This window comes from Eutrema salsugineum, unplaced genomic scaffold, assembly GCF_000478725.1.
Source record: "Eutrema salsugineum unplaced genomic scaffold, Eutsalg1_0 scaffold_6, whole genome shotgun sequence".
Lineage (NCBI taxonomy): Eukaryota > Viridiplantae > Streptophyta > Magnoliopsida > Brassicales > Brassicaceae > Eutrema > Eutrema salsugineum.
Window position 1 is genome coordinate 12928376 of NW_006256547.1, and position 65330 is coordinate 12993705.

General features: G+C 42.3%; 4 non-coding genes across 4 annotated transcripts; 2 read left to right on the top strand and 2 right to left on the bottom strand.

Moving 5' to 3' along the window:
* The first annotated feature begins 6649 nt into the window (after positions 1 to 6649).
* LOC112083701 lies at positions 6650 to 6755 on the top strand. Its single transcript, XR_002897837.1, has one exon. It is a non-coding gene; the product is annotated as a small nucleolar RNA R71 (small nucleolar RNA).
* A 29554-nt stretch (positions 6756 to 36309) lies between these two features.
* Positions 36310 to 36416, top strand: LOC112083798. Its single transcript, XR_002897926.1, has one exon. It is a non-coding gene; the product is annotated as a small nucleolar RNA R71 (small nucleolar RNA).
* Positions 36417 to 40802: 4386 nt separating this feature from the next.
* Positions 40803 to 40909, bottom strand: LOC112083793. Its single transcript, XR_002897921.1, has one exon. It is a non-coding gene; the product is annotated as a small nucleolar RNA R71 (small nucleolar RNA).
* Positions 40910 to 47283: 6374 nt separating this feature from the next.
* TRNAG-GCC lies at positions 47284 to 47355 on the bottom strand. Its single transcript has one exon. It is a non-coding gene; the product is annotated as a tRNA-Gly (tRNA).
* Positions 47356 to 65330: the final 17975 nt, after the last annotated feature.

The following is a 65330-nucleotide window of genomic DNA, read 5'->3' on the forward strand; positions in this document are numbered from 1 at the left end:
CTTTTATCCTTAAGTATTGTGTGCGTTGTAGCACTGTCTACCAGACATATATATCTACGTCGAAAAAAAAAAAACCCAGACATATATATCCATCCTCGATTGATGTAGGGTGCAGTGGGCAACACAAGTTTTATCGTAGAAAAGCCGCAAGTTCACAACAAACATATTAGTACTTAGGGACCGAATCCATAGAGATTTGTGTGTGATAACACTTGATTTTGACCACTTTTATGGATCACTTTTAATATCTTATGCAGGTGTTTTCACTCAGTTTTAAAGTTTTTAAAGTTATTTCTATGTTTTAGAATCTCAAAAGAGTTTTCAGGATATTTTGGCAAAAGGAATGCACTTGGGAGCAAAAAGCATAACTTTGGATAAATTCAGACCGTTGGAAGTTTGGTAGCAAACGGAGGTCTTACCACCGTCTGATCAACCCTAAATGTTGAAACAAGATAGAGGAGACAACCATCTTTCCCATACAAGTGGAGTCAAAGCAATCCAACGGTTAGATCTCCAGATATGGTCGATACACTGAAGGCAAATCATCACAGTCAAAAGCTCACCCGCGGCCAAAATATGATCCGCCGGGGGTGCGAAATTTTAGACAGCGGAGAGCTCAATTCCGAGCCTCAGAAGCCCATATCAAAGCCCAAGTCACTCCCGTCATTATTCCTGTAAGTCCTGGGCGTTCCCGAGGACTTAAGACACTATATAAAGTCGTTTAGAACGGTGTGCCACATTTTTCACCAGGAACCCTAGAAGAGAAGCTCGCCCAGAAGAGGAGCCACCGAGAGGGGCACCATCGGCCCTCCTTCTTCAACCTGTTCTTCGTTTTTAAACTCTGTCTATTTCAATTCTCTGCAATTCTAAATACTCTTGTGATGTTGAATTCAACTATGTCTGAGTAGTTTCCCAGTTGGGTTTTTAAGGGATTTTTCAAAGGGAATTTCATGTCTTGATCTTATGCTTTATTCGATTTAGGGTTCAAAATCTTCTAGGAGTCCTTCATTCATTCTTGTTCCCTATGCTGTTTCTGTTGCTAACCGCTTAGAAATTGATCTCAGTAATTGGAGCCACGAGAGTGATGTATCGAATTACCAGACCTGGAAGTGATCGAGCGAATTCATTGTAGGAGACGAAAGCTACCTACAGAGAATCGCGAGCGTGGATGAATTCTGTTTTTAACGCATGATCTTATTTGCAGCATGAGAGCGAGAGTTAATTGCTGTGTTGAGTGATTAGATGATTAGGGTGACAAGAGTTGGCTAATCTTACATGTGTCTATTCTAGTTCGGGAACCTTACTAGTAGATTTCCTTTATCGATTTGTTTGTCTTTTGATCAGTTCATGAACCCCTGCGAAAACCTTTTAGACCCAGCGATTTGTTCTTATTGTTCTACAACTTGTTTATTTCGATTACTTTTAGATTTAGTGACCCCAAAAGCCCAAACCCCCCCCCCCCCATTTTGCTTGTTCTACTAGTCTTAAGTCTTGATTGATTCGTACTGAAAGCTCAAAATCTCTGTGGTTCGACCCCTAAGTACTACAGCGTACATCTGTGCACTTGTAGATATTTAGGGTTATAAATTTAAAAACGTGAAGCTAGAAGTAACCCTTGATTCTCTTAGCATCAGTGTGTTGACCTAATCAAATAAAAAGGCCCTTTAGTTTGTCACTAAATCTAATTAAGCAGGGAATTAAAAAGCTTGAAATAAAAATCGGTTGAAAACTATATGAAAAACGGCGCTGGGATTAGGTTCATCTTTAGGGTTCATGTTCTAAAACACAAGGAATTTAGGCAAGGATTTTCTATGACTCTGAAACTAGGATATACACTTGTAAGATTAGCGAACTCTCATCACCCTAATCATCTAATAACTCATTCATGGCAATTATCTCCCGCTCTCATGCCAGAATAAGATAATGTATTTCAGATCGGAATCCATCTCGGCTTACGTATCCTCCATAGGTAGCTTTCGTCTCCTACGACGGTGATGTCCATAAGATCCAGTTCTGGCAACCCATATACAACACTCTCATGGCTCGGATGTATCCTAGGATCTGACTCTGGGTGATCAATCCAGAGTTACCACTATGAGATCTGGATGAATGGGAGAATCCTGTAAAAATCAAAATCCTTTTTTTCTAAAAACGTAGATGTCAGTCAAACATAGGATCCCTTTGGATTGCCCTTTCACCCAACTCGGTGACTACTCAGACATGGCTGAGTTAGACATCATCATCGGTTTAAGAACTAGAAAGCAGAAAAGTAAAGAAACAAAAGTAATATTTATAAGTGATTTCTGTGTTTTAGAGTCTCAAAAGACTTTTCAGGATATTTTGACAAATGGAATGCACTTGGGAGCAAAAATCACAACTTTGAATAAATTCTGACCGTCGGAAGTTTGGATATAAATGGAGGCTTTCCCACCGTCCGATTATCCCCACAACTGGGCACAATATAAAGGAGACAACCAGATTTCCAATGCAAGTGGAATCAAAGCAATCCAACGGTTAGATCTCCAGATATGGTTGATGCACTAAAGGCATATAAACACAGTTAGAAGCTCACCCGCTGCCAAAACATTATCCGCCGGTGCTGCGACATTATAGACTGCAGGGAGCCTATTTCTGAGCTCAGAAGCCTATTTTAAAGTCCAAGTCATTCCCGTCATTATTCCTGCAAGCCCTACGTGTTCCCGAGGACTCAAGACACTATATAAACCTCTTTTAAATCATTTAGAAGGGCGTGCCACAATTTTGCCAAGGAAATCTAGAGAGAGACTCGGTGTGAAAAGGAGCCACCAAGAGGGGCACCATCGGCCCTCCTAATTTATTCTGTTCTTCGTTTCTAACCTTTGTCTATTTCAATTCTCTGCAATTCTAAATACTTTTGTGATGTTGAACTCAACTATGTCGGAGTAATTTCCCAATTGGGATTATAAGGGATTTTTCAAAGGGAATTTCATGTCTTGATCTTATGCTTTGTTAGACTTAGGGTTCATAATCTTCTAGGAGTGCTTCGTTCATTCTTTCCCTATGCTATTTCTGTTGCTAACCACTTAGAAATTGATCTCAGTAATTGGAGCTACGAGAGTGTTGTATCATATTATCAGACCTAGAGGTGATCGAGCAAAATCACTATCGGAGACGAAAGCTACCTATAGAGAATCACAAGCGTGGACGAATTCTGTTCTTAATGCATGATCTTATTCATGGCATGAGAGCGAGAGTTAATTACCGAGATGAGTGATTTGTTGATTAGGGTGGCGAGAGTTGGCTAATCATATATGCGCCTATTTGACTTGTTGATTATCTTTATCAATTTGTTTATCTTGAGATCAGTTCATGAACCCCTGCGAAAACCCTTTAAACCCAGCGTTTAATCCTTACTGTTTTACAACCTTTTTATTTCGTTTGCATTTAGATTTAGTGATACCAAAACCAAAAACCCCCCATTTTGCTTACTAGTCTTAAGTTTTGATTGACTCGTACTGAAAGCTCAAAATCTCTGTGGTTCGACCCCTAAGTAATACAGTGTACATTTGTGCACTTGCAGATATTTAGGGTTATAAATTTAAAACGTGAAGCTAGAAGTAAGCTTTGATTCTATTAGCATCAAGCTTCTCAAGCTGCTCCAAGTAGTTGATGTCTGGATCAATGGCTTTACCAACAAACTTCACCTTCGGCCTAGAGGAAGACTTAACTCTCCGAGATACAGATTTCCGAGTGGGGGCTCTCTCAATCTCTCCTGGAAAGATTCTTCTCTGTGCAGATATGAAGGTGGAGAAGGTTTCATCACTCAGCTGTGTCTGGTTTAATGCATTGTGTGTCTCCTGCGAGTGGGGCTTTTTCACATGAGGGCTCTTCTTGGTTTGAATGAGTCGTACCTGAGAGAGATCCATGGCCTGCAAAACAAAATTCTCGAGACAGAGAGTAAATGAAGCTGCTTTTGGATCGATTTTTATGAGCAAGATGTTCATACAGCTATCACAAAACATTCACATGACAAACAAACTGTAATTTCATCAAACATTGCAAAATCTGTGAGTTTCTGGTCAAATTCAATATATTGATGTTCAACACATGATATTTCTAAACCAAGATGATGTTAATGCTCATTCATATGCATTGTAATCATATTATCTATCAACAATGACCAATCAATCCAGATTTGCTAAGTTGAATCAAATAGTTCTTCAAATTTTTGATTTTCTCCAGTGTTCAAATCTCATATTTTCAAAAAGTTCAAATCTACATGGTCTAGGTGTTTAAGCATGCAATTAAACTACCCAGAAGTCTAGTCTTAAGTTCAAAGACAATATCCAATCATCCTAAGGTGAATTTCTACTCATTCTAAGAAAACCCTAAATTTGAGTTCTTAAGAACTAATGAGAAATTTGGATCCATACCTTGATGAAAGTGTGATGTGATGGAATCTCCTTTGAAAAAGAGTGAGAGGTTTGAAATCTGATATTTTTCTCAAAATCTTCAAGCTTGGTGGAAAAGATGATGAAAAATAGCCTTTTGATATTTGAAAATCCTCCTTTTCTTTTAAAAAGTTGTTTTTCCTAAGAAAAATTTATTTTAAAAGCTTTTAAGGACTTACCTTGGCGTGTTTAACATGAAAATAATGTTTCGGGAACTTCCCGGTTTAATCCTGGAATAAATCAGGATTTTGAAGTTCCGGTTCGCGAGAAATCAGGAAAACAAGTCGGGAAGCAGAATGGAGGTCGGCCCGGGTGAGGGACATGGGCCACGGTGAAACGAGCTCCGGCCGCGGCTGAGGTGACGCGGCCGCGGCAGATGGCTCCTACTTCACCTGCTTCTTTCTGGTTTCCGGTTTCTTCCTCCCATCTTTTTGTATTTTTCTGGTTTTTTGATTTTTTTTTATTTTTTCTGGGTTTTATGAAAGCCTGAAATGCATTAAAAGAAAATATCAAATGGAAAAGAAATAAAAAGAAAAGAAAATCATATCAAATGGGTTGCCTCCCATCAAGCTCTTTTGTTTAAAGTCTTTTAGCTAGACTCTTTGTAGGATTAGGATTGAGAAGAAGATACAGGATCTCTTGAAATAAGAGTCCTTGGGATCCTCCTTAGTCTGAACTTTGGGTCTCCTTCATCTTGAATCACAATCTCATTTCTTTTCTTAAAGATTTTTGCATCCTTGAAGACATGTTTTGTCTTCTCAACAATTTCTTCAAGGTTTTTCTCTGCTGATGTCTGGTGGCACCACTATCTTGATCTTTGCAAATTGATTGGATGCTAGTGCTTTTAGTTCCTTTTTGTTTTCCAACATCTTCTTTTTGCTCTTGTCCTTGCGGTTTGGAGCGTGATCCGGTGTGGTCATATAGAACTTTTTCCTGTCCACATTCATAATAGCAGCTACAGTCGCTAAGAATGGGCGACCAAATATCAGAGGTCTTTCTTTGTCTTGGTCCATCTCTAAAACTTGGAAATCTGCTGGGATGATTTTGTTTCCAATGACCAGGGGCGAGTCCTGGATCATTCCTTCTGTCCTTTTTTGAGATGAATCGCCAAAAATTATCCTTACTGGAGATGGGACAAATGTTTCTATACCAAGTCTCTCAGCAATAGATTTTGACATAACATTCACATTAGCACCAGAATCACATAAGCAATCTGAAAATTCAATTCCAGAAATAGAGCAAGTGAAAGAAAAACGCCCTGGATCCTTAGAGTTTTTGAATCTTTGGTAAGGTAAGCGTTTTGGTACCTTAACCGGAATGATTTGGCTTCTCTCATACTCAATTTTAGTGTCCTTCATGAGAGGTTCAGGTGTCGACTTTTCCTTAGAGTCTGCGACCGGTTCTTCTTCCAGAAATGCTGTCATTGCATTGAAGAACTTCTATGGATTCCTGGCAAGACTCCTGGTTGCCTTTTCATTGAATCTGCAGTATGACCTATCCGTAGTTCCAACTTCTTGACATGGGCTGCAAGAGATTCAAACTTCCTATTCAAATCATTGTACATACAATCGATCCTTATTCCCATTTCCCTATTCGACTTCTCATTGCCTTGAGATGCCTGCATCACACTTTGTTCAAGCGATTTTACCTGGTTGCTTAATTGGGAAAGGATTGCTTACAATGAGCTGGTCTGTGCTTGTTGACGGTTGAAAGGTGGTCTTTGTGGAAAATTTCCTCCTCCATAGATCCCATTTTGGAACTTGTTTGGAAAGTTCTTCTGCTGCTGCGGATTGGGTTGGTTCTGGGGGTTCTTGGCTCCCTGCTTCCTGTATGAGAGATTGTTGAAGTTGGCATTTCTGAAGTTTTGGTTGAAAGCTGGACTGAATCGGTTCTGGTATGCTTGAGCTCCCATCAAATTGATTTCTTCTTCTTGATATATGCCATCATCTTCATATCTTCCATCTTATTCATTTCCTGCAGCGGTATCACAAGCATGTATATTCTTATTTTGAGATTTAAGAAGTTTATTTACCATGCTTTTCAGCTCAGCTATCTCCCTTGACTTGTGACTAATGATAGTCTTCTTTGATCTGTCATACTCATGGTTATTGTTGTTGTTAGTTTTCGAACTGAAATCTCCATTGCTGGCAGTGTCCAGAGAATGTTGATACTTCTCCTGAAGTCCTCTATAGAAGGTGCTCAGCAAGTTTGCTCCAGAGAAACCATGATGAGGGCAGTCTCTCTCATACTCTTTAAATCGCTCTCAAGCTTCATAGAATGATTCTATTGGGCCTTGTTGGAAACTTTGTATCTTGTTTTTCAGCTGGTTCGATCTTGACTTGGTATAGAAGTGGTTCAGGAAAGCTGACTTGAATTCTTCCCATGAAGTAATAGAACAAGATGACATATATTTTAACCATCTAAAAGCTTTATCACTTAGAGAGAAAGGAAAAAGCTTACTTCACATAGTCCACAGTTTCTGGAGTGGTTCTCACCATTCCATATATTTCTTCAAAAAGATCATTGTGGTCCATTGGATTCTCAGTAGATATTCCATGGAATTGATTTTGTTTCACCAGAGAGACAATCTGAGGTTTTATCTCATGATCTCCTCTTGCTGGGGTAGGAACTTGAATAACTGATATATTTTGGAAGTGTTGGTGAGGTGCATCGAAATCGGCAATAAGTCTATTGTGGGGCTGTCTTCTTGCAGGATTGGCAAGCTGTATGGGTCGATTGGCCTCTCTACCATTAGGTGGAACAATGATTTCATCATTCCTTCTTTCTCCTGGATCATCCCGGTCTCGTCTCCTTTGATCATCAGCGGCTTGAGCAGCATTTCTAGGGATTTGGTTTCCCTCTTCATCGAGTTGTGGCTGACCATCTCCTTCATGGGCAGCATCTCGGTCATCATCGTGAATAGAATCACAGTTATCTTCTCCAATGTGATCATCTTGATCAAGGTTTAAAAGATCTTCCTCATGGGCATTCAGATTGGCCATCTTGAGCGTCCTTCGTCTGAGTTTTTGAAGTTCTCTTTCGTTTTTGTCGATCTCGTCTAGGGGCGGAACAATGTTGGCAGGATTTCTCCTAGTTTTCATGCACCTGAGAGCAAAGAAAGCAAAGATAAAAAGAGAAGTTAGAAAATCCCCAGCAGAACTCAAAAATCTTGTGGTCTAGAATTGAAATTAGATTTAGAAATCAAGTCAACAACGAAAAATCCCCGGAAACGGCGTCAAAAACTTGATGTGGGGTGCAGTGGGCAAAACAAGTTTTACCCTAGACAAGTTGCAACTGCACAGCAAACGGCGCCAAAAACTTGATGTTGAAAACTTTGTATATTGTTTCTCAGCTGGTTCGATCTTGACTTGGTGTAGAAGTGGTTCAAGAAAGCTGACTTGCATTCTTCCCATGAAGTAATAGAACCAGATGACATAGATTTTAACTATCTAAAAGCTTTATCACTTAGAGAGAAAGGAAAAAGCTTACACTTCACATAGTCCACAGTTTCTAGAGTTGTTCTCATCATTCCAGAGATTTCTTAAAAAAGATCAATGTGGTCCATTGGATGCTCAGTAGAGATTCCATGGAATTGATTCTGCTTCACCAAAGAGACAATCTGAGGTTTTATCTCATGATCTCCTCTTGCTGGAACAGGAAATTGAATCGCTGATCTATTTTGGAAGTGATGGTGAGGTGCATCAAAATCGGCAACAAGTCTATTCCGAGGCTGTCTTCTCGCAGGATTGGCAAGCTGTATGGGTCGATTTGCTTATCTACAATTAGGTGGAACAATTGTTTCATCATTCCTTCCTTCTTCAGGATCGACCTGGTCTTGTCTCCTTCGGTTATCAAAGGCTTGAGCAGCATTCACAGGGACTTGGTTTCCTTCTTCATTGAGTTGTGGATGGCCATCTTCTTCATGGGCAGCATCTAGGTCATCACCATGAATAGAATCACGGTCATCATCTCCAATGTGATCCTCCTGATCACGGTTTAAAAGATCTTCCCGATGGGCATTCGGATTGGCCATTTTGAGCGTTCTTCGTCTGAGTTTCCTAAGTGCTATTTCGTGTTTGTCAATCTCATCTAAGGGCGGTACAATGTTTTCAGGATTTCTCCTAGTTTTCATGCACCTGAGACAAAGAAAGAAAAGATAAAAAAGAGAAGTTAGAAATCTCCAGCAGAACTCGAAAATCTTGAGGTCTAGGATTGAAATTAGATTAAAAAATCAAGTCAACATCGACAAATCCCCGGCAACGGCGCCAAAAACTTGATGTGGGTGCGGTGGGCAACACAAGTTTTACCCTAGACAAGCTGCAAGTGCACAGCAAACATAGTAGTACTTAAGGATCGAATCCACATGGATTTGTGTGTTGAGGACTTCTAACTAATGCTAACAACAATCGTAGACCTTATCAAATAAAAAGTGGTGTTGGTTTGTCACTAAATCTAATTAAGCAGGGAACTAAAAAGCTTGAAATAAAGTTGAAAATTATATGAAAAGCGGCTCTAGGATTAGGTTTATCTTTAGGGTTCATGTTCTAAAACATAAGCAATTTAGGCAAAAATCTTCTATGACTTTGAAACTAGGATAGACACTTGTAAGATTAGCCAACTCTCGTCACCCTAATCATCTAATCACTCAGTCATGGCAATTAACTCTCGCTCTCATGCCAGAATAAGATCATGCATTTCAGATCGGAATCCATCTCGGCTTACATATCCTCCATTGGTAGCTTTCGCCTCCTACGACGGTGACATCCATAAGATCCAGTTCAGGCAACCCAGATTCAACACTCTCGTCCTCAGATTTAACCTCGGATCGGACTCTGGGTGATCAATCCAGAGTTACCACTTTGAGATTTGGATGAATGAGAGAATCATGTAAAACTCAAAATCTTTTTTTCTAAAAACCCAGGTGTCATTCGAACATGGGATCCCTTTGGATTTCCCTTTCACCCAACTCGGTGACTACTCAGACATGGTTGAGTTAGACATCATCATCGGTTTAAGAACTAGAAAGCAGAAAAGTAAAGAAACAAAAGTTGCAGAAAAAATTCTTTTATTGAAGACAGTGTGGCGATGAAAAGCTTCTACAGATGCATAAAATAAAACGTAAAAATACAAATGAGTTATCTCTCAAAGAGAAGAAAGAGGTTCCTTACAAAAGACCTAAAAATGAGTATTTATAGTGTTTCTTCAAGTCTGGGCGTCTAGGGCTTGTAAAATGAGTGCAGAAAGTGTCTTGGACTTTAGTTGGGCTTCTGAGGTTCGGAGATAGTTCCACCGGGGGTGAAACAACTTGAGCCACGGTTGAAGCAAGTTTGGCCGCGGGTGAAAGCTCCTGTCCTTGATTGGACTTGTGTTTATCAGCCTTCAGTGCATTGATGATATCTTGAGATCTAACCGTTGGATTGCTTTGATTCCAAGTGTGTTGGAAAGCTGGTTGTCTCCTCTATAGTTTATCCAAATCTGGGGATGATCGGAGGGTGAAAATATATTTTTGGCTGCCAAACTTCTGATGGCCTGAATTTATCTAGAAATATACTTTTGCTCCAAAATGCAGTCAAAAGCTCCAGGTTTCATGAAAGCCTTTTAAAACTCCAAAACATCGAAAACACTTATAAAACTTTTAAAACTGAGTGAAAAAACTTGCATAAGATATTGAAAGGGATCCATAAAAGTAGTCAAAATCAGGTGTTATCATTGATCTCAAATTGTGCCATTTTCTAAATCTAAAATATTAAGATGCATTAATAAACAAAACAAAAGATTTATATTATAAGAAAAATATTTTACAAATGAAAAATTACATGTATAAACAATAGATTTTAGTTGTTTGAGAAAATGAACCCGAGCTTTCATTCGATGGTATAAACAAACATAGCTATATATCATGTCATATTTTCTTTTTGAGAAAATCTTAGTTGTTTTTCTTTTCGTTGATGTCTTTGGGATCAACTATGTGTATTACTTATACCATCGAATGAAAGCTCGGGTTCACCATAGATGAAGTTAGCTTCACCTTCTTTTCCTTTAGCCTTTTGTGATTCTTGATATAGATCAGCCAAATGCTTTAGCGTACGACATGTACGTGACCAATGTCCTTTCATGTTGCATCTATAGCAAGTATTATCATGTTGTTTATACATTTCTTGGCTATTTTTTTTTTGAATTTTATTATTTCTTCCATTGGTGAAGTGATTAGAGCTATACCTTTTACCACGTCGACGTCCACTGCATCCATGTTTTTGCAGTGACTAAGATTCGAGAAAATCTTAGTTGTTTTGCTTTTCGTTGATGTCTTTGGGATTAACCATAAAATGCAATGTCGATATTTGTATTAATTATACCATCGAATGAAAGCTTGGGTTCACCATGGATGAATATAGCTTCACCTTCTTTTCCTTTGGCCTTTTATGATTCTTGATATAGATTAGCAAAATGTTTTAGCGTACGACAGGTACGGGACCAATGTCCTTTCATGCTGCATCTATAGCAAGTATTATCATGTTGGTTATTCCTTCCATTGGTGAAGTCATTAGAGCGGGACCTTTTACCACATACGGCGTCCATATCTTCGTCCACGACCATGATTGTTACCACGACCGCGTCCATGTTCTTGTTGCCAATGATTATCGTTGGATGATGCAACATTCACTGCTGGGAGTGGATCTGATCCAGTTCGATGAGATTAATGGTTTAACATCACAAGTTCTCTTTTTTGTTCTACTACCAAGAGAACTTGCATCAAATCAGAATACTTCCCAGAATTGTTGCTGCAAAATTACATTTCAGGATGAAATGTTATAAGAGTTTTTTTGATCATATCGAAATCACTTACGTCATTTCCTCATAAGATCATTTTGAAGTGATTCCAAAACAGAGCGAAATTATATTCACTAATACTCTTGTAATCTTGAAGCCGATGGTTTAACCACTCATACTTAGCCTTTGGTTAACTGACATACTTCTGGGGATCAAACCTATCTTGGAGTGATTGCCAAAGATTTGCAGGATCTTCTTTCATGACATATTCATCCTTTAAACCATCATGGATATGGTGGAATAAAAATATCATGGCCTTTGCCTTTTCCGAAGTTGTTTTCGACTTATCGATGATATTAATGAGCTGTTTTCCCTTCAAATGCGTCTTTGTAGCCACTGCCCATCTCATATAATTATTTCCCAATATATCAAGGGCAGCGATCTCGAATTTTGCCAAATTTGAAATGATAACTGTATCCATATAACAATTTCTAACTTTAGTGGTATTATGTTTTAAAATTTTGATTTAATGAAACATGATAAAAACTTTAAAATTTGTAAACATAATAATAACATAATTTAAAGTAGGAGGGCCTTCCATATAGATTATGATAATAAACATACATTTAAAAGAGTAATAATTTAAAACATATGAAATTCGCCTTCAAGTGAAATATATAATGCAAATTTTCCGGAATGCTTTTGTAAATGTCTTTGGGACAATTGTTTCATGAAGGCATGATCTAAGGAGACATCTATCATATGATCATAAACCAACCATAATTTTTTAGAAGATAGAGTCTGCCATATACTTTGGATTGAATATGAATGTAAGCATATTGCACATAAATAAAATTCACATCTTTGTATAGGAACGGTTCATGCTGTTAATTGATGGGCTTGCAATCCTAGAGTTTTGTTTTAACAAGCCCGTTGGTCCTCAAAAGGTTTTAAATTTATAAAACCCTAGTGTCTGCAAGTGCACAGATGTACGTTGTAGGACTTAGGGTGTCGATCCACAAGGAGGATGTCTAATATTTGAGAAACAACAAACTGGGAAAGTAAGCAAAGTCATAAACTCATGGGGTTTTTGGGTTTTTTTTTTTTTGGGTTAAGAATCCTAAATTAAACCTAATCTAATATTCACAAGAAATAAGATGCAATGCAAAATGAATTTTTAAAAGAATATCTCAAGCATATCGACTCAAACTATAGACTCTAAACTCATGGGTGGCGATTTAGACTTCTCCAGTTTACTCTAATCGATGTTTGGTGGCATTTTCTAATTAGCTTCCGGGCGATTTATCTTCATCTGTTTCTGGGATCTGCATGGAACTAGAATAGACATGTGTATGATTAACCAACTCTCGCCATCTTAATCAACTAATCACTTAGATCTGACAATTAACTCTCGCTTTCATGCCAGAAATAAGATCATGCATTAAACATTGAATTCGTCTGCTCACGTCGTCTCTATAGGTAGCTTTCGACTCCTATAGCAACTATGTTCTTCTGAAGCTAGGTATGGATGATCTGATACAACACTTTCGTGGCTCTGATCGATCCTAGGCTCAGAGAATACGTCATGAATATACTCTCATGCAATATGAACAACATAGAAGAGATGAGATCCAGAATATGGTCTAGAGACTTAGAAATCCTAATCGATATGTATGCCTATCGGAATCTTCAAACAACTTGACTCTCTGGGACTAATCTACATGATGCAATGAATGATAAAAGATATAGAAGAATGCAAAAGAATGAAACAGAAAAGTTAATAAGATAAAAAGGAGAAAGAACAATGGATCTGGGGAAGAATCCCCATCTACATCGCCTAACCCTAGAAAACAAAGTTTGGTGGCTCAAAATCTCATTACAGGAGCACACACCCGTTTAGGGCTGCTAAGAAATGTATTTATAGGTCCTTAGGTCTTCCAGGTCTCATTTAGAGCTTCTCTGAAGACAAATGGCAAAGTGGGCTTTGATGTTGGGCCTTGTGTCTCGTACTTAGGTCCACCAGGGGGTGAGAGTCTTCCATGGCAGGTAAAATTTAGTTTTCCCACGGGTGGGAGTCTTCCGGGACTGGTGAATTGGGTCAACTTGTTCTCTACGTATCTTTTGATTGCACCGTTGGATCTTCGTGATGTTAAGTGCTATGGAAAGCTGGTTGTCTCCTCTGGATTGTCTCTAAATTTAATCTGGATCAGACAGTGAGAAAGTCTTTATTTGAGGCAGAACTTCTGACGGTATGACTCTGAGCTAAAAATGTGGATTTCTTCCATTTTGCCATCATTTTCTCTAATTTTCCTAAAAAGAGCCTTAAAACTATAAATACATAGAAATCATAATAAAAGTTCATAAAACTGATTTAAACCTTTGAAAAAGCATTTGAAATCAATGGTTAAAATGGGTACAAATACGGTGTTATCAACTCCCCCAGAGACTTTGTTTGTCCTCAAACAAAACAAGATCCAATCTGGAAAAATATCATTCAACAGAAATGAGAGGGAACTCAAAAATATCAGCAACCATACTTATAGAACCTAACTATGGACAATGCATCAATCAGATCAAGTCTAGAAAATTCTCACCAAAATACAAACATAACTAGTCCGTTAATCTGTCATGCAAAAATCCACACACTTAGAACTTACTTCCAGTCAACTAGCTCTTAACATTCATTAAAGTTTTCAGTGATTCTCATCAAAAGGATATTAAACAAGGCATTCAAGGTTAGGTATTAAAAGGCTTTTTAATGGAAAGGCTTGATATGTTTTGGGTTACATTTTCTGGAGAGACAAGACATTATGCAAAACAGAAAGAGAGGATGGAACTGTCAATGCCCCCACAGTTTTCAGTCACATTCTCCTTGCTTCAAGATTTCTGATCTCTTTTCTTCAGGTTCTCCTTATAACTGCCCCAGACTTGGATTTTTATCCAGGTTGTGAATCCATAACTCCTTAAGTGAATACTTATTGCCTTGGCTCAAATGATTTTGGCTTCTAAGACTCTTTAGGCTCTTAGTTTCCTTTCCTTTCTTTCTTTTTCTTTTTTCTGTTTTTCTTTTTTGGGAAAGGGGAAACTGCCTTTTGACTTAGAGTCTTAGGGAGCACGAAAATTACCTTTAAGAATGAGTTTTTTGAGACATCATGAGGTTTGCTGTGGTTGCATGGTACACTTCCTTCCCGGTTTCATTCAGTCCTTCTCTTGAGTGACTGAAAACTATGTTGTTCCTCCCTCTCCGGCGTTTTTGTACATATCTGTCGATTTAAACTTAAGAGAGAATGCATGAGGTTTGAACATGAAGGTTTGGGCTAAGAGTGAGGTACCAGCTAAAGATGAACTGGCCATCTAGGACAGCAAAAAGTGGTAACAATAAGGTAAAGATGTCCTAGATGTATATCATGATGCCTTCTTAAAACCATTTATGAGAAAATTAGATGTCAAGATTAAGTCCAAGTGAAATGAGCTATTATATACTGTCAGAAAAGATCTCCATAAATAGAAGTTCTCTGGTGGGATTTCGTAGTGTAAGTACTCTAGCTACCGCCTAGTCTAGTACTAAACCTTGAAAGAGATTTTTATAAATGATTGGTGTAGAAGTAAACAGGTTGGTTATCATCATCGATATTGGTCATTATTCCCTCAAAATGTATTTGATCTTTGAAAACACTTTTTGAAACTCAAAAGACTTTTGAAAAGTTTTAAGAAAAACCAAAAAAATGAAAAATTTTAAAGAAAAATGCAGATACAAAGGCTCATGCAAGAAAAGGTGGTTAGAAAGGGATGAAATCCTCTCCCAGACTCAAATCACACTGCTCCCAGAGTGAAATAAATCAGGCAAGGATGAGAAATAGAGTATGTGAAAAAATTAAAAGATGAGAGAAAAGAAAACTTACCTGGTATTGGTGGTTGTGGAGGTGGTAGGATGTTGAATGGTGGATGATGGTTGATTTGGAGTGGTGCTTGATCAAATTTGGACTGGTTTGAATCAAGGTAGAGGTTGAAGTGGCCAAGGGTGTCCGGATTGGTGCTGGCCGCGGTTCAGGATATCTTGGCCGCGGTAGGACGCCTGCTGGCCGTGGGCCAAGTCTTTGTGGCCGCGACAAAACCTCTTCTGGCCGCGGCTGAAGGCTTCTCAGCCGCGGTCAACTCTTTTTTTTTTTTTTTTTAGATGCATACTAAGGCCTGTCTAAAATAAGAAAAACAAAATTTTAATAGAAAAAGATAATTAAACAAAAACAAATAAGTACCTAAATGGGTTGCCTCCCATCAAGCGCTTTGGTTTATAGTCTTTAGCTAGACTTTGCAAAGAAAAGACTTAGTTCAAATAAGCTCTTGTCCTAAGATAAGTCCTTTTTGAAGTCCTTTGTTCTGTCTTGCAGGTTCTTCATCACTCCAGAGTTCCTGTGGTTCAAATTCCTGGGTTTTATGCTCTCCTCCTTTGCTCTTAAGTGGTGTAGCTTCATAGAAGATGTCCTTGTCGATATTTGCAAAAGAATCTCTGGTTTGGCCAATCCATGATGGCTCCAGCAGTTGCTAAGAAAGGCCATCCAAGGATAACTGGATATGAGTCATCTTTGGTCTTCACTATGTATAGATCGACAGGTGCTATACAATCTCCAATCTTTAGAGGAATATCTCGGGCTATCCCTCTTGGTGTTGCACTTGAATCATCTGTGATGTGTCGTGTGGTGAGGGTGTTGATGTCGTGTCAACTGCGTGAGGGAACAAGTTTTACCCTTAACAAAACAAATGAAAGCCGCAAGTGCACAGCTAATCAGTTGTAGTATTTAGGGATCGAATCCACAGAGATTTGTGTGCCTGGTATTCTTCTACGGTTTTTAACTTTATGTCTAGACTAGATTGGATTTAAAGTTTGGTTGTTTGTCACGAATTAAACTAAAACAAAAGAAAGCAAACAAATCTATCCTAGAAAGCAAGTAGAAAAATCGAATGGAAGGCAAGTAAAGCAAGTAAAATATCGAACTAGAGCAATTGAAATGCAGATCTAAATAAGCAAATAAAAATCGATTGGTTTGTAAACTATGGCTAAAAACGCTGAGCTTTTGGGAACTCTAAGGGATCATAATCGGTTTTGACACTAGGGTAGATAGATTGGGATTGACGGATATCGATATATAGGGTTCTAGAGCTAGAGTACGGCGGTATGACTACGTCACTGTCGTGATCATAACCAACTGTTTCTCGCAACCCTGACCAGTAGGTTTCCACTCTGGCCCTGGAAGGGAGAGAACGCAAGAGCTGCACAAGACTCGTCAATACTCACGATCTCGCCGCAGGTAGGTTTCCACTCCTACGGAAAAATCGCGTGTTTCATTCTAGGGCTGATACTTAATGAAAACTTTCACAACACTAACTATCTAGATCAGATACTAGGTGATCAATCAAGCATACATGCAATAAGAACAAGAATAAACAGAGAACAAGTCGAAATCCCAGATCTATAAACCTAGATGTCTTAATCGATTATGAGAGCCCCTTTCGGGAACCCTAAGCCCAACTCGGGATCTACTCAGACATGGCTGAGGTCGACATCATCATTGGTTTTAATAAAAGTAATGAAAAACAGTAAAGAAAAGAGATGAAGAAAGCTTCTCTATTGAAGAACTCGGTCTTGAACAATCTTCTACAAAAATCGCATAAAAACGGCTAAAGGAAAAAGAGTTTCTGTAAAGTATGAAGGGTTCTCCCTAAAAACGACCTAAGTGACAAGTATTTATAGTCTTCAATACTCCATGGTCTCTAGGGTTCCAGAATTGAGGCTGAGAATGACTTTGGGCTTCAGAAATATGGGCTTTAGTTCGGAGCTTGATGGTCGCGGTCAGGAGTGACGTGACCGCGGGGATTTAGTGGTTGGCCGCGGTCGGGAGGCTTCTGACCGCGGGAAATAAGCTGTTGGCCGTGGTCGCGTGACTTGCTGGCCGTCTTCGAGTGGGTCCGGGGCTAATGGAATATCTTGAGATCCAACCATTGGAATGTCTCCAAACCAAGTGCATTTGAAAGCTGGTTGATTCTTCTATAAGTTGTCCAATTTTGAGGGTGATCAGACGGTGAGAAGGTCTTCGTCTCTCCATGAGAGTTCTTACGGTCTGCATTTATCCAAAAGAGTCTTTTTATTCCAATTTGTGCCTCTTTATCCCAAAATACCTGAAAGTCTTTTAAAATCCGGAAACATAGAAATCCTTTGAAAACCTTTGGAAATGGAGTAAAAACACCTGTAAAAGATATTAAAATGATCCATAAAATTGGTCAAAATCCGGTGTTATCAACTCCCCCAGACTTAGTCTTTTGTTTGTCCTCAAACAAAACAAAGGCTAAATCTCGGTGAGAGGTTTGAAAACGCAAGAACTAAACAAAATCTCAGAGACCAAACTTCTAGACCAATATCAATTAGTATGCATCAATCGGGAATAGCCTAGAAAATTCTCACTAGCAATACAGGCATAACTAGTCCGTTAATCCGTCATGCGGAAATCTATGCACTAAGATCTAACTTCCAGTCAACTAGCTCTTAACATTCATTAAAAATCTCGATGGTTCTCATCAAAGAAAGTCTAGTTAAGGCAATCTAGGCTAGGTGTCAAATAGGATTATTCTAGGGGTAAGGCTTAAAGTGTTTACTGGTAACCTGAAGATCTGGAGAATGCAAGATATTATGTAAAATCGCAAGAGAGAGTGAAGCTGTTGGTATCCACAGTTTTCAGTCACTTTCTTCGTGCCATAGATTCTTGGTCTTCTTCCTCAGGTTCTCTCCTAACTCCCCCAGACTTAGATTTTTGTAAATCTTTCAAAACCATAGCTCCTTAAACGAATAGTGGTTGCTTATTGTTCCACAAATTTCGACAATTTAAAACTCGTTAGGCTTTTTGTTTCCCTCTCTCTTTTTATTCGTTTTTTTTTTATGAAGAGAGGGAACACCTAGATATAGAGTCTTAGAGAGCACGAAATTACCAGTTAATATCTGTCTTGTAAAGCTTTATGAGGTTTCTGATACTCTTCCTGCCCATTTCCATTCAGTTTCCTTTGCGAGTGACTGAAAACTGCGTCGCTCCTCTTCTCTACGACGTTTTTGCACATATCTGCTGATATAAACTAGAGATAAAATGCATGAGGATTGAAAACAAGGGTTCTGGGTATAGGGTATGGTACCAGATAAAGATAAACTGATCATTTAGGACGACAAAGAGTGGTAAAAGTGAAGGTAAAAGACGTCCTAGATGTGTATGTCGATGCCTGCTTAAAATCAATGATGAGGTCGACATCATCATTGGTTTTAATAAAAGTAATGAAAAACAGTAAATAAAAGAGATGAAGAAAGCTTCTCTATTGAAGAACTCGGTCTTGAACAATCTTCTACAAAAATCGCATAAAAACGGCTAAAGGAAAAAGAGTTTCTGTAAAGTATGAAGGGTTCTCCCTAAAAACGACCTAAGTGACAAGTATTTATAGTCTTCAATACTCCATGGTCTCTAGGGTTCCGGAATTGAGGCTGAGAATGACTTTGGGCTTCAGAAATATGGGCTTTAGTTCGGAGCTTGATGGTCGCGGTCAGGAGTGACGTGACCGCGGGGATTTAGTGGTTGGCCGCGGTCGGGAGGCTTCTGACCGCGGGAAATAAGCTGTTGGCCGTGGTCGCGTGACTTGCTGGCCGTCTTCGAGTGGGTCCGGGGCTAATGGAATATCTTGAGATCCAACCGTTGGAATGTCTCCAAACCAAGTGCATTTGAAAGCTGGTTGATTCTTCTATAAGTTGTCCAATTTTGAGGGTGATCAGACGGTGAGAAGGTCTTCGTCTCTCCATGAGAGTTCTTACGGTCTGCATTTATCCCAAATTTGTTCCTCTTTATCCCAAATTACCTGAAAAGTCTTTTAAAATCCGGAAACATAGAAGTCCTTTGAAAACCTTTGAAAGTGGAGTAAAAACAGCTGTAAAAGATATTAAAGTGATCCATAAATATGGTCAAAATCTGGTGTTATCAGGTGTCAAGTTTTACCCTAAATGAAATCAATAGCCGCAAGTGCACAGCTGATCGATTGTAGTACTTAGGGATCAAATCCACATGGAATGAGGATCTTTCCTGCAAAATACTTCGAAAGAAATATAAATTAAGGAATTCTAGAACCAGGATATTTTTGTAAGGGTTTTGGTGGTGTCTTTAAAACATAAAAACTAATTTTAACGAGAAGATATAGGAATTAAAATGACCTAATAACTAAACCTAATGAAATCAACTAAAAACGAGAAAAAGGCTATAATTGCTTAAATGAAAATCGATTAAGATAATGAAAATGATGAACTAAAGCTTGAAATAAAATCGATGTAAATCTATAGAAAAGAAGGCGCTGGGTTTCAGGGAAGTTTTCTCCGGAGTATGAACGATTCAAAACGTTGCTAAAGAGTAAATTTGATAAGATCTTAGCTAAAACTTTTCGAACTAGAGTCATGGACGTATGAATACGCCACTGTTGTGATCATAGTCAACTATCTCTCTCAACCTTGACCAGTCGGTTATCACTCTGGCCCTGGAAAAGAAAAGATTCATTATGTTTAAGACTCATCAGCATTCCCAAATCGCCCATAGGTAGGTTTCCACTCCTATGTTTGTTTTACTCTCCCAAACTAGATCTGACACCAGATGAACACTTTCGTGTCACCAAGCATCTAGATCAGATTGTAGTTCATGACGCTACTCTCATGCAGTAAAACTAAATTCAGAAGAAAAAGTTCTAAGATTCAGCTTCAATAGCTTATGGAATCCTCATCGAACATATATATCCCCATCGAAAATCCTCTTGACCCAACAATAAAATTACTCAGACATGATGAACGAAATTAAAGACATAGTATTAAAAAGTAGAGCAATAATCGAAATTGAAAAAGAAATAACAAGGGTTCAAGAGATATATATCTCTCTCTCCCTAAACCTAAAAACAAAAGATTAAATTAAATTTCTTCTAAAGTATTTCGTCTCTCCTAAAAACGACCTAAATGATAAGTATTTATAGTTTCCAATGCTCTATGGTGTCTAGGGTTCTGGAATTGAGGCTGAGAAAATGTTTTGGGCTTCAGAAATGGGCTTTCTAACTCGGAGTTGGCTGGCCCCGGTCGGGAAGAGGGTGACCGAGGGGAATGGATGCTTGGCCGCGGTCGGGTAGCTTCTGACCGTGGTGAAATGGCTGTTGGCCGCGGGTGGAAATGCTTGCTAGCAGCTGGTTTATGGGAAATCTTGCTCTTCGCGTGTCTTTTGATTGAACCGTTGGATTGCCAAGCTGTAAAGTGTGCTGGAAAGCTGATAGTTCTATCTTTGAGATCTCCAAATTTGAGCTGGATCAGACGGTGAGAAGGCCTTCAATCAGGGGTGAACTTCTGACGGTTTGACTCTGAGCTGAAAATCTGGTCTTCTATCTATTTTGTTAAGCTTTCCCTAAGTTTCTTGAAAAGAGTCTTGGAACTATAAATACTAGAAAAACGTAATAAAAGTACTTGAAAGCAATTAAAAACATAGAAAAAGTATATCAAAACGATCCATAAAAATGGTCAAAATACGGTGTTATCAACTCCCCTAGACTTAAACCTTTGTTTGTCCCCACACAAAGCAAAATTCTATACTAGTTAAGTGAAAACAAAAATAGGGAATGCACAAATATCAGAGACATGAACTCCTAAACTAGGACCAAAGATCGTGCATCAATCCACAACTTAGTCTAGAAAATTCTCACCAAGACACAAAAGATACTAGTCCACTTTTTCCGTCATGCAAAACTTAAATAATCTAAATCTTGATTCCTGTCAACTAGCTCTCTACATTCAATAAGTGCAATAGTGAATTCTCATTAAAGACATCATCCAGGGTAGACGGCGTTTGGCATTAAAGGGCTATTTAAGTGGTGGAGCTAAAGTGTTTCGGGTTACCTGATGGATCTGGAGGATGCAAGATATTATGCAAAACCGCAAGAGAGATAAGGACCTGTTGATGACCGCAATTTTCAGTCACTTCTTCTTGTCCAATGTTGTTGCATTATTTCCGGGAATCAGAAAATAATCTCCAAAACTCCATAAAATCATACTCTAGCTTGCCTTAAAATTACCTCTCTAGACTCTCTAAGGCTTTTATTTCCTTTCCTTTCCAATTTTTGGATTATTTTTTTAAGAAAGGGGAAATGCCAAGAGAGAGAGAGAGACTAAAGGACGAGAATGTACCAAAATTTGAGATTTTTCAAAGGCAAACTGAGATTCCTCATAGGTTGAATCCTTCTGGGAAGTTTCCCGGCAAAATCGCAGGTCTCTGTCTTTGGTGACTGAAAACTGCGTCGTTCCTCTTTATCTGCAACGTTTTTACATATATCTGCATATAAGACAATAGAAAACAAGAGTGCATGTAGTTTGAAAGAGGCTTGGTTAAGGTGGGGAACTAGCATGAACTAGCCTTTTAGGATCAACAGAGAGTGGTAGATGATATATTCATCAATTGCATCATTTAGTGTACATATTTAAGTCCAAATCATGTCTCATTTGCATACATTTTAGGTCTTTAGACATTGTTTTAGTACTTAGGAGATTGCATTAGGTCCAAGAGAGTTTTGCATGGTTTGGAGGCTGTCTGATCATTTTAGACTTGGAACCTTATGCTTGTTAATTGCTTATTCATCTAATGGGAATTAGTCTTGATTTGGTAATTAACAAAGGGATTTTTGTCATGAGAATGAATTAATCTGATTTGGAAGTCTAGACTAAAGAATTGCAAGTGTTGTATTGTTTGCTTAGCATCATGAATTAACATTTAAAGCACACTAATCAATGATTACATCTAGAGGTTTAGTGTAATAACCCAATAGTGAGGGTAATACAGGCCGGCGGTCGAGAAAATTAGAAGTTTCAACCAAAGGAAGGTGCGATTCGAAAGAAGAGACCAAAATAGAGACTTTGGTCCAGACAGAATGGAAAAGGCACGAGTGGATTAGGAGATACCCTTTCAGGAAGCTTTAAGTCGGGAGAGGCCACGAAAATGAATCAGAAAGATGGAAAAGTCAGGGAATGACGGGAAATCCTATGGAGAAGTTTCAGAAGGATAAAAAAAGAATATTTGCTGAAGAAAATCAAGAAAAGAACGAGCAGATTTTGAAATAGCCCGAAATCAGTGAGGATTTAGGACGTGATGGAGCTAGGTGGATGGTCTAGGAGGAGTCTCGGAGTTAGGACCATGAGCTTGTCTAGCTGGGGCCAGGTGAGTTCCGATAGTTTTAGTGTGGTGTTATTCGGTAGTATAATCGGTTATGCTGGTTTGATCGAGGATGAACAAGGAACATTCATTCTCACAGATTAAAAAGGGTAGTATGGCGATAGGGGTTATCATCTTAATGGTAGAAATGTTACTAAGTACGAGACTTAGTAATATTAGTTGCGGGGTAGGGTTTAGTACATATTAAATTCTGGTGATTGATGCTAGGTTAAATCTTATTCATTAGTTAAAGGTAACTATGCATGATGATTTAATAACATCATATAAGAAAATGTGTTTTACCCATTGGGTGAGGTTATGAGCGATCCCGTAGTGGCTGGTACCTTACGTGTGGTCCTCCTTCCGGAATAAAGGAGATAGTGGTGTTGCCGGATTGCAACCCACCACTTCTCATGTATTTATAAAATCTTATTGCATGAGGGATTGCATTAAGTAGATGAATTTCTTGCATATGACGGTAGGTCTATGCGAGAAGGAAAATTGTTGAGTGCTTTGTTTGTGGTACCGGAAGTGGTCTTCGGACACTACGGACCAGGTTAAATATTATGTGGGATCCTGTGTGGCCTTTGGGCACCATGATCAATTTATGTGTTGCATTCTAGGACCAGGTAAAATAGGCATGTAGCGCTATTCTATGTCGTCTGGAGAGGACTAGGTATCAATTTTACGGTTTAAGTGAGAAACGGATTGAAATTGGTATTAGACGAAATGATTGATGGATGTAAATGGGGGTTCCATTTACATGTTATATTCATTGTCGTGAGATAGAGACCGGGAGTGACCTTTGGATAGTACGGTCTAGTGTGTGTGTTATGTGATGCTTGTTCTAGGCCATGCCAGAGATCCGGGAAGGATCTGAGGCTAGGTTGAGTCGACACTACCTAAGATGCTCGGTGCGAATATGGATCGCGCCCATGGCCGAGTGCTGCATGACGATGCGGCCGGACTGGTCAGTAGTTTGCAGGAGACCAGTAGTAGGGAAAGCCTTAGAGGGAACGTGGGACGCTAGGCCGCCGGTGTAGTTTGTGTTGTGAGTGTAAGCATAATAGATTGTATTATGTAAGACTATTTTGACTCGAGCTCAACTAAATGGTTTTCGGTAACCGTTTGTAAGTGTACCTTACTTAGTATTAATAAAAGTGATTTGGTGAAACTCCTCGCTTTTCCTGATATTAGACCTTGTCCGGGTCGAAACAACTCAAGACTAAGGTACGGGTTGCAAAGCCTTAGGCCTTGGTCGAGAGGCATGGTTTGGGAATGGTCTAGCTAAAGTAGTATGGGATGCTTTGGCCGGACTGTCTCCGTTATCATTCTGTGGCACTCTGAGTTCTTTCTATTCGTAGATGGAATTGGGGGTGTTACAAATGTTGGTATCAGAGCATGGTTCATGATCATGCTCATGGGAACGAGTTGTCAAATATTTTATCGAGTCAAAATGGAGTCGCACTCACAACTTAGGAAACCGGTACGTCCTACGCATAGTTGGGTAGGTGGGGTTAGGATTTACCTTTTGTTCGATGCAGCGGAGTGTTGCAGGTCCAAAGGAGGTAAGCCGGGGAGCCTACTATCCATGAGAATCGAACGAAAGTTGGTTATGGAGTTGATCATTTTGCGGAGTCAAGTTTGATGGATCAAGAGACCGCCATGGAAGTAAGGTAAAACCTTAGAGTTTTAGGAATTACATTGGCCTCCATGATCTTTGTGAGATCCCATGACAGGTATTTTTGGGTGCTAACTCTCTTGCGTGATTGAGTTGTTGCATGATTGATTCGGTGAATTTGGTAGTTAGGTATTATAATGGGGTTATAATATCTAAACCAATATTGAGGGGGTTTAATATTATAAGCAGTATAATATTATACCTGAAGTGATTGAAAGTCGATTACATATTTGGACATGTAGCTGTTTGTGTGAAAGTCGTATGTGAAATCGGTAGGACTAAGACCATACGCATTTGTGTGTGAGAAAGACGTACGTGAATTCGGTATGACTAAGACCGTGCGCAACTGTAAAATCGTGCGTGAAGCAGGGAAAGCTAAGATCGCACGTGGTAGGACGGAAAATCGCGCGAACTTGTTCCTTGCCTATCTCGTAGATAAAGGTGGATTAATATTAGAAGTGTAATATTAACCAGAAGTATATCGTGAATCTTATGCGTAAGATAAGTTTAGTCGAATGCTTAGAAGGGAAAATGATATGGGGAATTATCATTTTCTTAGCATGTCAGAAGTGTCGTAGGGTGTGTGGATGAATGGGAATCCATAGGATTTGGATAAAGTTCCATAAGCCTTAGGATTGTGAAAGGTGTAGGAATCCATAGGTTTTTCGGAAAGAATTCCCTTGAACCCTAGGATTATGAAAGGTGGAGTGTTTTAGGAAGGTTTTCATAAAACCAGATACCTTAACCAAACCCAAGAAACTGTTCATAGCTGGTAAGTGGGTGTGATGTGTACACATCAAAAGGATGTGGTGGAACGGAAGACAAAGAATTCGACCAGAAGACAGCAGAGTTGAGAACAGTGGTAGATCGGGGAGAATCCGCCAGATTTGAACAGTGGTAGATCAGAGAGATCAAATAGAAGTACGAAGAGCGGCAGTTTGAGAAGAGAGTCATGAAATGACCAGAAGGATGTGGTGACCGGCATGTTATCAAAAGGATCAACTAAAGTGGAGAACAGTAGTTGATCAGGACGACGGATATGTGAGCACCAGAAGGAAATGGTGAACAGTATAAGATCTAGTAGGGTTGAACATGGATCAAAAGAAATCGATGGAAATGGAGCTGAGAAATACGGGAGATCGGGAAGATCAACAGCCAGCGAAGACAAGGAGTGCGTCAGAGCCAAAAATGCTTATGAAGATAATGAGGGTGTGGAATCTTGTTTAAGGAATCACATTTGGGGAATGATGATTCATGTTATCGCTAAGGAAGTAAGAAATTGAAGAATAGAATAATGGCGGAAGGTCATCATCGACCGCGTCTAAAGTCACGAAATGAAGTCCTAGGGAAGACTGGACTAGTAGTGAGGGATCATGTGAAGACAAGACTAAGGAATAGTCTTTACCGAGGAAGAAGAGTCTGAGATGAAGATATAGGTGGAGAGCTGCCGGAGTAAGTTTGGAGGACTTAAGCAGCTAAAAGTAAGGCATTTGTTGGAGCTTGAGCTCAAAGTGCGAGAGAAAGGAAAGGAGTTCATTAGTGACGAACAAAAGGGTGCTTCGGTCACAAGACCAAGGTTGACTTTGCCTCGGCCGGATAGTCAAATAGGATACATCTGGAGGAAGGAATCAAGATGTATCTAAAAGTAAGGTGTGATGACAAGGAAATACGAGAGGACGCATTATGCCAGATCAAAGTCAAGGAAGTGAAATTCGCCAAGAGGTAGACCGAGAGCTTATTTAAGTAAGGAACACTTAAAGAGCCAATGTTAAAGGTCTAGAATTGAGACATAGTGCAAGAAGGTGTGAGGTGACAGTTTCAAGATTAGGAACTAGAGGGTAGCTGGAGAAGCTATCTCTAAGAGCTAGAATTCGGGACGAATTCTAATAAGAGAGGGAGAATGTAATAACCCGGTAGTGAGGGTAATACAGGCCGGCGGTCGAGAAAATTAGAAGTTTCAAAAATCAACCAAAGGAAGGTGCGATTCGAAAGAAGAGACCAAAATAGAGACTTTGGTCCAGACAGAATGGAAAATGCACGAGTGGATTAGGAGATACCCTTTCAGGAAGCTTTAAGTCGGGAGAGGTCATGAAAATGAATCAGAAAGATGGAAAAGTCAGGGAATGACGGGAAATCCTATGGAGAAATTTCAGAAGGATAAAAGAAGAATATTGGCCGAAGAAAATCAAGAAAAGAACGAGCAGATTTTGAAATACCCCGAAAGAGTAATTTTTAGCCGAGAAAGGTAGCTAAGCGGATTAAAATTTAACTGAGGAGAAAATGCGCATGTATGGATATTGGCTGAGAAGCGATATGGGCGCAGATCATGTTTTGGCCGAGAAAACATAAGCAAAAGCCGAGAAGTACGTTCTGAACGAGAGGAAGGGTTTCTGTCGAGAGTTAGGTAAGATTAATGGCAGAGAACAGTCCACATCACGCTAAGAAAAAAATGAGGCTGGAGTGTTGACACATGATAAGGTACACATCATTAAGCCAGGTGCCACACATTTTTAGCCAGAAAGAAGAGGTGGTTAGGTAACACCTACCCCCATACTTTAGAAAAACTATAAATACCCCTCCCCCCCCACCCACCTTCAGTTAGTTTCTCATTCTTTCAAAACTTAGAGACACGCTAAAAAAAGTGAGAGAAAGTAGAGAGAGGTGCGAGGTATTTCCTGTAAGGTTTATCGGTAAGGATTTAGGACGTGATGGAGCTAGGCAGATTGTCTAGGAGGAGTCTTGGAGTTAGGACCATGAGCTTGTCTAGCTGGTGCCAGGTGAGTTCCGATAGTTTTAGTGTGGTGTTATTCGGTAGTATAATCGGTTATGCTGGTTTGATCGAGGATGAACAAGGAACGTTCATTCTCACAGATTAAAAAGGGTAGTAAGGCGATAGGGGTTATCGTCTAAATGGTAGAAATATTACTAAGTACGAGACTTAGTGCTTGATTTTCCGACTTGGTTTTGGGTCTACATTGGTCTCGATTTAGTCCTTTAGAACCGAGGAGAATCTCTTGTGTGTGTAAGAATATTAAGAGTGCTGAGAGAAACACTGAGTGAAACACCAAGTGAGGACTTTTCAATACTAACGTGTTTGTTCTATTGCGAGGTACCATTTTATGTCATCAGGCCCTTCAGATTCAGACGGTGAGTGGAATTACTACACCTATCGTGATGGAAACCATATTCGCTGGATAAATCCAGAAGAGATGGACGCTAAGCTTAACCAGATTACCGAGCTCATGGAGCGTATGAATCAGCGAATCGACCGGCTGGAAAGGCAGCCACGACAGTCTGATGGAGAACAAAGTAGTCACCGGAATCGAGAGGAGGCAGAACATCTGAGGAGAGATCGCAACCAGGAAAAATTCCTAAACAACCCATTCTACGCAGACGGTCAAACATCCGGAGGAAGCCGTACCAGACAGCGATATCACCGAGGCGTTCGTCGTGATCGGGCAGAACGACGTGGCCCGAATGATATGTCTATATTTTACATCATTTAGAGTGCATTTTAGAGTCCTCATCATGTGTTTTCCCATGTAAATTGAGTCTTTAGGCAACAAAATAGGATTTAGGGCTTACATTAGATCCCAAAGAGTTTTGCATGTTTTGAAGTCTTTATCAGGCGCTTTGGAAGCCATTTGGAGCTTAAGAAGAGGAGCAGAGAAGAAAACGGTGAAGAAAAGGGTCAAAAATGGTGAAAACCGCTTGGAGGAATTTCTCGGCCAAAACACGTACCGGCTGGACAGAAACCTCGGTCAAAAAGCTTACCGAACGCTCATTATCGGCCAAAACCCCTTACCGATCGACCAATATCGACCAAAGACAAGTATCGGGTGCAAATTGTCACGGGTCAAGTTTTTGGCCGAGGCGAGAAGAATTTTACGACTAAAAAGCTTACCGCGGTACATAGCCCTCGGTCATTTTCCTTACCGCGTGAAGCTTTTCTCGACCAAAACCTGTCCTTGCCCGCGCTTTTCAAAGATCAGCAATCCGGGGAATCTTCCGGTCCGAATCAGTTGGCGGGGTCTTCATCAAAGTTGGAGAGAATCAAGCAAAGATCCCAGATCAGTTGGAATCATCCAATTCGGACCAGTGAGGAGAGAGATACGGCTTCCGGAAGAAGCACCAGCATTGCGCGTACTCAAGAACCGAACAGCGGATTTCAAAGATCACGACGGACAGAGCCTTTCCGGTCCGAACTAGCCTGCCCAGTCTTCATCAAAGTTTGAGATCTATGAAAGACCTTCTCAGAACAGTTGGGATCACTCAATTCGGAGCAGTGGTTCTAAAGATAAAGTTTCCGGAGTTCACATTGGTCCAAAAGCTTATTTTCCGGTGAGTCCAATGTGGTGCAAAGATGTGAAATCCAGGAAGCCTTCCACTTCCCAAGCTCCGATGGTTTCTTCAGCAAAGTTCGAGATTATTGAGTCTTCTTGACTATGGAGCTAGTACTAGAGCAATTGGAGTCTCGAGTTGAAAGTTACTGCTTCCGGAAGACAATATGATCGATGCAAGACTAAATGAGTCGCGATACGCGCTAAGTATTTTCTCAGGCCTCGGCATCATTACCTCGACATTTCTCAAGCCAAGGCTCATATCTTGGGAGTATTTTTGGACTAGACCTCGTGCTGACGCCTCGGCACGTTGGGATCAAGGCATGCACACGTAAGAAATGAAGCTGCAAACGACTAAGTGTTGAACGTGCACCTCGGTGTAATGACCTCGGCGTGCATGCCGGACTCTGTTCTCCCGAACGCCTCGACTACATAGCCCCTCGGCATTTTATGCCGAGGTTCCTTGTCACAAACCCAGAATCAAGAACAAGACGGCTCAAGAACACACACGTGAGGATGGATCAAAGACTAGGGTTCATGCATGTTCTTGACGTGTTCTTCACGAGATCTTCATTCGGATCCTGACTCACGTGCACTCCTCGATACAAAGACCTCGGTTTCACTCTCCGACACACCGTGGCACTCACCCATCAACCCAAGAAGGCGGCTCAGTACCCGGTTTGTTCCGGGCTGACCCGCGACACTTTCCTTTTGCTATAAATACATTTTAGGACCAAAAACCTAATCATCTTATCTCTTATCTGTTTTTAGCTTTAAGAACTTGCCTCTTTTGTGAAACTTGATTAATCTAATCCAATATCTCGTTTTTGCATCAGAATCTTGTTCTTTCTTTATTTCTTTTATCATCCAGCATCAAACTCCTTATCATGACAAGCTACACGTCTTGCAAAGGACTTAGTGAGCTCGCTATGATCAGTGTGTTATCGTTTAAGCGGCTTTAGTTAGGTAGATTAGGGTGCTTTCAAGATAGATTAATGGGTTTAGGTGTCTAGTCTTGCATGTTTCATTCTTTAACCGACGAGATCTCTAGGCTGGATCCAAGCACATCACTTGAGGTTCAGATCTGAGACATATCTTGCATCAAAAGTGTTTGTAGAAATGTCTGAACCACTCGGTTAAGGGTTTAAGAGTCTTTCATCGCGAGAGTGATAGTTTGTTCTCTTAAATGACATTTTTGAACTGAATCTTAATGCTGACTGATTCGTGCTTCTCAAAAGGGATTTTGGTATGAAAGAGGATCAGTTTAGATGTTTAATACTTTCATGAGAAGATTAACATGCCTTGTCCTTTTTGGCGCTGGATCACACTTTCCTTGCTTTGTAGTATTCTTTGCACCTTGACCTTTGTTTCTTGGCTTTGAAGGTCCTGAGACCAAACCTTTGCCTTTTGATGCAGGGCCCTTCTTCTTGGCCAAAGAGTTGGTTCTTTCAGTCATCTGCCAAGAGATTCTCAAAAATATTGTTAGTACAAGGATGAACCTCACAAAAGTCTCAAAATTTTGAAAAAAATTGTTGCAACAATTTTCAAAATTCAAGAACAGGTAATTACAAACAAAGTGCTCTGTTTTCCAAGACTATCTAGCACCCTAGCATTTATAAAAATAATCCCAAGGTCTAAAACAACCTATCAAAATCGATTCCACACTTTAAAGTTCAAAAAAAATCACCATTGAAGAACATGGAAAGAGATGAGTTTCAACAGGGCGAAATACCTTGGGATTAAGATGCAACAAGTTCGAAATGCAATCAGGATGATGTTAACAACTCAAAAACGAGCTCAGAGCACTTTGAATCAACAATTTTGGTGGAGAAATGAGAGAGATATGGTGAAAACAATGGAGAGAAAAGTGAGAGATAGTTGCAAACTCGGGTTTGTAGTGAGGAAGAGAGAGTGTGGGGTAGGGTCAAGCCTCTGGACTGGTGGTCAATAGATCTATTTTGACCAGTCAAGGCTTTGACCCATCCTTTTCTCATTGACCGGCCTCCTTTCTCTCTTTCGTGCGTCCGGGAACTGTCGGGATCGAGCTGTGTGACCGTCTCGGTGTAGAACCGGAAGAAATTTCGTGCGGCCTGGTCATCCTCTGCTCTGACCCGCACAACCATCCCGCAGCTTTTGTTACTTAGGCATTCTGGCCGTTCTCTTCATGCTGCGGCCTGGTCATCCTCTGCTCTGACCCGCACAACCATCCCGCAGCTTTTGTTACTTAGGCATTCTGGCCGTTCTCTTCATGCTGCGGCCTGGTTATCCTCTGCTCTGACCCGCGCAACCATCTCGGAGTAAATTCCGAGTCTTTCTGCGGCCTGGCCATCTTTCTTCTGACCCGCGCTCCTATCCCGCAGCTTTTGGGACTTAGGCATTTTGGGTTTCCCTTCTTTCTGTGCGGCCTGGCCATCGTTCTTCTGAGCCGCATAACCATCCCGCAGTAAATTCCGAACGATCGTGCGACTTAGACTCCTTGGGTTTCAGGCCGCAGCACCAGGTCGCACGGTTTAACACTTAGAACCCTCGGCCTTCTTCTTTTTGGTGCGGCTCAGCGTCTACGCTCCTAGGTCGCACGCCCAGGCCGGAGTAAATTCCGAACCTTGCTGCGGCCTGGGCTCTTCTCTTCTGACCCGCACTCCTAGGCCGCAGCTTTTGGGACTTAAACGTTTTTCTGGCCTTAAACACTTCTCTCAGCTCTCTCACATGCTTCTTTCCATTCATCACTGAGCTATGTCCTCCAAAGATCACTTAGTACCTGAGACCAACTCACAAAACCCATCAGAAAGTTCTAAAACATAAAAGAAAAGAGAAGAAATCAGAAGAACTATGTACAAAGATAAGCTTGGGGTGTCTCCCAAGAGCACTTTGTTTAAAGTCTCTAAGTTTGACTTTGAGAACCTGGTTAACAGGCTGGTGGATCAAGAAGAGGAACTGATGTAGCTTCCTCTTTCCCTTGTGAAACTAAGTAATGCTTGACTCTCTGTCCATTCACCACAAATTCCTGACCATTTTTTCCTTCCAAGACAATGGCACCATAAGGCCTCACTTCAAGAACTTTGAAAGGTCCAGACCACCTAGACTTAAGCTTTCCTGGAAACAACTTAAGTCTGGAGTTGAAAAGCAAGACCAAATCACCACACTTGAACTCTCTCTTTAAAATCTTTTGGTCATGCAGGACTTTGGTCTTCTCCTTATAGATCTTTGAGCTTTCAAAAGCCTCAAGCCTAATCTCCTCAAGCTCATGGAGTTGCATGATTCTTTTCTCCTGAGCTGTTTTGATATCAAAGTTTAGAAACTTCACAGCCCACATAGCTTTGTACTCCAACTCCACAGGAAGGTGGCAGCTCTTCCCATATAGCAGACTGAATGGTGATGTTCCAATTGGAGTTTTAAAGGCAGTCCTGTAAGCCCATAATGCATCATCCAGCCTTTTGCTCCAATCTTTTCTGGTTGAGCTGACAGTCCTTTCCAGAATGGCCTTGATTTGTCTATTAGATACCTCCACTTGGCCACTAGTTTGGGGGTGATATGGAGTAGCTATCTTGTGTTTAACTCCATGCTTTCTCAATAAACCTTCCAGAGTCTTGTTCAAAAAGTGGGATCCTCCATCAGAAATGACAACCCTTGGAACTCCAAACCTTGGAAATATGATGCTCTTAAACAGCTTGACTACAACCTTGGAGTCATTGGTAGGGGAAGCAATGGCCTCAACCCATTTGGACACATAGTCCACAGCAACAAGTATGTATTGATTTCCAAAGGATGAAATAAAAGGTCCCATAAAGTCAATCCCCCAACAATCAAAGATCTCCACTTCTAGAATGGGGTTCTGAGGCATCTCACTTCTTTTAGATATATTTCCATGCCTCTGACAGGCATCACAAGCTGAAACCACCAATTGGGCATCTTTGAACATTGTAGGCCACCAGAACCCACTTTGAAGAACCTTTGCTACAGTTTTGAATGCCCCCATGTGACCTCCAAAAGCAGAACCATGACATTCCTGCAACACAGGTTGCATCTCCTCTTCAGCAAGACATCTTCTGTATAACTGATCCTTGTTCAGAACATAGAGGTAGGGCTCATCCCAATAGTATCTCTGGACATCTCTGAAGAATTTTTTTCTCTTGTAAGCATCCAATTCAGGGGGCTCCACCCCACATGCAAGATAGTTCACTATATCTGCAAACCAAGGCATCCTCCTTTCTTGAATGCTCTTTACTTCCTCAAACTCCAAGTATGAATGGAGCACCATCAGAGACTCTTCAGGCAAAGCATCATCTATGGGGACTTTTTCTTCAATCCTCAGCCTTGAGAGATGGTCTGCAGCACCATTCTCAATCCCCTTTTTATCAAGCACCTCCATATCAAACTCTTGGAGCAATAGAACCCATCTCAACAGCCTTGGTTTGGCATCTTTCTTGGTCATCAAGTACCTGAGGGCTGCATGATCAGTATACACAATGACCTTTGATCCCACCAGGTAGCTTCTGAACTTATCAAAGGCAAAAACTATTGCCAGCATTTCCTTTTCAGTTGTAGCATACTTCTCTTGGGCAGAGTCAAGTGTTCTACTGGCATAGTAGATCACATGCAACTTCTTGTCTTTCTTTTGTCCAAGTACTGCTCCAACAGCAAAGTCAGAAGCATCTGTCATGACCTCAAAAGGTAGGGACCAGTCTGGTGCCTGAACTATTGGTGCACTAACCAATGCCTCCTTGATCAACTTAAAGGCTTCTTCACATTCAACATCAAAGATGAAATCCACCTCCTTGCACAACAGTCTTGTTAAGGGCCTGGCAATCCTTGAGAAGTCCTTTATGAATCTTCTATAAAACCCTGCATGACCCAGGAAGCTCCTTATCCCTTTAACTGAAGTGGGGGTTTGCAGATTCACCATAACCTCCACCTTTGCCTTATCAACCTCAATGCCCTTTTCAGAGATCTTGTGCCCAAGAACTATCCCTTCTTGCACCATGAAATGACACTTCTCCCAGTTCAGCACCAAGCTGTGTTGCTCACATCTCTCCAACACCTGTGTCAAATTAGAGAGACAATCCGAGAAGGAGGAGCCATAGACACTAAAGTCATCCATGAACACCTCAACTTTCTCTTCAATAATGTCAGAGAAAATGTGCATCATACACCTTTGAAAAGTAGCCGGTGCATTACATAAACCGAAAGGCATTCTCCTATAAGCATAAGTGCCATAAGGGCATGTGAATGTTGTTTTCTCTTGATCTCTTGGATCTATGGGAATTTGGAAAAATCCAGAGTACCCATCGAGAAAACAAAAATAAGGATGATTAGCTAACCTTTCAAGCATTTGATCAATGAATGGTAAAGGAAAATGATCTTTTCTAGAAGCAGAATTCAATTTCCTATAGTCAATGCACATGCGGTGGCCAGTTATGGTTCTTTGAGCTATGAGTTCATCCTTATCGTTTTTCACCACTGTGATCCCACCTTTCTTGGGCACAACATGAACAGGAGATACCCATCTTGAGTCAGAGATTGGGTAAATTATTCCTGCCTCAAGAAGCTTTAGTATCTCCTTCTTAACCACTTCCCTAAGGTTGGGGTTAAGTCTACGTTGGTGCTCAATAGAGGACATAGATTGGTCCTCTAGGTGGATCCTATGGGTGCAGATGTCAGGAGAGATCCCTCTAATATCAGCCAAAGAATACCCTATGGCTCTCCTGAACTTTCTTATTTCATTCAGCAATGCACTCTCTTGGTCCTCTAATAGGCTATCATTGATGATGACAGGATATGTGGAGTTTAGTCCTAAGAAAGCATACCTGAGCCCTGTTGGTAGAGGTTTGAGCTCAACAGAGGGTGCATCAGCCTCATTCCAGTCCTGGTCCAAGCTGCTTTGGCTGGTGACTGATTCTTGGATTGCAAAAACCTCAGTGCCATTCTGTTCCAGCTCCACAAACCTTGTTTCAGGACCCAGCTCTCTTGCATTGTCCAGATACAGCTTATACCCTTCACTTGCTTCAGCCAAGAGCCCATTGTCTCCTTGTTCTTGAGTCAGAGTAGCTTGAAGAGGATCCTCTGTGTTCAGCTCCTCAAGCAACTCATCAGCCAACTGATCCATTGTCTCTACATAGAAACATTGACCTTCAATGGTGGGCTTCTTCATCATCTCATTCACATCAAACTTGAGCTTTTCAGACCCAAGTTGAAGCTCTATTATCCCACCTCTCACATCAATAATAGCTCCTGCAGTGGCTAAGAATGGTCTGCCCAAGATAAGAGGATCTACTGGCTCTTCATCCATCTCCAGCACAACAAAATCTGTTGGAACCTCAAAACCACCTATCTTGACAGGTAGATCTTCCAACATACCAACAGGCAATCTAACTGATCTATCTGCAAGGATAAGAGAAATCTTTGAAGGTTTGAAAACTCTAAAGCCCAGCTTCTGTGCTATGGAGAATGGCATCAAGCTGACTGATGCTCCTAAATCACAAAGACATCCAGAGAATAGAAGAGGTCCAATGGCGCAGGGGAGTGTGAAGCTCCCTGGATCAGTTAACTTCCTTGGAATGGACTTCCTCTGAATGATAGCACTGCATTCATGACTTAGTACTACCATGCCTTGAAGCTCTTTTGTCTTGTTCAGAATAGCATCCTTCAAAAACTTCCCCATCTTTGGCATCATTAAGAATGCATCAATGAGAGGCATTGTGAGTGGTGTCTCTTTGAGTGCCTTCTCAAATACAGCTCTTGCCTTGTCCACTAGTTGCTTCTTAAATCTCCCTGGAAATGGGAGCTTGGGTTGGTATGGAGGTGGTGGCACATACTTCTTCTCTGGTTCTGGTTCCTTTGCTACCTCTTTACCCTTTTCTGACCTTGGTTTCTCAGCAACTTGATCATCCTTTAAGGCTGCCTCCCCCTCAGGTTGATCATTGTCCTCAATGATCACATTGTTGTTCTCAATACCAGGTAACTCCTTGCCACTCCTCAGTGTTATGGCCTTGGCATATTCCTTGGGGTTGGGTTCTGGTTTTCCAGGTAGGTGACCTTGGTTCCTTGAGCTTGATGCCTGGTTTTGCTTCAGTTCCTTGATTTCCTGCTGCATAGTCTGTTGACCCTGAAGTAGTTGTTGCAGAATACCAACCATATCTGTACCCATCTGTGGCTGCTGTTGAACCATTGGTGGCTGAAACTGTTGTTGAACCGGCGCCTGCTGTTGGAACTGTGGTGGACCAAACCCTGGTGGTGCCTTTGGCTGCTGTGAAGTGTAACCAGTGCCCTGAAATGGTTGCTGGTGCTGACCAAAACTCTGATTCTGACCAAATTGATTCTTGGGTTGGAATGACCCTTGAAAGTTGTGCTTGGGAACAAAGTTCTTTGGAGCTGGAGAATTGGGATAGACCTGGTCTTGTGGGTTAGCTACATTGGTGTTCCTGTAAGAGAGGTTTGGATTGGCATTACCATACTGATATCTTTGGAACCTCTGATTCCCAATGTAGTTGAGCTCCTCTTGGGTAAGACCTTCTTCACTTATGTTCTCAAAAATTTGAGAAGGTTCCTCATACTCTCCAACAAAATGCATTGGCTTCTGAGTGGTGAATTTCAGCTTGTCCAATTCACTCCTCAACTCCTTAACTTCTCTGGTGAGCCTCTGTTCTGAGCTTGAACCTTCATACCTATTTGATCTGTCATAGTCTTCACCATAAGTATCATTGCTCAATGCTAAGTTCTCCACTAGCTCTAAAGCAGCATGTATCTCTTTACCCAGAAAGTTCCCATTTGAAGCAGTATCCAGCTGGTTTCTAATCTTGGGAAGAGCTCCCCTATACAGTGTGCTGAGAAGAGAAGCCTCACTAAACCCATGGTGTGGGCATTGGTTTGTGTAGCTCCTGAATCTCTCATATGCTTCACCAAAACTTTCATTGCTGTGCTGAGTGAAGCTAGAGATTTGGTTTCTCAGTTTTGCAGTTCTTGAGGTGGAGAAGAACTTAGATAAGAAGGCTTGCTTGCATTGCTCCCAGGTTTGAATGGAGCCTCTTGGAAGATTCTTCTCCCATTGATGAGCTTTGTCACCAAGACTGAATGGGAATAGTCTTAGCTTAAAGCTGTCTTCTGAAACTCCATTAATCTTGGTCAGATCACACACCTTATCAAACTGGTCCAAGTGTTCCAAGGGATCTTCCATTGCTAACCCATGGAACTTTGAGTTCTGGACCATATTCAGCAGTGATGCTTTCACTTCAAAGTTGTTGTTCTGCACAGGTGGTGCCTGAATACCAGCTCCATACTGATGAGCATTGGCCCTGTCATTCTCGCCAACATATATTTGGGGTTGCTCATATCTTCTTTGTTGTGGTTGGAAAGGGTGGGGTTGGTGGTGCACCTGGTGTCTTTGTTGAACATTGGCCTGATGCCTCTGTTGATGAGCCTGAGCTTGTCCCTGGTGGACATAGGCTTGTTGGTGGTGCACCTGTTCCTGCTGAACATTGCCTTGGTGAAACCCCTGACCAATTCCAATACCAGCTCCCTGACCTTGAGCCTGTTGCTCCTGAACTGGTTGTTCTATATCTACCCCGTGATCTCCTTGGTCGGCCATCTCAGTCTGATCAAGTTGTCTACCACGTCTGTCTCTTCTCCTCCTTGGTACCAGAAGGTTGATGTTGTCGTTTAGAGGAAAAGGAGGACCGCAGCTTCTTGATCTAGACCTGGTGTTCATATACCTGAAATCACAAACAGAAATTGAAAGGAATCAGTAAAAACAAGAAAGTAAGCACTTGATCTCAAGAACAGATCAGAGCTTAATGCTAATCAAACCACAATTTGGCAACGGCGCCAATTGATAGATAGGACTTTTAAGGGTCTCAGGGCTATCAATCCCCTTGTCAATGTAGTACAAAGAGGTTTATCAATCCAGATGTGGTGTTAGACACTAAGCTATATGATCAAGTTCTTAATTCAAGCAAACAAGAATAGGTTTTGATTAATCTAGAGACAACTATAAACATAAACAGGTTTAAAGACAAATGACAATGACAAATGATGTGAATATGATATGATGGAGGCATGAGATTCTAGACATGATAGTTGGTTAGGGTGCCTTGGTGTTAAACTGGAAATGCTAATGACAATGATGAGACATGATTCAAATGATTAAGAACTCTAATCTAGGTTAATCCTCTCATGAAGGTATTAACCCCTATACTAATCCATTTTCAAACCAAATTCCCATTTGTGAAACATGAATCAATATGCATTAACAAACAGCTCTTAATGATCATTCAAGCATTTAACAAATCATTCCCATGATGAAAAATTACTTAAACCTCTAACACAACTCTTTCAGGAATTTCATCAAACACTTTTGGTGCATGAAATTCCCAGAATCTAGATCTCAAGTGATTATCAAGGATTTAGCATAGAGAACAGCTGTTTAGAGAGATGAATCAATGAATCTAGCCCTAAGCACTCCTAATCTAACACTTTAGCACCCTAACCTACACATCTAGAACCTCATTAAGGTGACTACTCACTAATCATACTAATCTCTCTTAAACTTTTGCAAGTTGAGTAGATTAGCATGATTAATGATGAGAAATGGAGATGGAGATGATAGATTCAAAAGAAAACAGCTTTAAACACCCAGATCTCCTTAAACTCTCTTGATTAAACACTCAAATAAAGATATTTCTCTTCTTAATGGAGTCTTTTCACCAAAAAGGCAAGAGACAAAGGGAATAAAACTTAGTTCTCCCCCAAAAAACCCTAAAAAGTATTTATACCTTCTTAAAAACGAACCGGGTCAGCCCGGAACAAACCGGGTCCTGACCCGGCTTTAATGGATAAAGTGGGAAAAGCTGCGGGTCGGTTCAGTATGTCCCAGGCCGCACACCTAAGTCGCAGTAGATGAAGACTTGTCTTGTGAGGCTTGAATCACCTTGTCGGAGCCGCACGCCTATCTAGGAGTGAATTGCGAGTGTTTCTGCGGCATGGTCTCCTTCCTCTCCAACTCGCAGGGCTGAGCCGGTTTCTGGGGGATGTAGAAACTGTGCGGGTTGGTCTCTATTGCACTTAGGTCGCAGGCTCAAGTCGGAGTGAATTCCGAGTGATTGTGCGGCATAGATCCAGGCGCGGATGACTCGCATGCCTAAGTCGCACGATTGTGGACTTAGCATTTCTCTTGCTCGGGAGCTCCAGACCTCTTCCAGTGATAGTTTACCCGCACATTTCAACTCGCAGCATCAGCATTCAGGTGTTCATCTTCAGGCCTGCGGGTTAACCAAGTCGCAAGACCATCTCGCAGCATCCAGAGCAGCTTAGATCACTTCGCATTCCGGAGAGTGTAACTCCTGTGATACTTGTCCGAATTGAATGATTTCGGTTGCAGAAGACAGAGGACTCATTTATCTCCAACTTTTGTGAAGGAAGTTTCAGTGCTTGGGAGGTGGAAGGCTTCCTGGAGGGCACATCTTTGCAGTGCATGTATACGACCAGAGAGAGGCGTCTAGACATGTGTCCATTCCGGAGGCCGTATCTTCCTGCTCATAGATCCGAATTGAATGCTCTTGGACGTTCTGGAAAGAAAACTCAAATGTCTCTGATTCTCATGAAGGACCCGGAAGCTGAATCGGCCTGGAAGTGCACCGTCCTTCGCATCCTTCAGAACTGATCTGCTCGGTCCGGAATACCTGCGAGACAGGGGTTTCTTCCGACGAGCTTATCTCTCTGCTCACGCGTCCGAATTCTACGATTCCAATTGCTATGAGACCGTGCTTCAATGCTCTCCAACTTCTATGAAGGACCCGCCATCTGAATCGGACCGGAAGGCTCCCCGGACAGGTGATTTCTGAGACTCGTTCGCACCCGGAGATTTTGGCCGATATACTTAATTCGCGGTACGTGAAAATGGCCGGTAAAGCTTCCCGCGGTACATGAAAATGGCCGGTAAAACCTTCCTGGCCAGCGAGAATGGCCGATAACCTCCATAGACTCAAGTTTTCCACTTTTTCAAGCTCTGCTCACCATTCCACCTCCTGGATTCATCTTTTCAGCTCCATAATCACCTGATAGACACTCAAAACATGCAAAGACTCATTGGGACCTAATGCATCTCCTAAGTTCTAAAACAAACCCTAGGGACCTAAAATACATGAAATAAAACATGATTTGGAATGATTTATGCAACCTAAATGATGCAAATTATGAACATATCAGAGGTCGCGTATGTATTGCTCTTCTCTACGTCTGGTGGCTTGAGAAGTGTTGTAAAAACCTCCCTCGTAGTAGAGATTTCGATTTATAGGGTCCATTACTTCGGGAACTGAAACAAAGAGAACCGAATCTCATCTTCTGTCTCATTTACATGTTTATTTACTCGTTAAATAGCTTAGTTAAAACCCTCATCATTCCATCTTGACTTAAGATTGCAAATAGCATAGATTAGTGTCTCCACTACAAGGTTGGTTTGATAACCCCTTGTACTACAAGGACATGGGTATTGATAACCTCTTTAAAGAGTGAAAACTTTTAGTTATCAATTGGCGCCGTTGCCAACTTGTGGGAGCATTAGTCTTTTATTCGTTCTTAAGATCAAGACTTTACTTTCTTTTGTTTTACTAACTCTTTTGCAAGTTCTTGTTTTGATTTCAGGTGCATGAAAACCAGGTCTCGTAGCACAGAACCGCCTTTACCGTACGACAATAACATCAACAGGATTGAGAGGCGAGCTCGCGAGAGAGAAAGGCACTTTGAAAGACTTGGAATGGCAGAACAGCAAAGGATCGAGCAACAGGCTCAGGAAGCCGAGCACCAGGCTCAGGCTAATCAGGCACAGGCAGGAAGAAATGAACAACAAGCCTATGTAAACCAACAACAGGCTCAAAGAAACGAGAGGCTTGCTCAGCAAAACCAACAACAAGCGAATAGAAACGAGCAACAAGCCCATCATGTTCATCCGCCACCGCCACAAGCTCAGAGACAACCTCCTCCGGTCTTTGTTGGAGAAAATGACCGAGCTAATGCGCACCAATATAGAGCCGGGATTCAAGCTCCACCAGTCCAAAATAACAATTTTGAGGTTAAAGCTTCCCTGCTCAATATGGTGCAGAACTCAAAGTTTCACGGTCTAGCCGGAGAGGATCCTCTTGAGCATCTAGATCAATTTGATCGAGTTTGCGACTTAACCAAGATTAATGGCGTCTCGGAAGATAGCTTCAAGCTACGTTTGTTTCCATTCAGCCTCAGTGATAAAGCTCACCAGTGGGAAAAGAGCCTCACGAGGGGTTCCATACAAACATGGGAGCAGTGTAAACTGGCGTTCTTATCAAAGTTCTTTTCCACATCACGCACGGCTAAGCTCAGGAATCAGATCTCAAGTTTCACGCAACACAACAACGAGAGCTTTAGTGAGGCTTGGGAACGGTTTAGGAGCTATACTAACCAATGCCCACACCACGGCTTCTCAGAGGCATTCCTCTTGAGTACTTTATACCGAGGTGCACTCCCCAATATCAGAAACCAACTCGGTACAGCCTCAAATGGAAACTTTCTTGGGAAAGAGATCAATGCGGCAATGGAACGAGTCGAGAACCTAGCCATGTCTAATGACACGTATGGAGAGGATTTTGATAGAGCAAACCGTACAGAGGGATCTAGTGATGAACAGCGTATGAAGAAGGATATAAGAGAGCTTCAGAGCAAGCTTGACAAAGTTTTAATGGCGACTCAAAAGCCAATACACTTTGTAGGCGAGTTTGATGAGCAAGGGCCAAGTTTTGACAATGTTAATGAAGATGGTCTAACTCAAGAGGAGCTGAACTACATAGGGAATCAGCAGAGATATCAGCGGTTTAACAACTACAGCACTAACCCAAACCTCTCATACAGAAACCCAAATGTAGCTAACCCTCAAGACCAAGTGTACCCTGCTCAACAACAACAACAAAGCTATGCTCAAAAAGCTCCTTTTCAGAATACCTTCCAGCCCAAGCAACAGTTCAGTGGGAAACAGCAAGGCTACACTCAGCAGAATCAAGCGGCTCAGGGTAACAAATTCACCAGCCAACCGCAGCAACACAAGTTTCCACCAGGGTTCAATCCACTGCCGATGGGTAATCAGCAACAGATTCAGGGAACGGGTCAGAATCAGATGGGAACCGATGTCTGTGGGATTTTACAGCAACTGTTACAAGGTCAGCAGAGAGTGGAGAGCCAGCACACAACAATGCAGCAAGATATCAGAGAGCTTAAGCAAAACCAAGCCTCTACATCATCAAGAGGCCCGGCTTTACCAGGTAAGCCGGAGCCAAACCCCAAGGAGTATGTGAACGCTATCACATTGAGGAGTGGTAAAAAATTACAAGCTCCAATGCCTAAGACAAAGCTCATTGAGGCCAATGAGCAATTAGAGGGGGAGGCAGCCTCAGATGATGCGTGTAAAGAAGCGGTTTTTGAGAAGGAACCGGTCAAAGACAAAGGGAAAGAGGTGGAAAAGACAACTGAGCTTGAAAAGCCCTATGTTCCACCACCACCTTACCAACCCAAGATACCATTTCCAGGGCGTTTCAAAAAGAAAATCCTAGATAAAGCCAAGGCAGTCTTTGAGAAACACTTGGAGAACACGCAACTTACCTTACCCATCATAGATGCTTTCTTAACTATACCTCAGCTTGGAAAGTTTCTAAAGGACGCGATCCTCAACAAGACAAAGGAGCTCCAGGGTATGGTAATACTGAGCCATGAGTGCAGTGCTATAATACAAAGAAGATCTATACCAAGAAAGCTATCCGATCCGGGCAGCTTTACTTTAGCGTGTGCTTTAGGTCACTTGAAGTTCTCAAATTGCTTATGTGACCTAGGAGCTTCGGTGAGCCTAATGCCTTACACGGTGGCCAAGAGATTGGGATACAAAAGCTACAAGCCGGCCAAGATCTCTCTTGTATTAGCTGATAGAACGGTTCGCTTACCGGTGGGTTTGCTTGAGGATTTACCTTTAAGGATCGGTGAGATAGAAATCCCCACGGACTTCATAGTTCTTGAGATGGACGAGGAACCATTAGACCCTATCATCTTGGGCCGACCGTTCTTGGCGACGACAGGAGCTATAATCGATGTGAGAGGAGGTATGATTGAACTACACATCGGTTCCGAGACTATGAAGTTCAACGTGAAGGAAATGATGAAGAAACCGACCATTGGAGGTCAGGTTTTCTATGTGGAAGTTATGGAGGAGCTAGCTGATGAGCTCCTAGAAGAGTTAAACGCAGAAGACCCGTTACAAGTGGTCTTGACACGGGAACAAAGCGAGCACGGGTTCTTGAACGAGGAAAGCGAGGTGTACAAGCGTCTTTTGGACCAACCGAAGGAACTTGGAGCTGATGCGAGGTTTCTAGAGCTCAAGAAGAGTGGCCTCGATATTTTAGACAATGAGGGATCCAAGGGTATAGAGGAGACACCTCGGGATATAATGGCTGTGACAACTTGTGCCGAGGCCGATGGTGAACCGCGCGAGAACAAAGAAAAGGCCGAGGAATCTGTTCCAGGTCAATGCAGCTTTGATGCCGATTGGAATGAGGCTGACGCACCCCCTGTTGAGCTAAAGCCTCTACCAACAGGGCTCAGGTATGCGTTCTTGGGTCTAAACACCACTTTTCCTGTGATAATAAATGATAGCTTGCTTGAACATGAAGAACGTGCATTGCTTAACGAAATAAGAAAATTCAGGAGAGCCATAGGGTATTCCTTGGCTGACATTAGAGGGATCTCTCCTGATATATGCACCCACAGGATCCACCTAGAGGACCAAGCCATGTCCTCTATTGAGCACCAACGTCGCCTTAACCCGAACCTTAAAGAGGTGGTTAAGAAGGAGATACTAAAGCTCCTTGAGGCAGGGATAATATATCCAATCTCTGACTCTCGGTGGGTATCTACTGTACATGTTGTGCCCAAGAAAGGTGGGATCACAGTGGTGAAAAACGATAAGGATGAACTCATAGCCCAAAGAACTATAACCGGCCATCGCATGTGCATTGACTATAGGAAATTGAATTCTGCATCAAGAAAAGATCATTTTCCTTTACCATTCATTGATCAAATGCTTGAACGGCTAGCTAATCATCCTTATTTTTGTTTTCTCGATGGATACTCGGGGTTCTTTCAAATACCCATAGACCCCCGAGATCAAGAGAAAACGACATTCACTTGCCCTTATGGCACTTATGCTTATAGGAGAATGCCCTTCGGTTTGTGTAATGCACCGGCCGCTTTTCAAAGATGTATGATGCAAATTTTCTCTGATCTAATTGAAGAGAAAGTTTATGGATGATTTCTCCATATACGGCTCCTCTTTCTCCGAATGTCTTGCTAATCGATCTCAGGTTCTAAAGCGATGCGAGGAGCATAGGCTTGTCTTAAACTGGGAGAAGTGTCATTTCATGGTCCAAGAAGGCATTGTCTTGGGACACAAGGTATCAGAGAAGGGTATTGAGGTGGACAAGGCTAAGATCGAGGTGATGGTGAACCTACAAGCTCCGAATTCTGTAAAAGGAATAAGAAGTTTCCTTGGGCACGCAGGGTTATATAGGCGGTTCATTAAAGATTTCTCCAAGATAGCCAGACCCTTAACTAGGCTATTGTGCAAAGAGGTGGAGTTTATCTTTGACGAAGAGTGTGAGGAAGCGTTTAAGAGAATCAAGGAGGCTTTGATCAGTGCACCGATTGTACAAGCTCCCGATTGGTCTTTACCATTCGAAGTGATGACTGATGCATCTGACTATGCCGTGGGAGCTGTCTTGGGGCAGAAGAAAGATAAGAAACTCCATGTGATCTACTATGCAAGCCGCACCTTGGACTCGGCTCAAGAAAAGTATGCCACCACCGAGAAGGAAATGCTTGCCATTGTGTTTGCATTTGACAAATTCAGGAGTTATCTAGTGGGATCAAAGGTCACAGTTTACACAGATCACGCGGCTTTGAGGTATCTGATGTCTAAGAAGGACGCTAAACCGAGGCTGTTGAGATGGGTCTTATTACTCCAAGAATTTGACATGGAGATTCTTGATAAGAAGGGTATTGAAAACGGAGCCGCAGACCATCTCTCAAGGCTGAGGATTGAAAAACGGGTCCCCATTGATGATGCTTTACCCGAAGAACATCTCATGTTAGTCCGGTCTTACTTAGAGGTGGAGGAAGCCAATACGATCAAGGAAAGAAGCCTTCCATGGTTCGCAGATCTTGTGAACTACTTGTCGTGCGGTTTAGAGCCACCGGATCTTGATACTTATCAGAGAAAGAAGTTCTTTAGAGATGTGATGAGATATCACTGGGATGAGCCGTATCTTTACGTGCTTAACAAGGACCATCTCTATAGGCGAGGTTTGGCCGAAGAAGAGATCCATCCGGTGCTACAAGAATGCCACGGTTCATCGTATGGTGGTCACCTAGGTGCATTCAAGACGGTTGCCAAGGTTTCACAAAGCGGTTTCTGGTGGCCGACTATGTTCAAGGACGCTCAAGATGTAGTATCGAGGTGTGAGGCTTGTCAAAGGCACGGTAACATATCCAAGAGGAATGAGATGCCCCAAAACCCAATCTTTGAAGTAGAGGTCTTCGACTGTTGGGGCATTGACTTCATGGGTCCCTTTGTAAGCTAGTATGGGAATCAGTATATCCTTGTCACGGTGGACTATGTGAGTAAATGGGTTGAAGCGGTCGCATCTCCGACCAATGATTCAAAAGTGGTGGTAAAACTCTTCAAGAGTATCATTTTCCCACGGTTTGGAGTCCCAAGGGTAGTTATCAGTTATGGGGGAAGCCATTTCATCAACAAGACTCTTGAGAGTCTTTTTAAGAAGCACGGGGTGAAGCACAAGGTGGCCAGCCCGTATCATCCGCAAACCAGTGGCCAAGTGGAGGTCTCTAACCGTCAGATAAAGGCCATTTTGGAAAGAACCGTGAGCTCATCTAGGAAGGATTGGAGCAAGAAACTTGATGATGCTTTGTGGGCTTACAGAACCGCGTACAAGACCCCCATTGGAACCTCGCCGTTTAACTTGCTCTATGGGAAAAGCTGCCAATTACCGGTTGAGTTGGAATACAAAGCCTTGTGGGCAGTAAAACTTCTGAACTTTGACATCAAGACCGCACAAGAGAAGAGGGTTTTACAGCTTCATGAACTAGAGGAGATCTGTTTGGATGCTTTTGAGAGCTCTAAAATCTATAAGGAAAGGACCAAGGCGCTCCATGACAAGAAGATACACAAGAGAGAGTTCAAAGAAGGGGACCAAGTTCTGTTGTTTAACTCGAGACTTAAGCTGTTCCCTGGGAAGCTAAGGTCTAGGTGGTCCGGTCCGTTCACAATTCTTGAAGTAAGGTCTTATGGAACCGTCGTGTTAGAAGGAAAAGATGGACAAGGGTTTGTGGTAAACGGTCAGAGGGTAAAACATTACTTGGCATCAGAAACAAGAGAGGGAGCTACCTCAGTTCCTCTCCTTGAACCGGAATCAGCCTGAAAAGGTATAAAAAGTCAAACTTAGAGACGTTAAACAAAGTGCTCTTGGGAGACACCCCAAGCTTATCCTTGTACATATTTTGTTTTTCATCTTCTTTTTCTTTTTAGTTGAAGCTTTTTGAAGGGTTTGTTAAGTGTTTCAGGAGTTAGACAGTGAGCCTTAAGATAAAAGCTTGAAAAAGACACGGCCTGACGATTTAAGTCGGGGAGTATTCATAGCCTCGGTATCGACCCTCGGTATATTCATACCGCGGTCACCTTTTACCGAGTGAAAGCTTGAGAACCTCAGCTAAATTGCTCGACTTAATTTCATCATGGCCGTGTCTGAGAAGTGCTATGGTGAAATGACTAAGTGTGGGGGAGGCTCACGGTGTAAACACCTTGGTATAATCATACCGAGAACCGATGTTCACTTAAAACGGTCAAATACCTCGATCCGAGGCCGCGACCAGTTTACACCAAGGCCAGCCCGTTTAAGCCCCCAAGCACCAAGTGTTCTTTGTTAAAACAAGTGACCTCGGCATGATACCCTCGAGGTGGAGCGTGCCGAGGTGCCCAGTTTCAAGAACGATCAAAAACAAGAACACTTGGAACACTTAGATCGAAGAAGAGGCTTTGCGCGGTCTAAGGAAAAGACATGAAGGCCACGGAGATTTACTCGTTAGCATGAGCTCAAACCACTCGGTCTGGTGCCCTCGGGGTGGAACAAGCCGAGGCCGCTCATGTTAACACAAGAAAAATTGGTTTAGACCGTACGGCCCACGTCATTCCCATACCGCGTTCAATTGGAGGCTTTGCGCGGCATTTTGAATTTAAACGCCCGGTCAAGATGGTTTTTGGCGCCGTCAACGGCTGGAGTTAGAGCAGAGGGGGGGACCAGTCCCACAACAGTCCAAACGCCAGCTGGAAAGCGCGCTTATGGAACCAACCAGCAAAAAGCATTAAGGCTGCGAAGACCAATGCGCCAATTGCGGTACAATAAAGTTGTAAATGGGGTCCTGAAGCACAAGGAGATTTTACTCGTTGGTGTCAATTAGGTGGTCTGTGGGCTTCTGGCGAAGCAAGCAAGACGAGGGAGCGGAGCTTCGTAGACAAGGCTCGTTACGTACTTGACTGACGAGCTGTCTACTAAACGAGCGTTAGAGCGAGCGAGTTAAGCCTCTAAAGTTTGATAGCTCTTCCCCCTCCCTCACCTTACTCTTCAATTTCCGCTTAAGCTTCCCCGGTTTGGGGGATTAATTGATTGGATACCCGAGAAATTTCGCAAGGCATACCGAAAGGATACCAATGAAGCCGACCATTAATGACTAGTTCGAACACCAGGAGCGGAAGGAGGGACTTGAACCCTCAACCTTAGCCTTGGCAAGGCTATGCTCTACCATTAAGCTATTTCCGCCAGCTACGGTAGTGGCGAAGCACTACTGAGCAATTCACATATTACTTGATACGGACGACTTCCGTTTTTCCGCCGGACCACGCTCTTGACCTCCGATCGAGCTACGAGCACGAGTAGGTAGGCGGCTAGGGGGGGGGCTGGGCTGGGAAGGAAGGTTTTTTTCCCTCTTTTTGCTTCGCGCCAGATGAGATGATGATTAGTGGGTAAGGTCCAGTGTGTGCTCTTGATCATAATCACTAAAGAGGCGGGCTGGCTGGGCTGCCTTTTCAATCAATCTCCGGCCGCTCAGCGCCGCTATTGGAGTTGTAAGGAGTGAAGGTCTCGAGTCGAGCTGGGGCCTCATTTAATTCTCGTAACGTGCACCACAAGACCAGACAAGTGACTCCCTCGCCTCGCAGCTAGGCATCTGTCATATCAATGATCCAATTTAAAAGGGAAATTCACAAAACGCAGAGTTTGCCTTCTTCACTCTTTTCTCCGCATTTCGCGAACACAACTCTCTCATTTCTCATTCATTTCACGTGATTCCAAGCGCTCTAGACTCGTTAGTGTGTTGTATATTCTGCATAAACATCTCACTAAGCTTGAATCTTGGATTCCCAAAGGTATTTGCATCTTAAAGAACTCATCTTTTTCCTTCATTCTTTGCGAGCTTAAATGTTTGTAAAATGTGGAATCGATTCTTTTTGAACATATTGGCCTTTGGGAACAATTTTAAAAACTCCATCAGGATAGACGACACATGAAAAACAGGTCTTTGCACTGAAAATCGTTTGTTCTTGAGTTTTTAAAATTCTTGAGAAAAATGCGCTTGGAATCGGCTTAAATGGTGAACTGAGTTATTGAGCTGAACTATCTAGGTATCTTGACTCTCACCGGTTGTTCTAGCTTGTAGTTAATCTCTTTGATGTTTGAAAAAGCTATAAGACCAGTCTTGTTAGAGAAAAAGCTCAGTTCTTGCCATCTTGAGATACATGTGCTTATCGATATACTTGATTCTAACGGTTTCTTTGAGAATCTCTCTTGCAGATGACCGGCGACCGAACCGTTCCTGTTCATGAGACGAACAAAGACAAGGACCAAAGGAGGGGTACGAAAGGAAAAGCCGTTGCCTTGGCACGTAGTGGTGGAACAAGCAAGAAACCCTCAACAAGACCCGATGGTGAGCCAGCCGCTAAACGAGCAAGGAACGCCGATCTCACTCCGGCATCGGCTCTTGAATCAAGAAGGAATGGGAAGCAGGCAGCAGTTGGATCCGATGAGGATGAGCTGAGAGCCCTGGTGCCTCATGAAGCCAACTGTGGCAAGAAAGCCAAGAAGGAACCGAAGCCCGAGCCCGAGGAAGAACATTTCCCAACTACTGAGGAGTACTTGGACCACTTTAACTCTATAAGAGTGGCTCAAGGTCGGTTCCCTGATGTGGAGTTGTTGAGGAAGCTTGAGATACTCGATGATGTTACCCTCATCTTTCAAAACATGGGCCTGGCCGAGTTCTTTATGATGAGTGATGTTGCTTATGAGGGGATCACACAACAGTTTCTTGCCACTTTGGAGGTTGTCATCTACCCCAAGAGAGATCCCAAGCGTTTACATGGCAAAGGGTTCGGCCACATTGAGTTTGATATGGAAAGCGTGCACTACAAGGTCAGTTTCAAGGAGCTTGATGAGATATTTGGGTTTGAAAGAAACGGAAGCTCGCTTGACAAGTTTGTGTACCCAAAAGAAGAGTTAGCTGCCTTGTGGGAAACAATCGCTTTTGGACCTTACTTGGGAGGCAAGAGCAAGACGAGTTGCATCAGAAACCCTGCAATCAGATACACCAACCGAGTTCTAGCCTCTACATTTTTCTCGACCTATAACCCTGGTGCTAATCATACGGCCGAGCTTGAACTGTTGGGACTTGGACTGAAGCCGCTCATCACCCAAATGAAGAACAAGAAGGAGTTCCAAGGGCCAATGCATGTACCCTCTTTAGGCGCGTTCTTTGCAATTCAAATGCTTACTTACAGGCACAATGTGTGGTGTGACCGAAAGAAGAAAGGAGCAAGGAGGCTTCAGAACGGTTGGATTGTCACCAAGATTTTGAGAGCTCAAGGGTTCATATTCCCTGACTCACCATCAAGGCCGAATCTCATTGATGAGCAATACTTAAGTAAAAGTGGTTTCTTTGGAGGCAAGTCCGGAGATAGATGGGTTTACAACTTCACACTGATGCACAGAGACAGGACACAGGTTCTACTGCCTAACCGAGGCCTCACCATGCTTGATAAACAGTGTAACGTCTCCTTCTATGTCCTCAAGGATCAGTTGTACAACCCATCTCTCGACCCACCAATGCGCAAGTGCACCAAGGCCGCACCTAGCTAGCCTCAGAACGAGAATGGCCCGGCTGGATGTGAGAATGAGGAACAAAGTCACGCTGAGAGAAGGACTGGAGCAGGCCGATATCATTTTGACCCATACGTGTGGGGTGAACCTGAATACCACACCAAGAAGCTGTACTCGTGAGTGAACACCCTCCAAAAGTGGTGTAAGTGGCAAGACAAGACCATTCACGCGTTGGTGGAGTGTGTAAGACACCTGAAAAAGAAAGTCAAGCAACTCACCAGACCATCTTCTCCGGATAAGAACTCGGCGACCTCAACCGCACCAGTTACACAAGAAGAGGTTGGAGAGAGCTCAAACGCGAGGAACCCGAAATTTCCACCAGGCAAAGAGGACTGGATCGATCCTGCCTCGGCATTCTTACCGGAACCCTCGGAAAGCAGCCCAACACGTCAATCCACGCCCTCCTGCTCAACGTCAAATCCCTCGTACTACTTGGGATCAGACCTCTCAGACTGAGGTATCGACTTCAAACTCTTGTAAATATGCATCTTGTATATACTATCTTGCATTCGTTTAGTTTGCCCTTTTACTTCTCTCACACGCTTCTATAACACACGGGACTGTGTTATTTAAGTGTGGGGGAGGAGCTTTGTGTTTTCTGATCGTGTTTTCTTTGTTCTTATTTGACTTTTGCATTCTTGAGTCTCATTTAGCTTAGTATATATGATAAAATCGCATCATTCTAGTTGCATCTTGCATTCTAAGATCGAGTTTACATCATGTAGGATTGCATCAGTGCAAGGAGCAATGATAGATTTTTTCCTAGAGAGTAAATCACTTGAGAACTTGAACGAAATATGCTTGTGAAACTCATTCTGTGCTTGTAAAGCTTGAAACGATTTGAATCTGAGAAGCAAGTTTGAATTACACTCAACTCTAGCTAAGTGATAACCCTGAACTTAAATTGTAAATATCTTTTGATGCATTGCTTGAATAGGCTTGTGGATACCGATATACATACTTGAGCTAGAATCGTTGTTTTTACCACCCTCCTTCCTTAGCTCAAGTAGCTGAATCCGCATCATGGATCAGTTCCCTCACCTTGAACCCATCTTTCTTTTGAGCCAATGTTTGTGTGTGAATTGTAAGGCCACCTTGGACTGAACTTAGCAGAAAGTGTTAGGTTTAGAGCGACAAAGGCATGTCTCATTGAGTGCTATGTTCCAACATCAAGGAACTGAGAGTATTGGCGAGGAATAAGTATGGGGGAAAAGACTTGTTGGTGAGTGGAAAAAGGTGAGTTGAGTGGAAAAGAGAAAGTGGAAATAGCTAGGGGTATGAAAGAAAAAACGAATTTGAGTCTTGGATTTGAAAAGATAAGCTCTGATGTTTTTAAAAGAAAAATTTAGTCTCTGAAATGAAAAGAAGTCAAAAGGGCTTAAGCGTTTTAAAATGAAAAGAAATGAGGCTGTACGCTGTGAAAGGAAAGAGCTGTTTGAATAAGTGAACTCCAAGACTCGAGGATGAAAGCAGAAAGTGAACCCCCTAGTGAAAAGAAAACGATTGATAAGAGTGAGGATCTTGAGAGGGTGAGCAAGTGAGAAAACTTTGAGTGGAGTGTGGGGTGTGATGAGTCTTGCCCTTATATGCATCGGTTGCTTTTTACCTTTAGCATTCTGCCAAAGTTTGGTCGTTCATAGAGAGATCCCTTTGTTGCATTACACCCGCTTGAATATTGATGAGATCATTTTTATCTCATGACCTTACCCTAGCCAAGCCAGTCTATTTGAACATTTGCATCACTTGATTCACCAGTTACGAACTTAACGAATGTGAAAGACTTGAATGTAGAGATTCCGTGCTTTAGTTGAAAAATATCTGAGTATGGCTTTGCATTGCATATTTGAGCATGAATCCGAGTTCTAATTGTGATCATTTCTCTCTAAAAAGGAAATATGAGCTCCATCTGCACTACAACCTCTTTCTCTCATTTGTTCTTTTCGCTTGAGGACAACCAAAGGACAAGTGTGGGGGAGTTGATATGTCTATATTTTACATCATTTAGAGTGCATTTTAGAGTCCTCATCATGTGTTTTCCCATGTAAATTGAGTCTTTAGGCATCAAAATAGGATTTAGGGCTTGCATTTGGTCCCAAAGAGTTTTGCATGTTTTGAAGTCTTTATCAGACGTTGGGATCAAGGCATGCACACGTAAGAAATGAAGCTGCAAACGACTAAGTGTTGAACGTGCACCTCGGTGTAATGACCTCGGCGTGCATGCCGGACTCTGTTCTCCCGAACGCCTCGACTACATAGCCCCTCGGCATTTTATGCCGAGCTCCTTGTCACAAACCCAGAATCAAGAACAAGACAGCTCAAGAACCCACACGTGAGGATGGATCAAACACTAGGGTTCATGCATGTTCTTGACGTGTTCTTCACGAGATCTTCATTCGGATCCTGACTCACGTGCACTCCTCGACACAAAGACCTCGATTTCACTCTCCGACACACCGTGGCACTTACCATCAACCCAAGAAGGTGGCTCAGTACCCGGTTTGTTCCGGGCTGACCCGCGACACTTTCCCTTTGCTATAAATACATTTTAGGACCAAAAACCTAATCATCTTATCTCTTATCTGTTTTTAGGTTTAAGAACTTGCCTCTTTTGTGAAACTTGATTAATCTAATCCAATATCTCGTTTTTGCATCAGAATCTTGTTCTTTCTTTATTTCTTTTATCATCCAGCATCAAACTCCTTATCATGACAAGCTACACGTCTTGCAAAGGACTTAGTGAGCTCGCTATGATCAGTGAGTAGTCGTTTAAGCGGCTTTAGATAGGTAGATTACGGTGCTTTCAAGATAGATGAATGGTTTTAGGTGTCTAGTCTTGCATGTTTCATTCTTTAACCGACGAGATCTCTAGGCTGGATCCAAGCACATTACTTGAGGTACAGATCTGAGACATATCTCGCATCAAAAGTGTTTGTAGAAATGTCTGAACCACTCGGTTAAGGGTTTAAGAGTCTTTCATCGCGAAAGTGATAGTTTGTTCTCTTAAATGACATTTTTGAACTGAATCTTAATGCTGACTGATTCGTGCTTCTCAAAAGGGATTTTGGTATGAAAGAGGATCAGTTTAGATGTTTAATACTTTCATGAGAAGATTAACATGCCTTGAGTTCATAGTTAAATGAAATCGCTTGATAAAATGATTCATTAACCCATTAGTTTAGCTTGGAAGCACCCGAGTCAAATATCCTGTCTAAAGCTTCTGCCTTTATCATATTTTATCATCATCCGAACCATTTGCTTGTTATTTGCATCTCCACTTAGTTTGAATCTCATCTTCTGTCTCATTTACATGTTTATTTACTCGTTAAATAGCTTAGTTAAAACCCTCATCATTCCATCTTGACTTAAGATTGCAAATAGCATAGATTAGTGTCTCCACTACAAGTTTGGTTTGATAACCCCTTGCACTACAAGGACAGGGGTATTGATAACCTCTTTAAAGAGTGAAAACTTTTAGTTATCACCGAACTACGGGTCTGACCGCGGTCGAGAGGAGCAGCACCATGGACAAAAACCATTCGGCCCGAGACCGTGAACCAGCTGACCCATATCAGGAGCCGTACCGTGGACGAGAACTGCACGACCAGATGCAGCCCGAGGCCGGTCTGATAACGATCTTGGCGGGCTGAAGTTGCGAATACCGTCCTTTTACGGGAAGAACGATTCCGATGCTTATTTGGAGTGGAAGAAGAAGATCGAGATCGTGTTTGGTTGCCAGAATTTCACAGAGAGGAAGAAAATCAACCTGGCAGCTACAGAGTTCCACGGCTATGCTTTGGATTAGTGGGATCAGATCGTCACCAACCGGAGACGGAACGAGGATCGACCCGTTGAGACATGGGACGAGATGGTGGGTCTGATGCGACGACGGTTTGTTCCGAGCTACTACAAACGGGAACTACACAACAAACTTTGGCGACTGTCCCCGGGCACCAAAAATATCGAGGATTACTACCACGAGATGGGGCGGCTGATGCTCAAGGCTGACATAAAAGAGCTGGAAGATACTACTATGGCGCGGTTTCTTTGAGGTATGAACAGGGACGTTCAGGATCATATGGAGATGGAGACTTACCGGAGTTTATCTGACATGTATCATAAGGCCATACAGGTGGAACAGCAGTTGAGGAGGAAAGCATTGCCCGATATGGATCCAGCTCGCGGCCCAACGACAAACCGAGCTATCCTTCCCAATCTGATGCCAAGTCTAAAATCGAATCTAAGCTGACTTCATCCACAGCCGATTACAAGGGCAAGACCGAGGCTACACCGGTCAGGAACAGAGACATTGAGTGCTTCAAGTGCAGAGGCAAGGGACACTACGCCAACAAGTGTCCGAACCAGTGAGCCATGCTACTTCTTGATACCGTGGAGATCATCACCGACGATGAAGAGGATACCGGACTGGTCTATGATGACGAGGAGGAAGAAGCAGCTTAGGGTGAGTTGCTTGTGTCCAGGGGTGTTCTTATTTCTCAGGAACCGGTTAGAGACAAGGAGCAGCAGGAGAACCTGTTCCATACCCGATGCATGGTCATGGACAAGGTCTGTAGTTTGGTAATCAATGGTGGGAGCTGTACCAATGTGGCGAGCCAAACCATGGTTGAGAAGCTGGGCCTAGAGACCATGAAGCACCTACAGCCTTACAGTTTGCTGTGGCTGAACAATCAAAGACAACTCAAGGTTCACTAAGCTGGTATCGGTTCCTTTTTCCATTGGCCGCTATGAAGACAAAGTTCTGTGCGACGTGTTGCCTATGGAGGCCGGCCATATTTTGCTTGGTAGACCATGGCAGTTTGATCACAAGACGGTCCATGACAGCTACACTAACAAGCACACCTTCGAGCATAAAGCCCGGAAGATCACACTTGCTCCTTTGTCACCGCAGGAAGTCTACCTTGATCAGCTCAAGCATGAGCAAAACAGCAAAGGTAAAAACTTTCTGAGAGACCCCTCAAACAATATTTCCACTAAAAAATGAGAGAGAGGGAATGACAAAAAACCAGCAAATGGCCTTTGTGAGTGAACCCGGGAGGTCAAACACTTCTTTATTTGTGATCAAGCATGCTATGCTTTTTAGCCAGCCTTTTGTCTTACTTGTTTTTGAAGAAGCTTTGGCTAGCACTACTGACCCTAAGCCGGAACTCTCGAGCAGCATTTCTTCCGTTTTGCAGGATTTTGCCGATGTATTTCCAGAGGACGATCTAGGCGGCTTACCACCGATCCGAGGGATCGAACATCAGATCGATTTCATGCCTGGTGCCTCCCTGCCAAACCATCCTGTGTATCGAACCAACCTGGTGGAGACTAAGGAGCTGCAACGGCAAGTCGATACGCTTATGGCCAAGGGGTATATTGATATCTTAAAGTTTTCAATGCTCTAAATGAGGGGTTATCAATCCCTTTTGTCACTTTGCAGTACAAAGGGTATCAATCCATCATGTGTAGACTCTAAGATGCAGTATCGGTTCTTAATTCAAGCCAAATCAGTGAAGTTTTGATAATTAATGACAACTAAGAATGGAAAAACAAGGATTAAAGCTAATGATCAACTTAAACAAGCAAGTAAATGAGCTAAATGAGATGAGAATGTATGTATGATGATGAGAAAGGTCTTAGACATGATAGTGGATTAGGGTGCTTTTAGTGTTAAACTAGTGAGCTAATGAATCATGTGATCAAACAAACCATTCAACTTAAACATCATTAATTAAGTTAATCCTCTCATGAAGGTATCAACTTCTATGCTAAAACAGTTTCTAACCTAATCATCATTAGTGAAACATGGATCAACAAGCATTAAGAACCAGTTTAATCTGTCATTTAAGCATATAAACAACCATTCCCATGATGAATAACACTTAAACCTCTAACAACCTTGGTTCAGGCATTTCATCAAACACTTTTGGTGCATGAAATGCCCAGAATCTAGACCACATATGATGTGTATGGATCTAGCATTAAGAACAGGTTGTAGAAAATGGAATTTGAATGATCTAACCCCTAAGCTCACTAATCTACCACCTAAGCACTCCAATTTACATATCTAAGACCTTGATATGGGGATTACTCACTAATTATGACCAACACACTAGATCTTTTGCAAGATGTGTTGCTAATCATGATTAGAAGTGTGTAAATGAAGATGGAGATGATAGATTAAGAAGAAGACAGCTTTTAAACACAAGATCTCTCAAACTCTTTTGATTAAAACGCCCAAAATCAGATATTTCTCTTCAAAAGGAGTTTTCTTACACAAAAGAGGCAAAGAGATTATGGAATAAAGCTTAAGTCCTTGGGATAAAACCCTAAAAACTATATATAGGTATTTAAAACGGACCGGGTCAGCCCGGAACAAACCGGGTCCTGACCCGGCTTTAATAGATAAAATGACGAGTGTGCGAGTTGGTCAAGAGCCTCCCAAGTCGCATGCCCAAGTCGCACAGCCAAAGAAGTAGTCTTGTGAGCCTTAAGTCCCTTAGTCTCAGCCGCATGCCCATCTAGGTGTATTTTGCGAGTCTTCATGCGGTTCAGTCTTCTTCCTCTTCAACTCGCATGACCAAGGCAAAATCTGGGGAGAATATGTGTGCAACTTGGTCCTCCTTTAATCCCAAGTCGCATGCCTAACTCGCACAGCCAAAGAAAGAAGCTTGATCGAGATAGAACCCATGTAAGCTCAGCCGCATTACTCTCTCGGTGTGATTTGCGAACCTTCATGTGGCTCAGTTCTCTTTACTCCTTAACTCGCACGACCATGTAGCAGGGAACTTCAGAGATATGTGTGGGGTGGTCTCCATCACTCCCAAGTCGCATGCTCAAGTCGGTGTAGATTGTGAGTCTTCATGCGGCTCAATTCCAAGCTTGGCCCACTCGCATGCTCAAGTCGCACAGTTGTGGACTTAGCATTTTTCTTGCTCGGGAACCTTAGACCTTACCCAGTGATACCTTACTCGCACGTCTCAACACGCAGCTCAACCCCCAGACATTAATCTCCAAGCATTGCGAGTTAACCAAGTCGCAAGACTTATTTGCAGCATTCAGGTCTCCTCGGACCACTTCACATTCAGGGGAGAGTAACGTCCAGGATACTGGTCCAAAGGAGACGATTCCAACTTCAGTGGAAATAGTACTCAGATATCTTCAACTTTGGTGAAGGAACCTTCGGCGCTTGGGAAGTGGAAGGTTCCTTGGAGGGCTCAGCGTTGCAGTGCATTGACACGGTCAGAAAGAGGCTTCTAGACATGCGTCAATAACAGAAACGTTATCTTCTTTCTCATATCTCCAAATTGAATGATCCAACCGTTCTGGAAAGAGGACTTAAATATCTCGGATCTTGATGAAGGCCCTGTAGACTGAATCGGTCTGGAAGTGCATCGTCCTTCGCGTTCTTTGGAGCTCATCGGGTCGGTCCAAAATGGCAGCAAGACAGGCGTGTCTTCCGACGGGCTTAACTCTCTACTCACGGCTTCAAATCATATGATATTACCTGCTATGGAACCATGATCCAATCCTCTCCAACCTTGATGAAGCACTCGACAGCTGAATCGACCGGCAAAACCTTCGGGTAACGCAATTTCTGAAATGTGTCTCTACCCAGAAATTTTGGCCGAGAAATCTTAGCTGCGGTACGCGTTTTGGTCGAGGGGCTCACTCGCGGTACATGAAAATCGCCGATAATAGTTGCTTGCGGTACGTGAGAATCGCCGAGAACCTCTAAAAACCCATTTTGACCATCTTTCAAGTCCTGATCGCCATTCCTCTTCCTGGATCCACCTTTTCAACTCCAAATAGCTCCAAATACACCTGATAAACACTCCAAACATGCAAAGACTCATTGGGACCTAATGCAACTCCTAAGTCCTAAAACAAACCCTAAAGACCTAAAATGCATGAAATAAGATATGATTTGAAAGGAAATATACAACCTAAATGATGCAAATTATGAACATATCAACTCCCCCACAGTTGTCCTTTGCTTGTCCTCAAGCAAAAAGAGCAAATGAGAGAAAGAGGTTGGATGCATTGGGAGTTCATATTCCTTAATGAGAGATTGTATCACTAAAAGAATTCAAGGCTCACTGTCCTAGTTGCTAATTCTAAGATGCATTGCAAACAAGATTACTCACAAAACTTTAGCCATACTTATCAATAAATGAATCAAGCTCAAGCTTAAGTTTTCACAAACAGCCATAGTTCCAACCTTTTGACATTCATTAAAGCTCATGTGAATCATGCTTATGCAAATCATGTGAACTCACTTGTCTTGGGACAGGGTCATGAGACAAAGATGATCTCATTTAAGGTTTATGGTTTCCATGAAGCTCAAGGGATCACTCAAGAAGGAATAAACTTTAACAGAATGCTAAGGGTAAAAGGCAACTGGTGCATACAAGAGCAGAATCCCATCTAGCCAATGCCCCAAATTGGTCTTTCACCTTAACTCTACTCCCATGAAGATTACATCCTAGCTACTCCTTTCTCAAGACATTCATTGCCTTATCAACCCTCTCCTCACTTCACTCTCATTCTTTTTCTCACCAGGGGGTTCATCTTTTCAACTTTAAACTCAGGCTTTGGGGTCTGAATCTTCCACTTAGCTCTTTCTCATATAACACTTTCTAGCCTCTTTTCTTTTCTTTTCAAACACTTGAGCCCTTTCGGCTTCTTTTCTTTTCTTTTTACTTAGAGGCTAGACTTTTCTTTTCAAAACACAAGAGCTTTTCTATTTTTACACAGCAGACCCCAAACCGCTTTCTTTTCTTTTCCATCCCCTGGTTCTCATCTCAAACTTTCTCTTTACCACTCAGTGTTTCTCAAGAACTCTTCCTAGCCTACTCTAAACTCATGATTTTGAGCTAGATCTACATGAGACCCTACTCTTGTCGCCCTAAACCCAACACTTTCTGACAAGTTTATTCAGAAAAAGGCCTCACATCTCTCACTATAGTGCTTCAGGCTTCAAGGAAGGTTTGGTTAAAGGCAGGGAACTGTCTCAAGGTGAGAGAACAGCTATTTGAGCTAGCAAAGAGTGGTAAAAGGGATAAGAGAGCTCAAATATTTTAAGGGTACCCATGAGTTCACAATGACATGCACAAGCAATGATAATTAGATTGTCAAATTATGGTTCTCACTTAAATAAGGCTGGACTAATCAAAGCTTGATTCACTCAACAAGTTCAAAGCATGGATCAGTCTTGATTTCTCTCTTGTTTACATGCAGCAAAGAACTAGAAACTAGGGCAGTGAACCGAATTCTTAAAGTGATATTCTCTCAAGGAAAAGCCTTTCATTACTCCCTTGCATTGATGCAGCCTACATGAATATGCAACTAGACTCAATCCTAAAAATGAGAATGCAACTACATGAACATTTTTTGTGAAAATTTTTTGATTTTTCGATTTTTTTGGTTTTTTTTTATATGCACTTAGATGAAACTACATGAATGCATGCAAGAATGCATGCAAGAATGCATGCAAGAATGTGACTCAAGACTCAAAGCATAAAATAAGAACAGAGAAAACATGATTAGTAAAAGATGAAACTCCTCCCCCACACTTAAATAACACAGTCCCTTGTGTTATAAAAGCATGAAGGAGAAGTGCAAAGCAAAATCAAAAAAAAATGCAAAGAGAAAACAAGCTAAATACATGCATATATACAGAGATGGAGTGTTACCTAAGAGCTGTGGAAGTCTGACCCCAAAGAGTAAGAGGGGTTTGAAGTGTGACCGGATGGTGTCTCCCAGGAGTGATGGCTTGCCTCATCAGAACCGTCTTCAAGATCCACCCATGCTGTGCCATATTGGACCAGGGCCGTGCAGTTGATGGAACTCTCTCCAACCGGTGTTGGAGACCCACCTTTGCAAGGGTTTTCAAGCTTCTTGATCCTCTTCTTCATCTCCTTGATGCACTTTGCCATCTTTTGGATTGTTTTATCCTGGTACTTGCACCATTGTTGGAGAACACCGATCTTTTGTTGAGCTCTAAACCCTGAAGTGCCTGGCTCATCCCAGTTGTAATGATCAAAGTGATATCTGTTTCCACCATAACGTTTTTGAGGTGGAGGCAGACCATCATCTCCAGCACCAGCAGCACTTGTAGTAGCATCTTCAGCGGTTGCTTTCCTTTCCTTGGAAGCTTCTTCTCTACAAGCCTTCTTGTACTTAAGGATTGGGGGATCAGTTTGGACATTGAACAACTCTTCCTTCAGCAAGTAGAAATAAATATTCCTCTTTACTTGGATTGTGGTGATGGAGGGATTAGGCAGGAGAGTTTGGACTGGCTCATCAATGAAGGACTTGAAGTTGTAAACCAGCTTGGCTCCAACTCTTCCTTGGAGGAAACCGATCTTACACAAGTGGGCTTCATTAATCAGGTCAAACCTTGCCTTGTTCTCCTTGAACCAGTACCCCCTTGCCTTCAAGATCTTTGTTACAACCCATCCATGGGCCAGCTTTGCATCCTTCTTTGTTGAACCCCAAATGCACTTTTTGTAGAACATCAAAGACCTTGCTAATTAAGAGGCAAGGCAAGGTGTGTAAGCATATCCTTCATAGGGCTTCCCATCTTCATGAGTTGGCATCAACTGTTTCAGCCCCACACCAAGGAGATTCAGATCACCCTTATGAACTCTCCCAACATCAAGTTTGAAGAAGAAGCTGTGAGAGAGGATCTTGTGGACATATCTCAGCACTGGATTTCTTATCCAAGAGGACTTAGCTGCTCCAGCTGTGTACTTCCCAGAAGCTATTAATCTTCACAGAGCCTGAATATCTTCCTTTCTAAGACCAATCTGATTGGAGAGAGGAACGTTTTTAGGCGCAGAAAACCCAAATATCTCATTCAATTCCCTGAATGACACTCTGTAGTCTTTTCCTTTCACAGTAAACTCCATGTGTCCAAGACCATCCCCTTGAAGAATTCTTGAATCCCTTGGGTAGTACATAAATCAGTCCAATGAGTTCATAGCAATGCAAAAACAAGAGTGCAAAGCAAGGACTCAGCAGGAAACAAGTTCAAAACTCAAGAACAATGAATCACCAAGAAAGTGCTCTGTTTTCCATGACTATCTAGCACCCTAGCATTTATAAAAATAATCCCAAGGTCTAAAACAACCTATCAAAATCGATTCCACACTTTGAAGTTCAAAAATCACAACTTAAGAACATGGAAAAAGATGAATTCTAACAGGGTGAATACCTTGGGATTATGATGCAAACGAGTTCGAAATGCTATCAGGATGATGTTAACAACTCAAAAACGAGGTCAGAGCACTTTGAATCAACGAATTTGGTGGAGAAATGAGAGAGTTATGATGAAAACAATGGAGAGAAATGAGGTAAGAGGGCAAACTCGTGGTTTTAGTGAGGAAGAGAGAGTGTGGGACTAGGTTCAGCCTTTTGACTGGTGGTCAATAGATCCACTTTGACCAGTCAAGGCTTTGACCTGTCCTTTCCTCGTTGACTGGACTCCTTTCTCTCCTTGTGCGGGCTGGAACGCCCGTGACCGAGCCGCACGACCAACTTGGTGTAAAACGCGAACTTGTGTGCGACTTGGGAAATCCTCCGACCGTCCCGCATGACCAAGTCGCACATATATCCCTTCTGCACGATCTCATCCTTCCTCTCATGCTGCGACCTGGGTGAACACCGAGCTAAGCCGCATGACCAACTTGGTGTAAAACGCGAGTTCTTGTGCGACTTGGGGCCTTCTTCTTCCTGTCCCGCATACCCAAATCGCACTAAACCCTCTTTTGCACGGCCTAGTCTCTTCTTTGATGCTGCTACCTGGCCCGGCCTTCAGCTATCCCGCACGACCCAATCGGTGTGAATTGCAAGCCTTCGTGCGGCCTGGTCTTTCATGTGTCCAAGTCGCATGACCAGGTCCCACGATCTCACACTTAGACAATATCCATGCTCCTCCTCAATATGCGGCCTGGGATTCTTGTGCATCAGCTCGCAGGCCCAGGTCGGTGCAATTTGCGAACGTTCGTGCGACTGGGACCTCCTCTGTTTAAGCCGCACGCCTGACTCGCAGGCTTTGACACTTAGAATTTCTGGGTCCTTCGTTTTGTGTGCGGCCTGGAATCCTTGAGCATCAGCTAGCAGGTCCAACTCGGTGTGATTTGCGAATGTTCATGCGCCTTGGTCCCTTCTTGAGTTAGGCCGCATGACCGTCTCGCAGGATTTTACACTTGGATGCTACAGCTTCTTCCTCCTGGTGTGTGGCCTGGGCTTTCCTTGATTCTTCTCGCACGACCAGGCCGGTGTATTTTGCGAACCTTAGTGCGGCCTGGTCTCACGTGCATCCAACTCGCGGGCCCAACTCGCACGATTTGACACTTGGCAATTTCTTGCTAAAATCTCCTGCTGCCAGGTGAGTAACCCGCAGATCCAAGTAGGACTAAATTGCGAGCTTTCATGCGAGTTGGTCCATGGCCTGACTAAGCCGCATGCCCAGGTAGCACACAGGCGTCCTTCAAGTTTTCAGGCCTTAAACACTTCTCTCAGCCTTCTCACATGCTCCATTCCACTTTATCCCTGAGCCACAGCCTCCAAAATCACCTAGAGCCTGAGATCAACTCACAAAACCCATCAAAAAGTTCTAAAACATAAAAAGAAAGAAAAGAAAAGATCAAAAGCATATTTACAAAGGATAAGCTTAGGGTGTCTTCCAAGAGCACTTTGTTTAAAGTCTCTAAGTTTGACTTTGAAAACCTGTTTAACAGGCTGGTGGTGGATCAAGAAGGGGAACTGATGTAGCTTCCTCCTTCCTTTGTGAGACCAGGTAGTGCTTGCCCTTTGGCCATTGACTACAAACTCTTGACCATCCTTGCCCTCTAACACAACAGCTCCATATGGCATGACCTCAAGAATCTTAAAGGGACCAGACCATCTAAACTTAAGTTTTCCAAGAAACAACTTAAGCCTAGAATTGAACAGCAACACCAGATCACCTTCCTTGAACTCCCTTTTCAGAATCTTTTGATCATGTAGAGCTTTGGTCCTTTCCTTATAGATCTTGGAGCTCTCAAAAGCCCCCAACCTGATCTCCTCAAGTTCATGGAGTTGAATGATCCTTTTCTCTTGAGCTTTCTTGATATAAAAGTTCAGCAACTTCACAGCCCATAAAGCCTTGTACTCCAGCTCAACAGGAAGGTAGCAGCTCTTCCCATATAGCAGATTGAAAGGAGATGTCCCAATTGGAGTATTAAAGGCTGTTCTATAAGCCCACAATGCATCATCCAGCCTTTTGCTCCAATCTTTTCTGCTTGAGCTAACAGTCCTCTCAAGAATGGCCTTAATTTGCCTATTAGACACTTCAACCTGGCCACTAGTTTGAGGATGATAAGGAGTAGCTACCTTATGTTTCACTCCATGCTTCTTCAGCAACCCTTCCAAAGTTTTGTTCACAAAGTGAGAACCTCCATCAGAAATAACAACCCTGGGTACTCCAAATCTTGGGAAGATTATGTTCTTGAACAACCTCACTACTACCTTGGAATCATTGGTAGGGGAAGCAATAGCCTCAACCCACTTGGACACATAGGCCACAGCCACTAGTATGTACTGATTCCCATAAGATGAGATGAAAGGCCCCATAAAGTCCACTCCCCAACAATCAAAGACTTCAACCTCTAGTATTGGATTTTGAGGCATCTCAATCCTCTTTGAAATGTTCACATGCCTCTGACAGGCATCACATGCTGAAACAACCATCTGAGCATCCTTGAACATTGTGGGCCACCAAAACCCACTCTGAAGAACCTTGGCCACAGTCTTGAATGCTCCCATTTGACCCCCAAAAGCTGAACCATGGCACTCTTGAACCACAGGTTGCATCTCCTCCTCAGCAAGACACCTTCAATACAGCTGATCTTTGTTCAGGACATACAGGTAGGGTTCATCCCAATGGTATCTTTGCATATCTCTGAAGAACTTCTTTCTGTGGTAAGCATCAAGTTCAGGTGGTTCCACTCCACAAGCAAGAAAGTTCACAATATCAGCAAACCAGGGCATTCTCTTCTCTTGGATGCTATCCACTTCTTCAAACTCCAAATAAGAGTTGAGCACCATCAATGATTCCTCAGGAAGACTGTCATTGAGAGGGACTTCAGAGTCTACTCTTAACCTAGAGAGATGGTCTGCAGCTCCATTATCTATACCCTTCTTGTCTTGTACTTCCATATCAAACTCTTGAAGTAAGAGAACCCATCTCAATAGTCTAGGCTTGGCATCTTTCTTGGTCATCAGATACCTGAAGGCTGCATGATTAGTATATACAATGACCTTTGATCCCACCAGGTAGCTTCTGAATTTATCAAAAGCAAAGACTATTGCCAACATTTCCTTCTCTGTGGTAGCATACTTCTCTTGGGCAGAATCAAGGGTTTTACTAGCATAGTAGATGACATGAAGCTTCCTGTCCTTCCTCTGGCCAAATACAGCTCCAACTGCATAATCTGATGCATCAGTCATAACCTCAAAAGGAAGGGACCAGTCTGGAGCCTTGACAATGGGTGCACTGACTATTGCATCCTTGATCATCTTGAAGGCTTCTTCACACTCAGCATCAACGACAAAGTCAACTTCTTTACACAACAGCCTTGTCAAAGGTCTGGCTATTCCTGAGAAGTCTTTGATGAATCTTCTCTAAAACCCTGCATGCCCAAGGAAACTCCTTATTGATAGATAAGACTTTTTAGATCTCAGGGCTATCAATCCCCTTGTCAAAGTAGTACTAAGAGGTGTCAATCCAGACTTGTCAACGAGACACTAGTCTATGTTGTTTGTTTATTTAAGTCAAGATAAAAAGGTGAAGGTTTTACTAAGCTAAATAACAACGATTAAGCATGTAAGTAAAGTAAATGATGAGAATCAAACAAAACAAAGATGCAAATGATAACTAAGCGATTCAGATGATGATAATATGTAATAAAGCAAGAGACTTTAGACGAGATACTTGACTCGGGTGCTCCCTGATATGTCTATATTTTACATCATTTAGAGTGCATTTTAGAGTCCTCATCTTGTGTTTTCCCATGTAAATTGAGTCTCTAGGCATGAAAATAGGATCTAGGGCTTGCATTAGGTCCCAAAGAGTTTTGCATGTTTTGAAGTCTTTATCAGGTGCTTTGGGAGTCATTTGGAGCTTGAGAAGAGGAGCAGAGAAGAAGACGGTGAAGAAAAGGGTCAAAAATGGTGAAAACCGCTTGGAGGAATTTCTCGGCCAAATCGCGTACCGGACGGACAGAAACCTTGGTCAAAATCCTTACCGATCGCTCATTACCGGCCAAAATCCTTACCGATCGTTCAACCTCGACCAAAAAGCTTACCGATCGCTCAGCACCGACCAAAATCCGTACCGATCGACCAAAGTCAGCCTGGGTCGAAGATCAGGCGTAAATACCGCGGGATGAGTTTTGTCCGAGGCGAAGGAATTTTTACGACCAAAAAGCTTACCGCGGTACACAGCCCTCGGTCATTTTCCTTACCGCGGGAAGCTTTTCTCGACCAAAATCTGTCCTTGTCCGTGCGTCTCAAAGATCTGCAATCCGGGGAACCTTCCGGTG